The following is a 72,089-nucleotide window of genomic DNA, read 5'->3' as shown; positions in this document are numbered from 1 at the left end:
TTTTTCATAAAACGAATAGTCAATGTGCATATCAAACATTTATAAAATATCAATTTATATATAGAGTATCAACATATTTCTTTAATATAAAATAGTTTAATAATCAACACTGTTTTGGGAAAACCCCCAAAATTAATAAACATTACTTACCTCTTAGTTGCAAAAATAAAGGAAATCAAACAATCCCGTCACTAGGTCCATCACTAAGAATCTCAAAACCTAGAAACATAAGGAACAAGCCTATTAAGAACAAGACCTATCGCAAATTTTATCATCACATTTGTCTCCAAAATCGAATAGGATCCCCTAAAACAAATCAAATGCACTAAAGCCTAGCTTGCCCAACCTAAGACAAGTACCCATTCCCAATGAGAACCAAACAAGCATACAAACTCATAATGCCATAGAACAAAACCAAAGCATTTTAATTCTCCACTGCAAGCAATGTGCACATATAAACATGATATAAAATACATCAATTCATAATAGGAGTAGCATATCTCATGAGTTTCCCTTTAGAGCACTAAATGATTAAACCAAACCATTTTTAGACTTAACTAAGTAAATCACATGTCAAAGAAAGCACATGAATTTACAAACCAATTCATTCAACAAAGATTTGAAGTAAATTCCACAAAATCCTAGCATTTTCATCGCACTTTTAGATTCAATACACAGTAGGTCAACCATTTTGTAAAACTTGTTTGGTCCACGAAAATTTATCTGATTAACTTGAAATTAAAGAGGGATAAGATCTTATTTGTGTAGTATGTACCATCAAAAATTTAGCCTAAAATGATTTTTCTGTAACTTATTAAAAATCATGTATTGTAGCTAACTCAAATCTGTCAGGGACAGATTTACAATTTCAAAATAAAATTACTATAATCTTAATACTATTCCAAAAACTTTCAGACTTGATCAACCTCAAAGCTACATGTTTTAGCACATGATAACAACTATGAATGCAACCAATAACCTCATATAATAGTCATCACAACACGGGTCATTAAATTCGATCATCTAACTCGTATAAGCAATTTACCATACACTTGACATGCAACAAGTACATGCCTACATTTACATATGTCAAAGCCGATCAAATGCAAATGAAACACTTTGGAATCAACTCATGCAACAGCAAAACCTATATAGCTGTTCTAGGAAACCAAACCTCAAATACCCATTAGTAAAATAGACAACCAAAACACCCCATCAAAGCAAACACCCCCAAATAGTTTGAAATTTTTGGATTTAATTAAAACTCTTGCTGCCCAAATTCTCATAACCCTCTAAACTTCCAATACTCACCAAACCCATCAAGTATATACCATAAACATCATAAACTAACAAAGCCCAAAGGATTTTATAGAAAATGACAGAAAACTTAGATTTTTATCTCATCTATTGAATTAACCAAACCTAGAGGGATGGTCTTTCTAATGGGTCTGCCAAAATAGCCACTAGAACTCTTGGTGGTTGATTTTGATTGGAAAAGAACCTTCCATGAGTCGGCCAAGATAGAAATTTAAGAGGAAAAAGTGAATAAACTTCACCTGAGGATGAGAGAGAGGATTTTCGGCCATGGGAAATGGGAATACCAGAGGAGAGAGGGAAAGGTGATGGGGGGCGGCACTTTAGAAAAATAGAGGAGGAAACAAACGTGGGTTACATATAAGGTTAGGGCTAGGCTTGGGTCTTATCACAAAAATGCCCCCACTTAAATGGTTTCCAAAACAACCCTTTTATTTGTTTATTTATTTTGTAAAGGCTGGGGTGTTACACTTTGTATGTTTACGTGGCTCAAAGCCAAAATCCAAATTCAATTTTACAACCAATAAAACATAAAGCAGCCTCACTACACAAATCCACTTTTCACTCTAATTTATTTTGCAAATCAGACACTATCAAGAATAACAATAAACACTATTGTCACATCTATCTCTGTTTTAGGCATTTAATTTACACATAAGTCATATAGCAATAACTATCAATTGCTCAATGCTATGACAATTTTGACTTAAGCATTCTCCTTCTAGAATTTTATATCTTTTCTTTAAACTTGCACGTCAACAATTTTAAGTAAGAAAGTTTTCAAAAGTGCGTTCAAGTAAAAAACACATTTATACAAAATCTAAGCAACCTAACTCACTTTAGGTCTTATAATTAAGCATTTGGTTTTTATTTTGATAAGATCAAAACCTTGCTCAGAAACCTTGAATTAAAGGAACAAATTTTAAATAAATTAGTAAACCAAATGGCCAAACTGGACGCAAAAACACAATTTCACTCCTACTAACAAATAAAGAGAATTATAGGTAAGAGGGAAAATCCTAAAATTAAAGTAAAAACATAACTAACCATTTTAAAAACTCCAAGTGACAAATAATGGCAACTCCCCAACTCAACAACATCTTTGCCAAAGAATGCATACTGCAACACATAAAAAAATGTACCTCCTGCATTGCGGAAAAATTCAAGTAAAAAACCCACCAAAAGGTACCTCTTGCTCAATCATAAAAGGGTTTTTGAGCTAATTATAACCTCACTCTCAAAACAGTTTTTGAATCCAAACATGTTCCAATTTTCTCAAAACAAAATTAAAAATCTTTTGCTAAAGTTCACATCATAGTAAAACACAAAACCGTTAAAACCCAAGACCACTATTACATCTACTTCACAATAAACATTCTAGTTGACCATGAATTAACAGATTATGCAAACAACAAATGATGTAGCATAAAACATAGCTCAAACATGAAACAATATAAAAGTAATGACTTAAAGGGATTTATCACACACTCATTAGACTAATTTCATCCATATAGCAAAACGTGAAAATATCCAACAATTTTGTAATCATTGTGGATTTGAAACAGCTTGTCACATGCACACACTGGCCACACAGATGACCTGAAACATGCATGCAAAGAGGCAAGTTTAGAACCTACTTTTTTCTTTTCTTTTTGATAAATAAGTGCCAATTGTACACAAATTTCATAGAAAGTTCTAACAATTTTTTTGATAGGTAGAAAGTTTTGATAAATGATCAAAATAAGAACAAATCAAAAGAATTGGGCAAAAACATTATGCACCAAAGTTCTGTAACAAGAACACTTGAGAATTACAAATGTCCAATGAGATGAGCATTCACAACAAGCTTCAACAAATTTTCAATCAGAATAAGAAGATGCTAAGCTTACCGCAAAACTATCACATTCATACATGACCAAATAAGTTATTGGTTGTACCCATCGTGCTACCCAGTTTACTTGGTTAAGTTCAAAAATTCCATGTCCTCGATCACCATCTGATGGTTCCTCTTTAACCCCTCTTCTTCTTCTTCTTCTTCTTCTCTAAAAAGTAATGACCCATATAGCAAGCCAAAAAACAAAACAGACCATGTGAAACTCATGAAAGCCAAAGTTGTGGAATTTGATCTTCAATAACAATTCGATAGGTTTTTCAATATATACTATAAAAACAGAACCCAGAAATTGAAAAACCCTAATGACAATCTAGGTAGAATTTGAGGTTTCTTCGGATTGTGTTTGAGAGAGAGGTAGCGTGAAGAGTGGAGAGAAAAGGAAGGGCTTGTGTTGAGTAATTATCTAGAATATTTTTATTTTATAATGCAAATAATAATAAATAAAAGATAAATTAAATCCAGCGTACTATGATATGGTTACAATTTAAGTCCAGTTTTATAACAACTAGCATATACCGTGTACCTTCTAAAAATAAAAATAAAAAAAGCATATACCGTGTAATATAAGATTAATAAAAATTACTCTTATAATACACATTTTAGCAATGAGAATTACTATATTTACAACACTTTACAATACTTTCACAATAAATATTATGTGGCAAGTTGTTATTGGTAGGAAAAAAAAAAAAAGTAATTTCAATTGTGAATACAAAACTAGCTAAAACTAATAATAACCTATCACTTAAGATTTATTGTAGAAGTCTTGTAACTGAATTGGCACTTCCCCATGTACAAAGTGCTTGGGAGTTTAGGGAGAAAAGGATTCGAGCTGCGGGATTAATAGCATATTGTAATTTTCTCTCAAAAAAAATTTATTGCAAAAGTGTTGCAAAAATATTGTAAATGTAACAATTCTCTTTACCAATACCCCTTATTCCCAAAAGTAAGGAAGAGTATAAAATTCCTTAATATTCATTAAGGTCTCCTGATAGTTTTTATAGGGAAAAAAAGTCTCCTAGCAATCCTGATTAAAAAAAATTTAGTAAATTACATATTTGATCCCTATCATTTACACCACATTTCAATTTGATCTCTAACCTTTCAATTTAATCTCTAACTTTTCAATTGTGTCAATTTGGTCACTAACCTTTTAGTGTCATGTCAATTTAGTCCTTACTGTTATATTTTGGATAAAAATTGCTGATATAACGGAAACTAATTTTTTACTTTGGCCATTAGACATGTCATCAATTTTCATCCAAAAGATAATGGTAGTGACTAAATTGATACGATATTGAAAGGTTATTGACCAAATTAACACAATTGAAAGATTAGAGATCAAATGGATATATAGTGAATAGGATAGGAACTAAATACATAATTTACCCAAAAAAAATTCTAAGTAACTCTTTGTTATTGGCTGTTACTAGTGAGCAAAATAATAATTTCAATGATGAATTCAAATTGTAACTAGTAACAATTTATCAGATTGTGGATGTAGCACTTCACTAAAAACTAATAATAATAATAATTAAAAACTAAATAATAAAAATGTAACATATCCTCAAAAAGAAAATATATTACAGTTTTTTTTAATAAAGAAATAAAGTGCATTTGTGAATTAATAGGAATACGTTTGTGGCGTTTGGTACGGGGGAATGTTTTAGGATTCCCAGGAATGTTTAAAGATTCTCATGTTTGGTTGCAAATTACACTTGGGAATCAGATGCTAGCGGAATCTGGATTCCCCCCTTAAACCCCTCTCAGTGGAAATGTAGATTCCCTTTAAAACAGGAGGGAATCCAGATTCCCAAGCTTAAAAGAAATTGTATTTTTTTATAAATTGACAATTTTAACCCTTTTTCCTTATCATTTAAGCAATTAAGATAAACTATAAACAAACTATCAATATCTTCTCTCTTGTCTTTATCTTTTTCCGCCAAAACAACATAAGGATAAACAACCCTGTTAATATATTTTTTAACAAAGTTCTATTTAGATTTTACGTGTGGAAAAAAAAGTTTGAAGGAGACTCTCCATTATATGTTGTCAGGTATTCAGTTTTACTTTTCTTTTTTTTTTCTTTTTTCTTTTTTGAGAAATCACATTTACTGTTGTGTGTATTGTTCAACAAAACTTTAATGAATTTATTTTCATGAGAATTTGTTAATGTATCTATCCGTATCTCAGATCTTAGTTTTGTTTAGTTTCTAGAAATATAGATCTAATTAGTAGCTTCATGTAGTCTTTTTTTTTTTTGGATTTATAGCTTTGTTTCTAGATTCATATGTTACAATACATGTCAATAATTTGTATCCTCTCTAGTGCTTTTGAATTTTATTTTACAATGATACAGAATGCATAAATTTTTAACAACCCATAGTATTTGTATGCAACGATGGTGCCAAAGTTAAAAATCTTTAGACTCTTGTTGCAATAATGGCTGTGTACAGCGTAGCTCAAAGCTAGTGGTATTTTACTACTTTTTTGTTTTTTTAATCCCACTCTCATTAACATAATATTTCTTTCTTTCTTTTTCTATTTCTTTTTACTCAGCCCCCATCCGTTTCTTTTTCTCTCCTTCTCAAAGCTCTCACACTCTCACCTCTCTCTCATCCTCAAACTCTCACCGATTCATCCATCATCCTCACCCATCATCCTCCTCATCCATCATCCTCACCGCTACCACCGAAGCTCACACACCATCGACACTGCTCACGCACCATCACACCCAAGCTCACACATCATCGCCGACCCACGCACCATTGGCGACCCGATTCATCATCCTCCTCACCCATTTTCGAAGCCCAGCTCCGTTCATCCATCATCCTTCGCCGATCTGTTGATTTGGCATTTGGGTTTGTGTGTGTTTGCATATGGGTCTCAATTTGCTTTCTTTACTAATGTGGGTGTGTTTGCATTTGGATCTGTATTGAAAAGATCCTAAATTTCTTGAAGTTTCGTTTGTGATTGGAGAATGATAAGATTGGTAAAATCATGCATTTTGGCAGTGTAGTGTGAGTACCATTGTGTGAGTGGTCTTTGCATTGGGTGAGATTTTTTCATGTATTTTTTATTAAATGATCATTTAAATCAAAATTGTAATTAATTGTTCAGCTGTTTTGTGATGCTTTGGTTTAAGTGTTGTGAAATGTCTGATTGGTGTGTATGGAGATTTTAAATCCTACTAGAACATAGTGATGACTTATATATTTTGTGGGGGTTTCACGGTAGCTACATATCTGCTTGCATAATGATTTGTCTGCATAATGATATGCCTGCATAATGGTTTGCCTGCATAAGGACTATTTGGAATACACAGGGTGTGTAACCAACCAATCCTAAACACAGTATATGCTTTTTTTTTTCCGGCCTTGATTCATTGGTTTGATATTATTGTGAGAATATATAATGGAGGAAACTCATTTTACTCTTTTTGCACTGGTCATTTACGGGCAATAGCTAATCTAAGATTAAAAATAACATATTTTTTTAGCTAATAAGAATTTACTAGTAAGTATCCCAAGTAGTTTTCTTCCATTATATTAGTTACATAGCTATATGTCACAGTGGTAGCTAGTCTAGTAGCAGTTGTTTTCATAATTTGTAATTTTCTTAAATGTCAAGTTTTTATCTCTTGTGTATGATTGCAGTGATGGCTCGACCACCAAGGAATCATAAAAAGAAAATTTTAGTTGTGTTGCTACATCAATTAGATTTACTACGTCAAATGTGGATGATGTTAGTGCACATGTGTGCAATAGTGATTCTTTCTAGGAATAGGAGAGTTGGAAGAATTGGAGGTTGGGGTGACCAAATATTAGAGAGAGCAAATGTGAGAGTTGTGAATATGAATCAAATGGTTTGGATGGATGATACAGCATCCATAAACAATGTACGAATGGATAGGAGAGCACTTAGAAAACTTTGTGACATGCTCCACATACATAGGGGTTTGAGGCCATCTAAGAATATGGAAATGGATGAGATGGGAGCGTGTTTTCTACATGTACTTGCACATCATGCAAAAAATAGAGTTGTAGCACAACAATTAGCTCAGTCGGGTGAGAGTATAAGTAGAAACTTCAATGCTGTATTGCATGCTGTCCTTCGTCTTCATAGCATCCTTTTTAAGAAACCGGAGCCTATACTTGAGAACTATACTGATGAAAGATGGAAATGGTTTAAGGTACATTACTATTTAGATTAGAGTGTTTCTATGTATTTCTTATTAAATTTAATGAATAAGTCCTATAATAGAATTGTCTAGGTGCACTAGATGGAACCTATATTCCAGTCAATGTGTCAATTGAAGACAGGCCTAGATATCGAACCAGGAAAAATGAAATAGCCACCAATGTGCTGGGAGTGTGTTCGCACGATATGCAATTTATCTATCTATTGCCTGGTTGGGAGGGTTCAGCTGCAGATTCTAGAGTTTTGAGGGATGCAATTTCTAGGAGAAATGGATTGAAAGTCCCTCAAGGTAAATAAATACTTATTAATCAATTTTTTTTGGAAACGTCTATTTAAATTCTTATAGTTTAAAAATGGTGTTAGGTTACTACTACTTGTGTGATGCTGGTTACACCAATGGTGAGGGATTTCTTGCACCTTATAGAGCACAAAGATATCACCTGAATGATTGGAGGCAGGGCCACCAACCTACTTCTCCTAAAGAGTTTTTTAATATGAAACACTCTTCTGCTAGGAATATCATTGAGAGAGCCTTTGGCCTACTGAAAGGAAGATGGGCAATACTTAGGAGTAGATCATTTTATCCAATCAAGACCCAATGTTGGATCATTTCAGCTTGTGCACTACTCCACAACTATATAAGAAGAGAGATGTCACTTGACCCTGAAGAGAACTCTCCCTTGTCTAACAACTTAGGTGCTCAAGAGTTGGATGGTGAGCATATAAGGTATGTGGAGACATCTAATGCATGGAGTGATTGGAGAGATAAGTTGGCTGAAGAAATGTATGAACAATGGAGGGCCTCTAGGCATTGAATTGGAGATGATGTTTACTTGGTATCTTTTCATTCTATTATATAGTTAGGTGCTCCTCAATTTGACATTACAATTACGTAATCTGCAATTTTCTCATTTATAATTTATGTTCAATTTGGAATATGGTTTTTGTTATTTATTTAAAAATTCCAAGAATTTGTTTTATAATATAATTTTAGTTGGAGGTATTATTTTGTCATGTTTTTTGTTCCTTTACACAGTTTGTTGACCTTAATTACCATCATGAATGCAGTACTTACATTTTTATTTGGATAATTATGTATAATGTTCAACTTTTGCATAGACATGGAAAATACATATAGTGAACTTGTCAATGAAGGAAAGAGAGGAACTAAATTCCAATGGACAGCTGAAGAAGATGATAAGTTGGTTGAGTGTTTATTGGAACTGGCTGGCAATGTTAAATGGAAAGCAAAAAATGGTTTTAAGCCTGGTTTTACAGCTAAATTAGAGGAATTGCTGGAGAAAAAACTGCCAGGATGTGGTATAAAGGCAAGTCCACATATAGAATCTAGATACAAAACTTTAAGAAAACAATATCGGGCAATAGCTAACATGCTTGGTCCAAATGCCAGTGGTTTTGGTTGGAATGATAATGAGAAAATGGTTGTGGTTGAGAAACAAATTTTTGAAAATTGGGTCAAGGTAATCTTTTTTTTTTTTTTTTGTCATTCATGTTTTAAAGACCAATTTTTATTTTATTATTGAATTTTTATATTTTTGTTTCCTATCAGTGTCATCCAGATGCTAAGGGATTGCGGAATAAGCGCTTCCCTCATTTTGATGACTTAGCACTTGTGTTTGGTAAAGATAGCATCAACATGCTATAGATGCAACAGAGGAGGTAGCTAGAGGACAAGAAAACCAATCTCCTACAAATGAAGCTGAGACAGAAAAAAAATGCTTGTATAGGAGAGATCAATGGAAATGATTCTGGTTCCCAAACACAAATACCCAATCAAGGTTCTAGCTCAAAGAATCTAAATAAGAAGAGGCCAAGATCCAATGATGAACTAATTGAGACCTTAATGGAGACAATGAAAGACTTTGGGAAGAAGTATGAAGAAACTAATGGGCATATGGCCACCATTACATCTTGCTTCAAGATTGAGTCAGAGGAAGCTGAGAGAAGAATGAAAGTATTCAATGAGCCATTGAAAATCGAAGGACTTTCTATATCAGAAAGAATCAAAGCTGGAGAATTGCTTATAGTTGATACAAGTAAATGTGATTTTTTTTACTCATTACTTGGGAATGTTAGGTATGACTATGTTATTCAAGTGCTCACAGATGCAGGGGTGAATACATTATATATGTAATAGGCATTTTTTTCATTGTTGATGAACTACTTTTACTTTTATTGCTACTTCTATGGTCTTATAGACCTAAACATTGTCAGGTTGTTTTGTTATGGATTAAGCTATTTTAAATATTATTATTAAGAATAAAGCATTTGAGGATTTAAATAGTTATTTTTGTATTGTTCTTGTCATTTTAAAGGAAGATTTTTTTAAAGGGCTTGGTATTTGAGTTAGCTTTGGAAAATTTGTATTTGAGGTCTAAATATTCACAAGTGTCATACTTAGCACAGCTAGAAAATAATGTCAAGATTAATTTATAGCTATATATAAATTAAAGTATAATATGATGAAGTTTCTAAGGTTTGATATGAACATCTTTATCATTTTCTTTGTCCTTCAGTGGAGGCTGGAAAAAAAAAAGACAAAAAATTAAAAATGAAGCTATTGTATGGCTTATATCAATGCTTTGCGACTTATCTTAGGAAGTCAAGACAGTGACTTTGAAAAAAAATGTCCCAAAATCAATTGCCAAGGAAATCATCCAAGAATGAAGGGAAGTCATGCTTTCAATTCCTTTTTCCCCTCTATTTCTTTTTCTGTGAATAAACAGTAGGGGAAAAAAACCTAATTAAAACTTATAATATAAAACCCACAGCATATACCAAACTCTGATGCTTCAACACATATGTATATATCATAAGATGCGATCCTAAACAGTTTGAAGTTAATTAATTTTTCATTTTGTGCCATACAATTGTTTAGACATTAAAAAAAAAAAAAAAAAAAAGTAAGCTACGATCTGATTATAATAAGCTATCAATTAAGCAAAGACAACAATTTTTTATTTTGAAAATTTCAATAGTTAAGAATAAAAGATTTAAACCTTGTACTTTTTTGTAGAAAACATCATAATGTACTAATTAATCTACAAGGATTAACCATTTTTTTTTTTTACAAACTTATGTAAGTTGGAAGAGCATCTATGTTAGGACTGTGACTGATGTGTACTATGTACATATCATCATTTTCCATATGCATATATATATATATATATATATATATATATATATATATATATATAATTAAATCTGAAACAAAGAGGTATCATTAATTAATTCAAATTAGGTGACACCCTTGTTTACCTGTCGATCGAGTAAATTACAATATCATTGATTAAAAACATCAATTTCACATTAATTCTAAAATATTTTTTTTTATCTATCTATTTAGAGGAAGATATTTTTTTTAAAGGACTAATTAATAGTTTATATATATTTTTCATTATTTATTTAAAGGAAGTTTTTTTAAAGGACTTGGTAGTTCACATTCAAATCTAAAAACAAAATGGAAAAAACAAATAATTCATTTAAGATTCCTGGGAATACACCAAACATTATCATCTCACATTCCTGGGAATCTCCCAATGAAACCAAACATAGGAATAACTACATTCCTAGGAATCTGGATGCCAGAAGTAATGTGGATTCCCCCTAACCAAACGCCACCTCCAAGGAATCTAGATACCAGAAGTAATGTGAATTTTCCCGTACCAAACGCCACCTTAAATAAATGGGCAAGACTTAGTTACAGTAGGTTTCCCTTTTAAAATTCTGCAATGAAGATTTTTTTCATGGAATTAGAGTATTTTTTAGTTAAGTAGCCACATGGCTCAATCTTAAGTGAAGAATCTAAAGAATAGCACCTCAAGAAGTTTTATCCTAAATAATAATAACAATAAAATAACAAAAATAAAATTCAAAAAACGTTGTCAAACTTCACATTTATTGTGCTTCATGAGACCCATAATTTTCTCGATAATGATTTCATTGATTCACGCGTATGTTAAAATCTCCTTTTCATCGTCTCAAAAAAAAAAACTCCTTTTCATGGCTTTCCCACATCTGTTTTTACTACATGGAAGATGCCTATAAATAGGACATTTCCTAAGCCTCAAACGTACCATGTCTAAGTTGTAAGACAAATTGCTATAATCTGATCGTGTTCATGGTAGAGGATCAATTCCGGATATATAGGTCCTCTCTTGCTATTCTATCATGAACAACGATCAGTTTGTAGGAATTTTTTGCTGTGAAGAGATGAAGAGAGACATCTCTAGCTTTCTAGAGGAGGGGATTAATTTTGTAAAACACTACAATCCGATTGTGCTCATGGTCTATCATATGCCTTCCTGGTATTGTCCCATATGGTTTATGATATACCATGAACAACAACCAGATTGTTGATTGTTTTAGCTCTGAAGATTGCCTTACCACTCTGTGTGTGTGGTTTATTTATGCTTCCTTATAACACATATTTCAACAATGTTTTCCATGTGGGTGTCTCTCAGTTTTCATATTTTATAATATGTGTGTTGTTCATAGAAAATAGTTGTTTTTGCAACAGAAACAGATTCTGGTTTCCCCTGTTGCAACATGTGAGATGCTTCTACATACATATTGTAAATCATTTAGTTGATGCATGTGATAAGTCAATTTTTTAGAGATTATATATATGGTGGCTTACATGTTGTATTTTATCGGTTAAATATTTTGGATTTCCATTGTAAACCCCTACACATTTTGACACATTATCTGAGAAAGAATTCTGTTTGCTTTTACTAATTGACAGATAACCATAAAAAATATGTAGTAAATAATTCAAATGCTTCAGTTTATGGTCTTGTGAAGTTGTGCCTATATGGGAAGGGGAATTAGCCATTGTGACAGTTTCTTGATTATGTTACATAAATCAATTGATCCCAAATTGTGTGAACAACCCGATATTTTCAAGAAAATGATGCCACATGTATAATTCCTAAATCCCATTAGGATTCTGAAGCCTTAAGAACTTTGAAAGCAATCCTCTCCTAAAGATAGCCGATAGGAGCCCTTCATTTCAATTTCATGTCCTAAATGCCTTTCCTAAATAGCATAATTGGTCACTATGGTGAAGCAGAAGCTATGTATTTATGTGTATAAAGAACATACATTGAAAGGAAGCAGAAGTAATAAAGATTATCATTACAGAAAGTTTAGAACGCAGAGGCAACAAAACTAAAATGAGTTCTCCAAAGAAAAGGCAGGCTTCTGAACACAGAATATCACCATTTGTTTTTATAAAACATAATATAACCATTGAGAAGCCTTTTTTTTTCATCATTTTAAATCTCTCGTCCAAAAAAATTTCTTCTATTAAACTCCCCCCTCTTTTCCTATGGGAATTTTTTAAGTTAAAATTGAAAAATAAATAAATAAATTCTTTTGTAGGTTGAATAGGATTCTTAAGTATCTTTTAGACTTTTTTAAAAATAATTCTACAAAAGAAAATTTACTGCGTAAAAAAATAACAATAAGGCTTGTTATTTTTATTGTTTCTATCATAGGAATTTATTGTATGGAATATGTATTGAATTTATTTCTTTCCATATTTTAGTGAGTATTTGAATCTCTCCTTTTCTTATTAATCTCTCCTAGACATATTCGTTCGAATAATTTCCTCTTTATCTTGCACATATTCTTTACCTATCAGTTATTTCTCTTCAAAGTAATTACTTCTTTCTTATGTAATTGTATCTTCTCTTTCACTATTTCTTCCCCTTCTTATAAATAGTTACCATTTATATATATATATATACACACACACACACACTTTAAGTAAGATGGGGATTTGAACCCTAGGCTCTATTGGAAATATCAAAAATATCATTTGGCCTTAAGGTCATTAGCAATAGCTACCAATTTTTACTAAATGAGGATTATTAGCAATTTATTTGGATTATAAAATCGGTTTTTATTAAAAATTATGTTATAATTTTAATTTTGATATTATTTCATGTGCTTGGATAACATGTGCTTTATTGGTTACTGGTTAGTATGTTTATTTTATATATTAAGTGAGGAGGGAGATTTGAACTTAGATATCTTAGTTGGAAATACACAAAAATTGTTAGCTTTCCTCATAGGCTCATAGTATCCTTTTTGGTCTAACGAATATAGTTGTAATATATAAAGGATATAATATATATCAGACAAAATATAGTCTGTATTTGAACTTTTTTGTATTTTTTTTCTTTTTTAGAAAGAAGACATCAATATTATTAAGAACGATCTGTATTTGAACTTGAATATAAGTTTTTTTTTTAATGTGATGACCTTAATTTTTTTTTTTTTTTATGATCTTTTACCTTAATATTTTTGTTAGAAGCACTAGAAAGTGCCATATAATTTAAACATCATTGCTATTTTTTATTTTAAATATTGATTAAATACCTATTTAAGTGAAAATATGAAATCAACTTTACTATCACAGATGACATATCCGTTTCAAACTTAGAGTTGAAATTCAAATCTGAGTAATAATAGTTTTAATGTGCATCAGTTTTCTTTCTATTAACCACGAATGTAAAGTCTTGTAGTGCTGAATCTTTTCAAATCATAAAATTGATTGTTTTAAGTTACTACTTTAAGTTCTAATGACAAACCTTTTTAAATTCTTTAATAAATGCATTATACATATTGCCTAGCATCCGGTTGTCAAAAACGTTATTGTTGACTGAATCTTTTTGGTAAAAATGTCAATACATGATTGGTTATACAACTGTCTTGAATATCACTAATTTGTAATATGAAATAAATGAAAAATGGCTCTTTCTCACCCTATAATATAGGAGATATTAAAAGTGAGCATTGTGTGAAAAACGTTCCCAGTAGACTTTACGCTCTAACAGCCGTTTTACTCTCTCCTTTAACATTTGTTGTTAAAATATATTTAGATATATTATTATTTCTGTATAATATATTCTAGGTTTGGAAAGTACTATTTTAAGAGCTTCTTATCCTATAAGCGGTGTAAGCTTGTAAGGAATATCAATAAAGTGAACTGTTGTATCCTGAGAGAGGGGCATGTTATGTTATTAATTTATCATAATAGAAATTTTATAAACGATGTGTCGCCTCAAAAGAGTGAGTTCACGCCTCAACTCCGCCACCTATATTATACTTGAATTGATGGTAATTATTTATCATGTTATGAGATATATTTTCACTAAATTTTACATTTATCATAAAATTAGGAGATATTACAACGTTGGTGCTTAAAATGTATCTCATAACATGATAAACAATTACCATCAAATCATGTGTAATTTAAGTAGTGGAGTTGAAGCATAGACTAAATCACTCTCTTGAGACAATACAAGCCGTCTACGAAATTTCCAGTGTAGTAGACTAACAACATAGCGCGCCGCCCTAGGATAAAACAGCACAGCTACCTTACAGATAATCCTTACAAGCTTATATCGCTCATTGGATAAGAAACTCTCAAAATAGCACTTTCCAAACCCATAATATAGTATATAAAAATGGAATATATCTAAATGTATTTTTAACTACAAATGTTTGAGGAGGGAGTACAACGGCTGTTAGAACATAAACTCTATTGGAAAAATCTTTCACCCTATATGCTCGCTTGATCATATAGGGTGAGAAAGAGCAATTTTCACTTATTTCATACCACAAATTAATGTAATTCAAAACACAGCCTGTATTTAGACCTTTTAGGCTTTTAGCCAAAATGATTCTGTCTAAGAATAACATTTTTGACAATAGGATGCTTGGCAAATTGTATAATGTATATATTAAAGAATTTTAAAAAGTTGGTCATTAAAGACTTAAAGTAGTAACTCATAACAATCAATATTATGATTTGAAAAGCTTCAGCAAGCCTTTAAAGTTTGTGGTCAAAACAATTTAATAATAGAATGAAGGTTATGAAATTAATAGAAATAAAACTGATGCATATTAGTAACTATTATTACTTAGATTTGATTCTCAAAAAAAAAAATTATTACTTAGATTTGAATTTCAATTCTAAGTTTGAAACTGATATGTCATCAATGATAGTAAAGTTGATTTCATATTTTCACTTAAATAGGCGTTTAATCAATATTTAAAACAAATTACAATACAAATTATAAAAATACTCCAACACAATGTGGTCTATAAATTGGTGTCTTTCCTTGTAGGATCATATAGGAAAAAATCAAATGAAAAAGGAAGACACAAATAGACATACATATAGATATATTATGAGATATCCGGTAAAGTCTCTGATAGTTGAATAAGAGATCTGAGGTTCAATCTCTACTTATACTAAAAATCGATTGGTGTCTTAGACGCCATAGGTTAAAACTCTCTGAATAAATATATATATATATATATATATATATATATATATATATATATATATTGGAAATACATAAAATTGGGATTAAAAGAACAACTGTATTTGTTAACTTTGTAGCACACTTATGTCATTTTAATATTTTTTAGAAAGGGAAAAAAATATTTTTACAAGAAGTTATAAAAATCAACTCATGCAGCATTTAATATATTTAGTATTTTATATTTCAATTTTTGCATTTATTTTCAAGTAAAATATGTAATAGGTGAAGGGAGGATATGATGTTTAAAAAATTTCTTTCATTCATTTACTTAGCAAAAATACAAAACAACAAAATGTATTTATTACCTCCTATTATTATAATTAAAAAAATTCATTTTAACTCATATACATATTGTATATGGCGACAAAATCTATGAAAAATAAAAATATGGAAATATTGATTTTATATAAAATTTAGGCTAAAATGCCAAAATTCACCATCTAAGTTTTACCATTATTCATTCAATATGTAAGTTTGCTTTCATTCGTTCAATCCTCTAAGTTTATTCAATTAAGTCATTTCCATCAACTTCTATAAATTATTTTATAAAAAAAATTCTTGAAAATATTTTTCAATCAATAATTGGATTTTTTAATTTAATTCAAAGAAAAAGGTTTAAATTTAGACAATCAACCACAACATTTAACAAAAGTTGATGAAGATGCCTTAATTGAATAAACTTAATACTTAAATGACTAAACAAACAAAAACAAAGCTAGAAGACTAAAATAAATTTTAATGAAATATAGAGAGTAAGTTTTGCATTTTAGCCTAAAATTTAAAAGTAGAACTAAAAATATTGATTTTTATATTTTCTTTGTTGCATATAATAATAACAAACCTTTAACAAAATAAACTATTATAATAAAGGTATATTTTTTAGATGCCTTTATTATAATAAAGGTATTGAAATTTAGTCCAATTGAAGTTTTTTTATTATTCATTTTTATAAGTGTAATACGGGAAACGTCTAACCTGTATTCATAAATTTGATTATAAATTCTCAAAAAAAAATTGATTATAGAAAACATTTTTTTAGAATATTTTTATTTTGTACTGTAAATGAATATTTTTTTTCCTTAAAAAAAAAAAAATATATATATATATATATATAGACATACACACACATACATGCAATAAAAGATAATAAAAAAATGCATAGTTTACCAATAGAGCTTGTACACTTTCTTGCCCTTGAAGAAAATATCTGCACTCGAACCTCACTTACACCAAAAGTCAATTGGTTCTTAGTCTAATAATAAATAATAAATATCATGAAGTCGGTGCTATAAATTGAAATTTAATCGGATCTTAAAAAATAAAATAAAATAAAATAAACCCCCTATACATTCACGCGGCACATATGAAGATTTAAATTTCCTTCTTATTCCCAAAGTAAAAAAATAAAAAAAAAATAAAAAAAAATAAAAAAATAAAAAAGGTATAAAATTTCTCAATATATTATTCATTAAGGTCTCCTAATAGTCAAAATCATGCTAACCTTTTATCAAAAAAAAACAAACAAACAAACAAACCTACCGCATCCTCATAAAGAAAATTACTAACATTTTTTTAATAAAATAAATAAACTACATTATTAGTGGATTAAGAGAAATACCTTAATATAATAATAACAAGGAAACAACAATATTTTTCCTGTTCCACTCTATACTCCACCAATAAAAACTTGCCACGTATTCACCTAATTAATTAAATACTACTATTAATTAATAACGGTAGCATTAATAAGTGAATAATGATAGTATTTAATTAATTAGGTGAATACGTGGTAAGTTTTTATTGGTGGAGAATAGAGTAGAGCAGGAAAAGTGGGACAGAAGATTTGGACTCACAACAATATAGTTGTAACTTGTAACTTGTAATTCAAAAAACGTTGTCACACACTCGCACATCACATTTATTGTGCTTAATGAGCCCATGATTCACTCGATAATGATTGCATTCACGCGTATGATAAAATCTCAGTTTTCAAGGCTATTCCATATCTGTTCTGTACAGCTAAGAAGATGTCTATAAATAGGATATTTTGTATACCTCAAGCGTACCATGTCTCAGTTGTAACACAAATTGCTATAATCTGATCGTGTTCATGGCAGAGCATCAATTCTGGATAGGTCCACTCTTGGTACTCTAACATGAACAACGATCAGTTTGTAGGAAATTTTTTCTGTGAAGAGAGAAAGTCAACTTACTGGAGGAGGATTTTAATTTGATAAAACACTCCAATCTGATTGTGTTCATGGTCTATCATATGCCTTCCTGGTTTTGTCTCATATAGTTTATGATATGCCATGAACAACAACCAGTTTGTAGATTGTTTTAGCCCTGAAGATTTCCTTACCATGTCAAGCAAGAAAAAGAATATGTGTGTGTGTGTGCACGCGCGGGTTTTATTTATGCTTCCTTAAACACAAAATTACAACATTGTTTTCATGTGGGTGTTTCTCAGTTTCACATTTTGTATCATTTGTTCCTCATGAACTTTCTGCAACAGAATCAGATCTTGGTTTGTTTTTGTTTTTGTGACATGTGAGAACCTTCTACATGTTGTAAGCCATTAATTGATGCAAGTCATAAGTTGTTTTCTCAGAGATTATATATATGTTGGCTGAGATGTTAAGACAACCCTTTTCTTTGCGTGCAGATTATGAAGACCATTCAAGGTGACAGCCTCTGAATCCTTAAAAAAACATCTGTTTTCTTCTACTGACTGACAGAAAGCCTCTTAAGTAAATAACTCCAACGTTTCAGTTTTTCTTTTCTAGCAAATTTGTGATTCAAGTGGACAAGTAATAATGGTCTTGTGCCTATAGGGGAAGACGAATTGGCCATTGTGACAGTTTCTTGAGATGTCAAATAACCAATTGATTCCCAAACTGTGAACAACCCAAAATGTTGGTGAAAATGATGCAACATGTATAATTCCTAAATCCCATCTGGTAACATGCCATTTTGATTCAAAAACCTTAAGAAATTTGAAATCCATCCTCTCCTTGTTCTCTATGTAGCTACTTGCCCCAAAGATCTTTTGAATTTCATGGCATGTTACTACGGTGAAGATAAAACTATGTATATATGTGTATAAAGAATATACATTGAAAGGAAGCAGTATTAATAAAGATACATTATTCATCATCATTACAGGAAGTTTAGAACTTCCAAAATATTTGCAGACTCATCAAAACTAAAATGAGTTCTCCAAAGAAAAAGGCAGGCTGCTTAACACAGAATATAACCATTTAAAGAACACTGCTTTATATAGGCAGCTGCTGATGTTCTGAGGCATTGTTCTATAGCCTGGGCAATGGGCGTGGGTGAGGAAGGTCCCAATCAGTCACAACGTGATTACGGGTGATTTCATTGAGTGAACGGCAACCACTTAATGCCATAGTTAGCTCAAACTCCTCACGCAACATCTGGAGTACTTTTCTCACACCAGCCTCTCCTTCTGCAGCCAATGAGTACAGCACAGGGCGTCCAAACTGTGATACAGCCAAGAGTTAAAGAGTCTTAGTCATATCCAACAGTATGAGATGTGTCTAAAGTGATTTAAGAAAATGGAGTAATTCCAAGGCATTAATTTGAAAGGAAAAGAATACATTAGTACTTTTGTGCTGGCATGAATATGGTAACAAGAAAGAATTGTCTTTTTTACAAATACAATATATAGCAACGTTAGAGTAAGAATTAAATGGCATGGTGCTTACAAATACGCCAGAAGCTCCCAGTGCCAATGCCTTGAATACATCTGTTCCACGACGTACACCACCGTCCAAGAACACAGGCACTCGTCCTTGTGCAGCTTTAACAACCTAAATTAAAGGACAGAGAAATGGTATCAGAATATTGGGAAACTGAGTACCCCAATGAAATGTAAATAGTTGTTTCAAATTAATAGATATACACCATAAGCAAGAATCATCAATTGATGTACCTCTTCAAGGGCCAGGATAGTGGCAGGGACATAATCAAGTTGGCGAGCTCCATGATTGGATACAATAATCCCAGCAGCTCCAGCTTGTACTGCTAGCCTTGCTGCATGATAACCATAGAATTATTATTCAAGAATTCTTACTAATTTCGCCATATAGTGAGAAATTTTCAGGTGTTAATATTGTCCTTACCATCCTCTGCAGTGAGTACACCCTTAACTAGAATTGGCAGTTTGGTGATTGTCTGAAGCCACTTCACATCCTGTCCAAATCCCACAAGAAATTATTTCTATGGACAGCATCCTTCAAGGCAGCCATCAAAACTAAACCCCTACCCCACTGGCTTGTGCTTGGATTAGTATTGTGATATCAGTTCATCCCATTGATCTGTCTATTATTCTATGCTTTATACAAGTCCTTTTCTATTTTATTTTATTTTTTTCAGTTGTGGGGATTTGAACACTTTTAACCTTTTCACCAGTCTGTAAATTGGTCAACTCTTTTTCTAACCAGTAATAGCAAATTCTATGTCCAAATTTTCATTAACTCTAAATAACTCCACATATCAAAAGTACAAATGCCTAATTGCAACCATTGTAACAGGTTGAAGACCTTTGAATTAATGTACCTAAACTACTTGGTTCATCTGACATACCTTCCAGCTCAGAGAACGATCGATTTGACCAGCAACATATGAAGCAAGTCCAGAGTCATTACTCTGCAAGGAACCGCAAAAAAACAAAAGACATTAACAAGACAAAAAAATCTTTAAGTGGGTGCTGTAGGTTTATTCTACTTTGCAACCAAAGGAGGGAGAGAGAAATACAGTCCCAAATGTCACTCACTTTGTCCATCTTGCCAAGGTCCAAACCTTCAAAGTTCTTCAATGTCAAATATGGTGGTAAAGTAAACCTGTGAAAGAGAACCAATTGGGTTTTAGATGTGCTCTTAATAGTTTAAGTGAATCTTCTACATGCTAAACTTCAGCTACTTGACAAGCTGATATGATCAGCCTTCTAGCAAGAAATTACAGGTTATTGAGCAAAGGAGTTTGTATAACAAATCTTATGTGACCTATTCTTGATGTCAGCTTCTCTGCGACCCAGCCTTGGGGTATCAACTGTAAGGGCAATAGCCTTGAACCCAGCTCTTTCAGCTCTTCTCACAAGTTGAGCAACAACATGCCTGTCCTTGTAGACCTGAACATTATGACAAGCAAAATCTTTAATCATAAAGCATAAAAACAGACTTAAAATGTAGTTCAATTCAGAAACCAACAAACAGAAATGCAAGAAGTACATTAAGCTTACATAGAGCTGGAAAAAGCGGATTCCAGGTCCAGTTGAAGCAACCTCCTCAACACTAGAAGTTGCCCATGAGGATAGAGTCTGAAATGATTGACTGAGTGATTAAACAAAGCAAAGCACACACTGAAATTAAAACCAATAAAGCTAACAAATCTAGATAATCCATCTTTTCTGCATTCATTATTAAGCTGATGCTCATCCAGTCCTTTCAGTGTGATCTCATCATGAAGTGAATCAGTTTCTATACACTGACAAAGTTGTTTACATTGCTGTGATAAAAGCATGATATCTTAGTTGTGGTGGTTATATATCCGTATCGGAAAATGTGCCGATTAATAAAAGTTGGAATCTAAAAGTGCGTCTGACCTTCCGAGAAAGAATGGGAAAGAATTTAAATGTGAGACATATATATATATATATATATATATATATATATATATATATATATATATATATATATATATATATATCAGTTTAAATTTCCCTGACAATTGCTTGAAATATCAAAGGCCTCCACTAAGATTTCTGATCCATTTAATTTCCTTTGGGATTAACATAATACGTTTTTTCCTTCCATGCACATCTCCCATACAAGTCAGGCCAATTAAGTGAACATCTAACCCATCTTACTTTAGTTTTCTTTTCTTGAAACATCTAACCCAATATTGATAAAAGTAACAAGTAACTAAACTCCACGCAGAAAAAATTATTTCAACTGCATAAAATGAATAATGTCTAGATCCATTAAGAGGGCATGTGATCACGCAGGACCAAGCACGCAAACACTATTAACTCCCCTATAATTGATACATTGTCTCTTTAGACATGCACTATTCCCTTTCTGGTTCCTAATCCGATTTGCAACTCGGCATAATCTAAGAGATTATCTGTGAAACTTATGAAGTTCAAAGTCAATAGAATAGTGTGACTGCTGAAAAAACATGGATAAAAGAGAAAAGTAGTACCATAATTGTTCCAGCGGCTGATGCAGCTCTTGCTGTTGCATACTCCCCTGCATGAGAGCAAATTTATGTTATTAGACACTGCCATGCATTCTTCAAATGGTGTTAGATTTAATACTAATGAATAAGTAAACCCGTCTGAGTATCAACTTGACTAAAATAACATCCAATTAAATTTTGTAGTCAATCAAATAATCTGCCTTAAATAATAATCTGTTTGAAGAAATGTCATACTTCTTTTATTTCTCTCTATCTGCTTGTGGGTTTTTTTTTTTTTTTTTTTTTTTTTTGAGAAGATATCTGCTTAGAATTGGATCAGGGCATAGGTCGCATAAATCAGTTGATTTAAGTACAAACAGCTGACAAAAAATCAATGAATCAACACTACAAAACAAGTTATAACAGCTCTGGAAACAAATAAAATCAATTAATCAACACTAGAAAACAAGTTATAACAGCTTTGGAAAACAAGTTACAATAACTAACTAAAATCAATTAGGATCAGCAGTTACCTGGTTATAAATGTTAACTGAACAAGTTTAAAAAAGAACCGGGAGTAGCTTAAGGAGAATCACTTGCATACCTTCAGGATGAGCCATTTTCTGCATGGCCGTAGGGGCAATCATTATTGGCATTGATATTTTGAAGCCCAAAACAGTAGTAGTCATGTCTATCTTGCTTACATCAATAAGAATACGTGGTCGAAACCTATATTTAATAATAACAGTTATTTCAAAAAATTTCAAAATAGATACATTCCTAATGAATAAAATACACAAAATTAATAGGGAGAACAAAATTAAGTTTTGTATACTTTATTTGAACATTGAACAAAGATGAAAATCTCACAGAATTCTTGAGAAAGCATTTCTGTTTTCTGCCAGAGTCCATTGGTCCTCTGCTCCTGATGCATAGTAGTCAAACACCATCTTGGGCAATTTTTGCTTTGCAATGGCCTCATACTCACTGACATTGGTTATTTCCATCTTTGGTTTCTGTTAAAGTTTCCCTTCAGAAAATCTATATTTTACATCAAAGACATGAGGAATCAGATCATCATCTACACATGTGAAATAACACAAGCAAAGAGTGGCTTTTAAACTAAGAATAAATTATTCAAGTTCAATTTAAAAATCAACTCCATATAACTACAATTAAGCCTAAATCTCAAAATTTTGAGAGCAGCTATGGATCCTCAATAAACTAGTTAGAGTCAACATATTCTTTTCCACCATTCTATTCAATCAAAAATTTACTTCCTTAATTGATATGTCTTTTTTTATTCCTTCCATTAATGTTATTTTTGGTCTTCTTCTACCTTATCTTTGTTCCCTCAACTTGAACTAACCCACTCTCTCACTCATATATTAATAGATGACCTATGAATATGATGATATGACACAATCTCAAAAGACTCTCCCTTATCTTTTCATCAATAGAGGTAGAGTAAAGTCAAATAAGCTTAAACTTAGCTCAAAGTATGCATACAGCTCCAGCAAACAAGGGAATATCTCCACTATCAAAAACTCTTTTTGCTCAATTTAAATCCAATGGAACGGCTTGGTTAAGGTAGGTTTGTAATACTTTGGAAGCAAAGATAACAGAGAGAGAGAGAGAGAGAGAGAGAGATATTAGTATTTAATACTTTATCATATCTTCCTCAGAATTATGAGCAACCAAAAGGAGCGTAAATGTAAGAAAGAAACTGAATTCACATACATGGCAAGGAACACAAAACTCACATGCTCATATATATAAACTTCTTAAAATACAGAAAGAAGTAACAAAAGCTGGGATTTGAAAATCCCACTCGTATGCATAAAGATATGTTCTCTAGCAGTTTTAGCCAACACCCACATGAAAGAAAGGTGCAAAAAACTGTTGCATGGATATAATGTAATTTAAGTAGAAGTTGAGAAAAGAATACCTTGGTTTCCAAAACTATGCAATGGAGTGCATGCAGGGGAACCAACTGAGAGGTGTTGTAGATAAATAACTAAATATGAAAAAATAAGAGAAACAGAATGAAGTGCAAAATAACAAGAGCTTTTAAATGTGGGATAGCATGAAGACAAATGGGGTGGGGTTCATATGGTAATAATAGACCATATAGGCCATTTAAGGGACAGAGAGGGCATCATTGTTTCAAAGTGGATGAGCATTTGGAGGTGAGCATTTGAAACCAAATCTGATCAAGGAGATTGGATGAGTCTCATCCACAAACCCCATGTGTGTTTCACAGCTTACCTCTTTCACTATCAATAATCCGGTTTTGATACAAATGACAGAAATATGTTATATACATAAATTTAAAGTAAAGAAATAAACCAGAATTGTATGTGTGTGGATAAGGAAGAGACAAGGATGATTTACCCTCTATCTATGTCAGTTGGAAGTCTTAAGAGAATGATGTGTGAGGTGAGGAGTGGTGGCAAATGGATGGGTTTAAATGTAATGGATGACTAATGAGAGTCACACTCTTTATTATACACTCACCGTACCCACAGTGTTTAAATTTAGGACAATACTTAGGTACAATACTTAGGTGTTGTTTCTTAAGTTTTCCTCTTAAAATTTTACTTTGTAGATTTTTTCTCATGAGATGAAAGTGTATTTTTTAGTTAAATAGTTACATAGTTAAATTCTAAAAGGGGAACCTAAAGAACAGCACCAAAAATACTGTACCTAAGTTTTGTCCTTAAATTTAATAGATGAGTAATGAAAGTCACACTCTCTATTATACACTCACTCTACATACAGTCACATGAACAGAAATCGTGTTTTAAAAGCACAATTTTATAAGAGAAATATGTATAAACTGTGTAATAAGATAGCTATTAGTTGGCAGGACAAGAAGTCCAAAAAAAACGAAGCCCCTAGGTGTTTGTGATTTCTAAACGTTGTGGCTGTTCTTGTAATACAATAGTAAGTATTCCCTCAATTTGTTTTGCTCTCACGATAAAGAAAAGGTATTATAGAGCTCATAGCCATAGGTTTATATTCTATCTATAAAATACAATATAATAAGAGAATTTTAAGAATTTTTTCGAGACAAATTTTTTCATTGAAAATTTTCTCAAGAACTTTGCTTAATTTCTTTGGTGTTATTTTAGAAAATTAACCCTTTTTTTACTTACACTCTCTTTAGGTTATATTCAGGAGGATACATAAAATTTTAGTAAACTTGCCCTTGTAACTCACTACAGAGTCCAGACCCTTATAGTTTAGGGAGAATTAGTGAGTAGCTATAATTAGCCTCAAAACATTTTTTTTTTTTTTAATGATAACGTAAAGCAATGAACTCAACGTATTTGAGGCCTGAGGTCATTCTTCCTTGATTTGTTGTGTTAAAAAATAAATATTATGAGATGGTCTATAATTCAACTGAACTGGCTTTCATTCATATTATCAATATCCATTATTATTATTATTATTATTATTATATATATAATCAATGTCCATGAGATAGGATCATTATAGAAATTGAGAAATAAAATAGCTAATAAAAATTGACATTCCCAGATAGGAGAATACAGCGTGAAATCAATATTTTATCACAACCAAGAATGATGTTAGGTGATCAAAATAGTTTAAATAAATAATGAGAGTTCTATTAAATTTGTTGAAGCTTTTGGCAATAGAACTTAATTGAAGTTTTTGAAAAAAATCACTTAGAGAAAATAATCTTAGCAGTTGTAATATACTAACAATTACATGACGAAAACACGTATGGTATGACACGACATAAGCACAACATATAATACCTAATTCTCTCAAAGAAAAATAATTACTCAAGGGTTTCTACTTTTTCAATTGTTTTAACAAGTCATGAAATTTTATTAACTTTATTTTCAAGATAATGAACACAGAATCATAAAAAATTACAAGAGCATCAAGTTGAGTTCTGATAAGAGGGTATTGGAACTCTAAAATGGAAATACAATGCATGAGATCCCAAGCACAAGATTAGTCAAATAAGTAGCGATGCAACAAAGGATTTTAAATGATCAAGAGATCTCTCCACATTTTTCAAACATACTATTATATTCCTTCCACACTCTTGTTGTATTGAACAACGAAGATTTAATGAACTTCAACCAGTCATGAGCCTTGTAGCTCAACTAGCATTTTTTAGTGTTTCCAACAGAAGTGTCTAGGGTTTAAATCTCCTCTCCCAACTATTAAATTATCAATAAAAACAAATTCAACCAAATTAGGTGAAGTCCTTATTGACATCATTCTAGACAAACAATCGGGATACCTATTGATATTCAACATAAGGATAAAGCAAATTTCATGCCAGTTAAAACTGAAAGGGAGAAAAATGATTTCTGGTAGTCTCTAAGTTTGTGAACAAGTGTTAAATAATTAGACACTTGGTATAGATTTTGCTCGAATAAACTGTTTGAGAATGGCTTTCTCATCATCAAGGCGCTTCTTTTCAACAGGATCTTTTGGTTTGACCTTCCTTTTCTCTTCCAACATCCACTTGAAAAGTTCACGCTGCTGATCCTCCGGAATTGGTTCTGGCAACTTCACAACCTGTGTGATGGGTGGTGAGGGTGAGGGCTTTTCAACAAGAGGAGTAGCTGTAGCAGATGTGGTGGATGGTGGAGTTGCAACTTCTTCCTCTATATCTGCATCTTTCTTCTTTGTCCTCATAAAGAGGTAAGCTATAAAGTTCACAGAAACCTTAATCTCATAAGAAACACATTAAGAGCCCTAGAGAGAATGTTGTCAAGCAACCGAATCAAAAGTTTCAAGACAGTTATTGCATAAGCTTAAACTAACAATGTATATATAAAAACTTCTGAGAAAAAGAGAAGGAAAAAATAAAAGACCAAGTTGAACCAAAAAACTAGAAACTAGATAGAATACCTCTCAGACCACATAGGACTATGACGTGTTAAGAATACATTTCCTTTCTAAGAATCCTCAGTCCTTTATTAGGATTAGGAATGCTGCTTTCTAGAAAGTAGGCTAACTACTCATCTTCCATATATCAACTTGCTTCAATACATAAAACACAAGCATGATAATAACATTTCTATAACCAACAGCATCAATATCAAGGAGACATGGATATGCCCATTGTGGCAAGTTCAAACAGCAAACTGGTGAGGAAGATCTATCTGCAAGTAGCATACCAAAAATGTAAAGTTTCAAATATTGATATCATGTTAAGAATACCATAGTAGGAAGATTGGGTGTGTAAAGGTTTCCAATTTTCCTAGTTACCAAATATTTTTCTATGGGACATGGCTACATATAGTTCACAAGACTACACAGGCAGTCACTCACATTAGTAAATTTTTGCAACAAAGAAGAAAATACAAGTATCAGAGCAACCACACAGAAAATGAAGATACATTCCTCTCAAGCTTTGTTGGACATGCCAATGTGGAACATGTCTCCCATATATTCACAAGTCTAATAATATCTTACAGTTACAGGCATATGTTGCAACTTTTGCAGTCTCCTTATATTGTAGCCTCAACACAACCTAATTAGTTTGGCTTATGGTCCTTAATTTGGCATACAGAAAAGGCTGCCTTAGATATAGATCAAGGATATCCACCCATAGTCTGTCATCTGGAGGAGCAGAGTGTCCAGTGCAGATACAAAACAACTCCAAGAAATATATATTATGAAGTAGATTCAATAAGATACACGTACTAGTTAACCACAACAAATTAAATTCAGCCAACCTTTTGATACTTTTCCTTTGCTTTCTTTCTTCTTCTTTTTTTCCCCAGCTTTTTACCCCTTCAGTGGAGGAGGGGATTGCGAACAGCAAGTAGAGGCATTTGGCAATTTATTGTAAAAAATAAAATAAACTAAGAATTTGGAGCTGTGTCTAAAGAAATAAGAAATAGTGTGAAATTCAGCCTTGGAAGTGTCGAAATGAAACTGCATTTGGCACTGTAAGTGCCAAATTATGTGCTCAATTGGCACTCAATTATTATGCGAGGGGAGGGAAAATGCCACACTTCTGGTAGTTAAAAGAACCAAATTTGCTCAAGTGGGAACCGGTAGTTAAGCACCAATTTTGGTGAACTTTAGCCACTGAATTTGGTGAACAGTTGCACATTTTCCAGATATTTTTAGCTGCACAATTCTGAAATTAAAGCACAGAATAAAGTGACATGAAATTCAGTACTTTAACTGCCAAAATGAAACATGTCAATAACTCTCTGACAACAAAAAGGCTACCATTGACATCCCACAACTCAAAATCTCGCACCTTGAAAGGGTCTCCAAGAAGCTATGGCTTGGTTCCTTGAAATTTCTACGCCTGATTGGATTATCTACTTAAGTATTATCTATAATTTATTTCCTCACTAGTTACCGCCAATTGCTGCTAAAATAGGCATCTCAATGCATGTTCCATTTCTTTCTTTGGTTCATCTACTCCAGAGATAATGACCAATTACAAACCAGCAACTAAGTGAGAGGACTTGATTGTCCTTTCCAAGTGGGTAACCTTTCCAACCAAGGCGATGTTTTGACTCTACAAGGGCAAGAAATTTTTTGAAATGTTCAGAGATATCTCCATTGAGACTATTTTGGGGCCATTGATCTCAGGGACTGAATGCTTATTTTCTGCAGTTGCATGGAGCTAAAATCTCAGTGGTTGAACCTCCTAAAAGAGCTCCACCAAAAACCTGTGGTTCTGGTTGGCTTATTGCCACCCAAAATACAAGTTTGGGCAGACAACAAAGATGACACTCAGGATACAATTGTTGAGTGGTTAGACAAACAAGATAGGTCTGCGGTTTATGTAGCACCTGGAAGTAAAGTGAAACCAATTCAAGAGGACCAGGAAAAGTTGGCTCTTAGGTTAGAACTATCTGGGTTGCTATTCTTTTGGGCTCTAAGAAATCAAAATATTTTGGTGGATGGGGATACTTTTTAGCTACCAGATGGTTTTGAGGACCAAATCAAAGGTCGTGGAATTGTTTGTACAAGCTAGGTGTGTTAAGTCAAGATATTGGCTCATGACTTGGTTGGATGTTTCTTGACTCATTATGGTTAGGTCTCAGTCATAAAAGGAATTCATTTCTAGACTTACTGTAGTTGAGATTCAGTTCATAAAGATATGAATTTGCAGACTCTATTTCCAATTTTAAAACTTAAAACTCATTGGCTTCGGCAGTATGGCTACGAAAATCCAGCTCTTCAACAGCCAAATTCCAACATAGCAGACCCAGCAGCGCACATGGCAAGTTGAGTGCCACATATACACGAAATTCAGAACTCTACTGGTTGAATTCAACCTAATTTCAACACTTTCACACTCAAACTCCCTGCTATTCCTGAAACCCCTAAATCTTTCAATCTTACCCCGAACACTAAATTTAATTAATTTTTTTCACAATAAACTGCTAAAAGCCTCAGCAATAAGCCCACCTTTTTCAACCATACTCCAGGCCCCCATTTTATTAATAATGAACAACAAAAGTATAGAGCTCAAACAAATTAATTTTTTCGGCAGAAGCTAAGTGCAGAGAAAGACTTAGGAACTTGTGGTTTTAAATCAAAGGGAGGTCTGAAGGTTTAAAATTAGGATTAAAAAAAATATTCACTCCCACTTTCTTTGTCATTTTATCCAATAGTGTTCTGTTAGATAAGAACAAATTTGATAAATACTGATAACTCTCGGATAGAATCATATAGATATGCAAAAGCTCAAAAAAGGACACTTGAAGTTTTTTTTTTGATAAGTAATAAGTTTTATTGATATCAAAAAGGAACACCCTAGTACAAGGGGTCAACAAATCAAATACAAAAATTGCAAGAATCTAGGAAATCAATAAAAGAAGGGAATGATTGTTTTTGCAAAGCAAACAGCCAATCCAATAAAGTTCTAAAAAAGAATAGCTTGAGGTCTAGAATAGATCTCTCAAATTGTCATTCTAAACTTATCCTTCCAGAACCGTTTCACCCTCTATTTAGTTCACATTTTAAAAGAGGAAATAAAGTAAAGAAAAGAGGAGAAAATAAAAAGGGTGGAATATTAAATTAGTTCTTATTGTTTTGTGACAAAGAGAAATTGGAGAGAGAGAAAATAAGAACACATATGCAAATTGTACTACCATTTCTTCCTTATGTATAAATTTCTCTCTAAATCTCACCAAACTCGGAATGGAAAATCTTGGTGAGCCTAAGAAGAAATTGCTGACATAATTTCTTTACAGTTTCTTTTCTTTTCTCTCATGCTAAACAAACCAAACACAAAAAAATAATAAACTTTAAAATTTCTCATCTTTTAAATTGTCTAGAGTGTGCAGAAAAAAGGATTAATATTCCAAGAATGAATAGGACTATTTTCTCTTTTATGATGTATTTCCATTAAGAACAATAATTGAACTACCACTGAGAGCCCACAGTATTAGTTTGGTATGATACCATGGGAAATGCCCTCTCTCATTTCTGTTCCAACATATCATAATCAAAATAATTGAATGCTACTTAACTCTTCCATTATGATGCTAGAGAGAAAAAATGACAGAAGTAATAATAGAGATGCCAGTTCATATTATACTGAAAGTGCACACTTTGGTAGAAGAAAGATGTTGCTAAGGTCTGAGAAAATTCAAGGGTTGAAGCCACCTAGGGATCTATCCCTTCATATTGAAACCCTCAAGTTTCTCAGAATTAACATTGATTTTGTTCTCCATCCCAAGTCTGCTCGTTTGTTACAAGATGAACTGACACTCAGTCTAACACCCCCACCTCTCAAACAAGCAAGTAAAGAAGTGTTTTAAGCAGGAGTTTAGTAGCTTTTAATCAAGAATTTAGATCATATGGTATTCCTTCTTATTGAATTGACGTGCTTAAGGGAAAACTAATCTTTAGCTACATTATATTAGCATGCCCGGCCTTGATTAGGCACCCGTAAACTATATAATAGAACCAATGCGTAAAATATTATACTAAATAAACTATGCATCAATACAACCTCCAAGGTTTCATATTTGCATTTTATTGCATACAATCCAGCCAACTCCCAAACATTCAAGCAATCTGTAGTATTTTTTTTTTTTTTTTTGGACAAGTGAGATCAAAACCATTCTGAGAAGCCATAAAATGTTTAATTCCCCTTTAATAATAATCTACTATATTAACCATACCCCTATTTTAAGTGTCTAACAGTAGAATACCCATCAACAAAAACATCAAGAAAAGCACTAAATGAGCTTTTAAATCATTCCTTTAAGCTAAAATCTTAAAACCCATTACACCCTTTTCTATATTTAATCACTGAATGAGCTTAAAAATTGTTCTTTTAAGCTGAAATCTTAAAACCCATTACACCATTTTATAAATTCAATCAGTTTGTAAACAATTAAATATTCACACTCACATACACACATACACTGAGGATTGAGGAATAAGAGAAAGAAAGGAACCTCCAACAGCAAGATTGACAGCCAAAAGCATAGGCCAGACGAACTTGTAACGGCGAGCAAATGACTCTTTCGGTGGTGTTGGTGGCGGCTGAGGTGGTGGAGCTGAAGAAGACTGAGTTCCCATTGTTGATGATGATGATGATGGTGTTGAGAACTCCTTGGATTTCTGATGTCGCTCTTGAAATTTTTTCAGTTGTGCTGTTTGTTTGTAAGGTAAAAGAGCACAAACAATCAATCAAAAGTCAAACACCGAAACCCAAAATTCTGAAAACAAAAAAACAGAAGTAGAAATGATTGTTTTTTGACAGCAAAGAATTGTTTTTGAGTTTTACCCTTTTTGGGTTTGTTGGTGTAGAGCTTTGGACTTTCACTCATTGTTGCTTCCGAAACCTTTTTCTCTGTCAAAACTCTTTGTTCTTGAATCTTGATCGCCTTCCAGGCTACGCTACACTGTCTCAAATTTTGGTATGATTTTGACCCAACCTTGTAACTTGAATAACGGTGTTTAATATACTATATGATTCTGAAATCTTTTTTTTTTTTATATATATACGAATATGATTCTGAAATATGTTCATAAAAGAATACTGCACTTTCTGAACTCGTGGGTTTGAGTCACAATTTTAGGTGTTACAGTGACCCAGGTCACGAATTCATGCTGAGTTGGCTCATGCCACTTCAGCAAAGTGCCAGCAATGCAAATTTGTTATCATGGTTCAAGAAGCTTTGTGTGGGCATTAGACTTTGCTTGAGTATAATGCTCTGGTGCATTAGACAGTGACATGTGGCTAAAAGTATACGGATGTCATCATTATTGCAGATCATCGTGTCCTATGCATTGGACTCAACTCCTAAGCTTTGTGTCTAGGTTAGGAGAAATTATTGGTTCCTCCGGGTGAACCACTGATGTGGTCCTCCCTGCTCCTACCAACCAATAGGAGTACGACAACTATCCTTTTTTTTTTTATTCAGCTCCACCTCAGCACTAACCCATTACTTACCCATTACCTTAACTCTTGTTAGCAACTAAAACCATGGTTAAGACTAAAACAAACTCAGCAAGACAGTAACTTAAACCTTCACCATGTACACTTCTAAGTTCTAACCCAAGTTCTAACTTAGAAACCCAAACCTTCTCACCCAAATCTTTCTTCAAAACTTTGGGACATCAATTTGACAATTTCACAGCATCAATAACAACATTCAAATGCAAAACCAAGAAACCCAACATTACAAATTTGAAAAAACTTAAAACATCTTTATGCCCTATTAAGATCGAATGGACATGAATCTTAAAACCAAAACACAAAATTCTCATGACCACCAAATCCGATACCAAAACCGATTGGAGCTTGTGGGCTTTGGGTCCAATCTTTGCTTCTCGGCAAAGATGCTGGTTGAGAGAGATTTTGACCTTGTCACGAATGAGAAGAATGACGCTGGCTTCGTCGAGAACCTGTGCGAAAGCGACGGCCTCTTCGTTCAATCTAGCGACGCCCATGCTTTCACACACTTGGGGAATTTGCATTTGATGATAATTTTGGCTTGATTGAATTGGCCATATGCTGAAATTATTTAAAGTTGGTATTGAATGTCCAACACAATGATGAAGAGGGTTGGATTTGTGCTTAAAATTGTAGTGAGGGACTGAGGGTTGTATCTGTGCCACCGGTGCATCAAACTACTCTTGTTGTGTATATGCACACACACACCCAAGTGTGTAAAAGTTTGTATGCGTGACATCTTTGAATTGAAGTTCACTAGGTGAGTCTAGCTGGGTTTCCCACTTTTGGTCTCTACTTTTGTGTACTGAATGATTGTGGGTCTTACAAACCATAGAAGAAACAATATTTATGTTCCATTTAAACTCATAGTAATTTAAAATTTGTTTTTTATTTTACAGAAAAGAAGAAGGGCTTATGGATGTTTTGTTAATTGTTGGGTTCAATTAGTCCAACCCATAAATTTTGACAGTAATGATACTTGTGTAGTTTGTTTATATTAATTTAAATATATATAATTTGAGTTTCCAACATGCTTATGGATACGTATGCTAGCATCTTGTGAAATTGTTGTTTTGGGTTTGCTCTTGAAAATGTTCTTGGGACTGAGACATTGCAAATGGCTTTAATGGTGCTTGTGAATTACTATGAACTTTGTAGATTTAATGAAGCAAGGTTCCGGCTTTTCTAAAGCTGTGGCAGAAGTTTCTGGTTCATTGGACAAGGCTATCATAGAATCCCGTTACATGGTTTTTGTATTCAGTACCAATCTGAATCTCATCATCATCTTCTTAGGAAAAGTCTATCTTGTTCATGGAACTGCATTTATCCCAGTGCACACAAGGACAATAATTTTTTTTTTGTTCTTCACTTTGCTTCGTCGCAATTGCAAAAATAGACATCCACATTTGGAAGACAATGCAAGCACGAGAAGCATATACTTTCACCAAATGTTGAGTTAGAACTTGGGTTAGAACTTAGAAGTGTACACGGTGAAGGTTTGGGTTGCTGTCTTGCTGAGTTTGTTTTAGTCTTAACCATGGTTTTAGTTGCTAACAAGAGTTAAGGTAATGGGTAAGTAATGGGTTAGTGCTGAGGTGGAGCTGAATAAAAAAAAATGGACAGTTGTCGTACTCCTATTGGCTGGCAGGAGCAGGGAGGACCACATAAGTGGTCCACCCGGAGGAACCAATAATTTCTCCTAGGGTAGATTACTCATGATGCTTGACTTGGGTACAATGCAATCCACTGCAAGGGAGCATTAGATCCAAGCTTTTTCAGGGCGTGACTTGACTTGTATCTAATACACGAGAGCATTCAGTCTTAGAGAAAACAAAGTTGAACTCATTGAGCCTGATATTAGAGCTAGAAAATAAAAACAATGTTGCATTTTGCATTGGTTTAAAAAGTTGATTTTTTTTACTATTCAGTTTATTTTTTGTATTATTCAGTTTATTTTTTGCTATTATTCATGGGTCTCATTGCACTTTTTGGTATTATTCATGAGTCTCAATATACTATTTCAGTTACCTTTTAACTTTATCTATCTTACTTTCAGCCAAAAAATTTCAATTTCAACTAAATAAGTTGTTCCTAAACAGACTCTAAGTATAGAGTCACAACAAAATTTCTATAACTATTGAGGTGGCGAGTTATAAATGATAAACAATGTCACTAATTGGCCTAAATGAGAATTAATAACAAATTAACAACTTAGTAGCTATGGAGTTTGTTGCAAAAAATTTTGCATATGTTGCGAGTATTTCCAAAACCATCACATGGAAAACTTATGAGAAGAAAATTCATAAACACTCTTTTAGCTTTTCTATTATGGTGAGAGAATGTTACATATACAAAAGCTTTTACAACTAATATTAATATAATAGAAAGAGTTTTCTTTATTTTTTACAACAATTGAGTTAACACACTTTTATTAGTTCTTATATGGGTTTACCACTAAAATTCTTGTTATTATTTTTTTTTTTTTGCTTATCAAGCAATATATATATATATATATATATATATATATATATATATATATGTATATATAAATAAAAGTGGAGACCTCATGTGAGGGCACGAGATTCCGTTATATGATGCTCTCATTGAAAAGATAATTGAAATATTCTCAAGATAAAATATAAGAAAAAAAAATAGAAACTTTTGGTTTCTTTAGTTCAATGTTTCAAAACTTCCAATTAAAGAATAAAGATTCCTTATTTCTTTTGGTTTAGTGTTTCAAGAAAAATCTCTTGCACTTCAAATACACCCCGACCAAGAGTGATGTCATTTATCTTCAACCTTTCAATGACACCTACCTAACTCCAATTTTATCATTCTATATGATCTCAATCCGTATGAGTTGGCTATGCCAAGGAAAATGGCTTGCATTTTTTTATTGAGTGACAACAACTTTTGGTTTTGATGTTGAGATGAGACATTGTGGGTTTTGTACAAGTTGTGTTTGGCTTTGAGTCTTTAGGTATTTGGTGTGGGAAAGCCATAAATATAATTTGTTTTAGAACTAAAGAAAACTAGAAATAAACATTCTAATTGATTATTGATGAGATTAATATTTTTTTATTATGTTTTAGAATTCATAATTTATAAGTTTCTTTGTAGTTTTTTACTATTATTTAGTATGATATCAATATGAGTCAAGACGATAAAAGTAAAAGTCAATGATCATTTTAGAGTATTTTTTGTGGATTTTTTTTTTTTTGGTGGAATCCTAGCTAAAGACAATTAATCTCGATAAATGAAAATGTTTTTAGCCAATTTTTTGTTTATTCTATCACATTCTTTATATGTCAGAACTTACAAATGATTTCTTTTCGTTGAAATAATGAAATGAGTGTTTTAAATTTGGAGCTCAGTATTTGGTTATCAAGATAGAGTAGTTGAGAAAGTGTTTTGGAGGTTGCTTGAATTTTTGTAATTCTATGATATAAAAGTATTTTATGCTTTGAATTTAAATTTAAAAATTTTAAATTTAAAAATCATTTAATCAATTTAATAAATAAAGTCTAGGAATATTATAATATGTTGGTCTTCTAAAAATGTCAAAAAACTTGACTGTTCCAACCTCATAAATTTGGATTAGTAATTCAATTCCATTCAATATCCGGAAACCAATCATATGACAAATATATATTGTGGGGATTGGAAGAGTCCCCATCCAGGCCTTAAGCCCAAGAAGTAACTGGGCTGCGAGGAATGAACTAGGCCTAGTTTGTATACTAGAAGAAAGGCCCAGGGGGTAATGGGCTATGCAAGAAAGGAAACTAGACCATCCCAAGCACTAAGAAGGAGGGGAGCGACGAGGGAAAGTAGTTCCCGTGAAGAAGGTAAGGAGCTAACTTTACCTAAAGCATGATGCATGGATGATCCATGTATGGTTTCCAAAAGATGCTTGGAACCATGGGAAACTTCCAAAATTCACAAGAAGATTGAAAATTTTTACCTCCGCATTAATAAGGGGGTTCTAACCTAACCTATGCTGCATTGAATGCATATGAGACAGCCTGAACAGTACAACCACCCCCCAAAAGTCAGAGTTCCAAAATAAGGGAGGGGAGAAAATGATAAAGTAAAAGAAAATATCCCTGAGAATTGGGCTGGCAACAAGACAGCTGTAGAGATAAGAACAAAGAATGTAACTATAAAGAGGAAGGGATAGGCAAACAGAGGGGGATCTTTTTTTTTAGAGGAAAAAAGAAAAAGGGGGATCGGTCTGAAAGAGAGAGAGAGAGAGAGAGAGGGTGTAACACCACAGGAACAAAAGAATTTCCTGATGTAACACTTGAGTAATATTTTAAAAACATATGGTCAATGAAATAAAATATTTAAGTTTCCCATTGTGGAGTATTTATTCCATATTGTTCACTTATAAGTAGGTTGCATGAGACATTTTAGCTGTAATCCATAGAGACCACCGCAGGTCAATTTTTGTCCGCCCACAATTGGCGTCATTTGTAGGAAAAACTCTACTAAGTAGAAGGCTCAAGAGTTGATTTGTTTTTTCTTTTAGACTATGGTGAATCGATCTCAGAGTGGTCCCGTTCATCTGGAACGACCAAGCATTTTAGAAGAAATTGTCAATGTGGATCGACGTGTGAGATCTAAAGTTCATAAGGAGACTCAACGACAACCTAGCCCACCTCCGCAAGAAGAAAGGTCTGCTACCAATACAAAAGGTCCATCCTACTCTAATAGGGTGGGGGAAGTGGAAAGGTAAGGGAGCAAGTGGCTTTGCTGCAGAGGGAGGCGGAGAGGGACAAGGAGTTACTTCACCGTATAGATGAGGAGCTTCATCATCGGAGAGGACCAAGTCCAGCACTTAGTTACTCCCGAGGAGATGAGTGTGTGGTGGATGATAGGAATAGGAAGAGAAACAGGAGACCACCCCATCGCCACGAGGAACAAAAGCAATCTTCCCATAGGGAGAGGACTCCACCTCATCACAAGAACAAAAGGGAAGAACAAGACAAGGAGAAGCTTAAAGGGTCAATTCCTCAGCGCTCGACGATCCCTCACTCCCAAGTCCCTATGATGCCACAAGTTTTCAGTGATGATGCCATGAGTAGAGTTTTGCACCAAATATCTTAGTCCCCGTTTTGAGAAGAGATTGAGAAAACAAATCTACCACGTAGGTTTACAAGGCCAACTTTTACAATATATGATGGCAAAATGGATCTCGTGGAACATGTCAGTCATTACAACCAAAGCATGGTCATATACTCTAAAAACAAAGCTCTAATATGTAAGATATTCCCTTATAGCTTGGAGCCAATAGCTATGAGATGGTTTGATGGGTTGAAAAAAAGGTCTATCCGAGGATAGGACGAGCTAGTTAAAGCATTTGGGGCAAGATTTGTGACATATAATGGAACCCCCAAGCCTTTTGACTCACTTCTTACAATGGCAATGAAGGAAGGGGAAACCCTCAGAGCCTATTCAGATCACTACTGGGAATTATACAACGAGATTGGGTGAGATAATGGAGGAATTGCGGCTAGTACCTTTAAGGTGGGGCAACCTTACTAAGAAATCTTCCAAATAGCCTACCTTCTTGAGTTGGCGCAAATGGTCCTTTAGGGTTTGGCAATCCTCAATTGTGTGCCCCCGGTCTCAGTGATATGAACTGTAAAGACTTTTATTTCTTCTCGTAACATCCCCACTTATCTTGTTTGGCCAACAAAAGTATGACTCATTATTTATTTTCTCCACAATTCGGTATATAGGCTCTTTGTAAAATAAGCTAACCATTTCTGACCTCGGCTTTTGAGCCTAAGGGAAAAAGTCCCTTCGAGGTTGGGGAGCATGATCTACCTTAACCTCTTTCTTCTCCGTGATGGGTACCTTAGTTTTAGCCTTATCTTGCAACTGGTCATCTTTTAATCGCTTATACTCCTCTACCCGCTCCATTAATTTGTTCATATCCATAACTGGTTTCAAGGCTAACGAAGCCCTCAAGTCAGAATCAATAGGGAGCCCCACCTTAAAGGTACTAGTCGTAATTCCTCCATTATCTCCCTCGATCTTGTTGTATAATTCCCAATAGCGATCCGAATAAGCTCTGAGGGTTTCCCCTTCCTTCATTGCCATTGTAAGAAGTGAGGCAAAAGGCTTGGGGTTCTACTGCATGTCACAAATCTTGCTCCAAACACTCTAAATAGCTCATCATATCCTCGAATAGACTCTTTTTCCAACCTATAAACCATCTCATAGCTATTGGCCCCAAGCTATAAGGGAATATCTTACACATCAGAGCTTCGTTTTTAGAGTATATGGCCAGGCTTTGGTTGTAATGACTGACATGTTCCACGGGATCCATTTTGCCATCATATATTGTAAAAAGTTGGCCTTGTAAACCTACGCGGTAGATTTATTTTTCTCAATCTCTTCTCAAAATGGGGAATGAGATATTTGGTGCAAAGCTTTACTCATGGCATCATTATTAAAAACTTATGGCATCTCAAGGACTCAAGAGTAAGGGATTGTCAAGCGTTGAGGAATTGGCCCTTTAAGCTTCTCTCTGTCTTGTTCTTCCCTTTTGTTCTTGTGATGAGGTGAAGAGACTGTCCTCTCCCTATGGGGAGACTTTTTTTGTTCCCCGTGGGAATGGGGTGGCTCCTGTCTCTCTTCCTACTCCTATCATCCACCATGCACTCATCTCCTCGAGAGTGGCTAGGTGCTGGACTTGGTCCTCTCAGATGATGAAGCTCCTCGTCTTTACGGCGAAGCAAATTCTTGTCCCTCTCTGCCTCCCACTGCAACAAAGCAACTTGCTCCCTTAACCTTTCCACTTCCCCCACCTTATTAGAGTAAGACAAACCTTCTTAGTATTTGGGATGTTCTAGTTTCCTTTCTTGCATAGCCCATTGCCCCCTAGGCCTTCCTTCTAGTATACAGACTAGGCCCAGTTTATTCCCCACAGCCCAATTACTTCTTAGGCTTAAGGCCTGGATGGGGACTCTTCCACTCCCCATAATTGCCTTTTTATTTCTTTTTAAAAACATATTTTTGTAACTTTTAAACCTTAAAAAATGATAAAATAAAAAATAATTTGCACATAATTGATCCCAATTATGTTTTATATATTAACTTCATAGTTCCAAAAAGATAAAATTAAATTCTAAATATCTATGTTCAAAATACTACAAGATGCCGATTGCTCTATAAGATATAATTATTCAATAAGTATGATAGTGCTTAAAAAATGATGCTTACTATAAGTCAATAATCATTCAATAAGTGTGGTGTGTTTTAAGCTTTGCATACAATATTTGTCAAGCTATACACACACACACACCATACATTATTCAAGCCTAAATTTATGCCTTCTAGTAGACTCAATTAATAGTCCACCCTTAAAGTGTTCTAAGTACCTGATGCGAAAATTGTGTGATTGTCTACCCAAATTTTTGCCTTGTAGACTCAATTAATAGTCTACTTAAAAATGTTCTTACTTGATGCGAAATGTGTAAGATGGTCTGGTCTGCTATAAAAAAACAAGAAGCAACTACGGATCACCAAGAATATCAGCACTAACAAGTCTTATTTCCACCACTTATAGGGTCCGGCTTGAGATTAGGTGGGTGTTGTACTTGCAATAACAATGAAGGGTTGATATTAAAGTCCACCCCAAGTCGGACCCTATGAGTGGTGGAAATACGATATGTCAATTCTGATATCCTTGGTGATCTGTGGTTGCTTCTTTCTTTTTCTTTTTTCTTTTTTTTTTGGGTAAACCATCTTACACATTTCGCATCAAGTAAGAACATTTTGGGGTGGACTTTAATATCAACCCTTTGTTGTTATTGCAAGTACAACACCCACCTAATCTCAAGCTGGACCCTATGAGTGGTGGAAATAAGACATGTTAATTATGATACTCTTGGTGATCCGTGGTTGCTTTTTTTTTTTGGGGGCAAACCATCTTACACATTTCGCATCAAGTAAGAACATTTTGGGGGTGAACTTTAATATCAACCCTTTGTTGCTATTGCAGGTACAACACCTACCTAATCTCAAGCCGGACCTTATGAGTGGTGGAAATAAGACATGTCAGTTCTGATACCCTTGGTGATCCATGGTTGCTTCTTTTTTTTTTTTTTTTTTTTGGCAGGCCATCTTACACATTTTAAATCAAGTAAGAATATTTTGGGGTGGACTTTAAGATCAACCCTTTGTTGCTATTACAAGTATAGAACCCATCTAATCTCAAGCCAGACCCTATGAGTGATGGAAATAAGACATGTCAGTTATGATATTCTTGGTGATCCGTAGTTGCTTCTTGTTTTTTTGGGCAAACCAGACCATCTTACACATTTCACATCAGGTAAGAACATTTTGGGGTGGACTATTAAATTGAGTATAGAAGGCAAAAATTTGGGTAGACAATCACACAATTTTCGCATCAGGAACTTAGAACACATTAAGGGTGGACTATTAATTGAGCCTACTAGAAGGCATAAATGTAGGCTTGAATAATGTACGGTATGTTTGCGTGTATATATATAGCTTGACAAATAATGTATGCAAAGCTTATAACACACCGCACTTATTAAATGGTTATTGACTTCTAGTAAGCATAATTTTTAAAGCACTATCATACTTATTGAATAATTATATCTTATAGAGCAATTGACATCTTATAGTATTTTGAACATAGATATTTAGAATTAAAATTTATCTTTTTCAAACTATGAAGTTATCATATAAAATTATAATTGGGACCAATTATGTGCAAATTATTTTTTATTTTATCATTTTTTAAGGTTTAAAAGTTACAAAAATATGTTTTTAAAAAGAAATAAAAAGGCAATTGTGAGGACTGGAAGAGTCCCCATCCAGGCCATAACTGGACTGTGAGGAACAAACTGGGCCTAGTCTGTATACTAAAAGGAAGGCCCAGGGGCCAATGGGCTATGCAAGAAAGGAAACTAAATCATTCCAAGTACTAAGAAAGAGGGGAACGACACGGGAAAGTAGTTCTTGTGGAGAAGGTAAGGAGCTAACCTTACCCGAGGCATGGTGCATGGATGATCCACGTATGGTTTCCAGAAGATGCCTAGAACCATGGGAAACTTCCAGAACACACAAGAAGATTGAAGATTTTTATCTCCGCATTAATGAGGGGGTTCTTACCTAACCTCTACCACATTGAATGCATATGAGACAGCATGAACAGTACAACCACCCCCTAAAAGTTAGAGTTTCGAGATAAGGGAGGGGAGAAAACCGATAAAATAAAGGAAAATATCCCCGAGTATTGGGCTGGCAACAAGACAACTGTAGAGATAAAAACAAGGAATGTAACTATAAAGAGGGGGGGGGGGAATAGGCAAACAAAGGGGGATCTTTTTTTAGAGGAAAAAAGAAAAAGGGGGATCAATTTGAAAGAGGAATATAGAGAGAGAGAGAGAGAGAGAGAGGGTGTAATACCATGGGAACAAGAGAATTTCCTGTTGTAACACTTGAGTAATATTTTAAATACATTTGGTCAATGAAATCAACTATTTGAGTTTCCTATTGTGGAGTATTTATTCCCTATTGTTCACTTATAGGTAAGTTGCGTGAAACATTTTAGCTGTAATCCGTGGAGACCCCGCGAGTCAGTTTTTGTCTGCCCATATATATATATATATATATATATATATATATATATATATATTAATGTAATGTAATATAATATAATATAATATAATGTAATATAATATGAATTAAGAAAACTGAGTATTATTAATAGGTCTTAAAAAACATAAAAATTATTTCAAATGAATTTGCAATGTATCTGCACATCACGCGAGAAATTATTTTATTACTAATAAGAGCACTTACATCAGTAGGTATATAATAAAAAATGTGTAAAATTTATACATTTTTGCCTAAAATTAACCTACACCAATGAGTGTAGAATTGTTTAACTTTACAACTTTGCTACATGTAAATTTACATCAACATTATTCATTTTTTGCATTTGGTTTTTTATTCTTTCTTTACATATCTTAAGGATAAAAAAAGGGAGTGGATGATGATTATTGTGTGTGAAGAGAGATTAACAATTAAAAAAATAAAGAAAATTTGATATTTTAATGAATTATAGTGTTAAATAAATAATATGATGTGAGGCGTTTTGAAAAGTGAATATGTAAAATAGAAAAAATAGGTTCTTATGTTAAAATAGACAAATTTTTGCACGAGTTAATACGAATGCTCTAAGTAATAATATTTTTAATAGAAAAACATAATAACTTGACACATAAATAGTTGTGATTTTTTTTTTTCAATTTTACGTTTACAAATTATTTTATAACATTTTTTACAAATTATTAGGGTATGTTTGAGATCTACTTATTTTACTAAAACTGAAAACTTTTTGTTGAAAGTATCATACATAAAAGTAAAAATTAGCTGAAATAGTATAGTGAGACACATGAATAGTACTAAAAAGCGCAGTGGGACCCATAAATAATAGTAAAAATAAGTTGAATAGTAAAATAAATTGGCAAAATTAATCAGACCAAATGGACATTTAGTATACGTTTGGATATGGATGAAAACCCACGGCGTCTGTGTTTTGGCTTTTTTTTTTTTTGATAAGCGGGTTTTAGCCTTCTAGTGGGTCCCGTGCATTGTTCACGGATCCACAAACCTCTTTTCAGCAAAACTTTCATTAAAGATGGGTCTATTGACACTATTTACACATTTAAAAATTATTTTATTACAATATTTTTAATTTTCAATTTTAAGCAAAATAAGCTGTATCTAAAAACACGTGACAAAGTTTGCCTTATTATTATTTGGACTATTAATATTACTTTTTTTAGTTGCCAATTTGTAAAGGTGTGGTGGCAAGTCTTCACGAGAGGGTGTGACATGTGTGAAATTTTATGTAAAGTCCAGTGTCCATAGACTTCCATTGAAACCGATATCTTTGCGTTGTGGTCGCTTGCCAAATACCAACTATTCCTGCCATCTTCATAGTTTAGTTTTTGAGCTCTTTCGTCTTCGCTTTGTAATATATAAACTAACCGCTTCTTCTTCTTCCTATGTACTATTAATAAAATTTCACTGTTTGAACTGTCTTTTTCTTCATTATCCTAGTGCCGCTAAGGTGTTTGTATAATTTCCTAAGAGGAAAAGAAGACCGAAGCAATAAACTGCAGTAGCCCAGTTCTTCACAGGTATTCTATCCAAAAAGCCCAATGACAATGACCCTTTCCAAGTTTTTGCTTTCTTTCTTTCTTTCTTTTTTGTACCCATTTCGTTATTTTCTTATGTCCATGCTTTAGGACAATGGTAAAATATGCATATTCTAGATTTTGTGAGTTTATTGCTAATAATTATACTTCATGTAATGCTTAGTTCTTATAATTAAGAGAAGTGCTAAAAGAACAAATCCTAAGCGGTAAGTTTTTACTGGTTTTAATTTGAAACCATCACTTAAATTACTTTTTAACCCAACCCGTAACAGCCAGTAATAACCCGTTACTTAAAATTTGTTACGAAAGTGTTGTGAAAAATTCATAGACATCGCATTTCTCTATAATTAACTTAGGTTTAATTTAAGTTTATCGCTTTATTTAATGCAAACTATTGATTCTGACCATTTTTTTTTTCTGTTGTTAGCTTGCTATCTTGCCTTGTCTTTAGCAAATGAATGGCAACCTGCAGCAGCTTGACTCTTCATCATCATTGTTGGTCTAGATTAGACTTACCATGGAGACCTCCGAGACTAATGCTAAACTTCCATTCAGTGTATGCAACTACTACTGTTGCTGCTTCTTCTTTGGCAGGCAAAGCCCCCTTTGAGAGGTGCAGTAGTGGCCATATTGGCATAAGGACGTGCGGCAGGAAGTCGAAGTGGATCATAAGTCGTTGCTCCCCCAATCCATTTGTTGTTGTCGACGATGAAAAATATGGAAATAAGCAGGTTGTTAGTGTTACTCCAAGTCTTTATGAATACATCCTTGGCAATGTTCGAGAGCCAGAGGTAGTGAACTTATTTCCTATTTTTTCCAATAAAATTTACTACTAAGAGATAGTGTATTATATAATTTAAATATATGGATAACCATTTATTGATTAGTAATTTGATGTTTACCTTTTGTGATTCTGAATGAGGTTTTATTTTTCAGATTCTAAGGCAACTTCGAGAAGAGACTGCCTCTTTGCGTGGTAGTCAGATGCAGGTATTTATTATTTATTCCTTCATCTGCATGTTTTATTTGTACATTGTGCACATCTAGAAGCTTCTGGCTTTTCTTATTGCTCCATTTTTAAATTTCATTGGCGTGGGCAGCAGCCTGATTTTGTGTTCATTAACTTCCTGTCAACTGCTCAATTTTCTGCATAGAAGGTACATTTGTGTGTGTGTGTGTGCGCGCATGTGTGCTTATGCGTCTTGTGTGTATTATATGTGTTGTGTATGTCCAAGTGATTCTTTCAGAGATTATTACTTTTAATAAATTGCGCTGCTATTTTTTTGATATTTCAAGATCTTCCTTCAAGTTTCTTTTCCTTTTTCCTTTGTGTGTGTGTGTGTGAAAGTTTCTTAAACACATTTTTATGTTAATGGTTTAGCATTCATAATTGGCTTAGTGCCTATCCAAAAAAATAAAAATCACAATTGGGTTAATAATGGCCCACACACAGTTTCCTCGATCAAGATAAAAAAAAGTCAACGGCTCTTCAACCATTATAATTTGACAGGAAATTATTAGTCTCCATTTGTATTTCCAAAAACTTGTCTGATATGATAATACTCAATATGAAGATTCGTTGGTCAAGAGTACCTTATCCTAATGCCTCAATAATGTGCCTCTGTTACGGGATGTGATGAATGTTGAACTACTGCACATGTATTGTAGAATGTGATGTACCTTCTCTAGTTTGGTGTGATTTATGTTGTGTTTCATCATTATCTCAATGGCTGATTATTATTTACAAATATCTTGTTCAAGGAAACTTAAATGATAAATTAATAGTTGCCCCAAAAGCTTGAGCTGATAGGAAATTGTGAATTTAATCATTTAACCAATATTCTAACACTTCCCCTCGTGTGTGGGTCCAAACTCTCCCTTAATAATTGGGGCCGTATACTAACATTTCAAATGGGAGGTAAAGCAAAGATGGGGTTTGAACACAGGATGGCCTGCTTTGTACCATGATAAATACCAATTGTTCCAAAAGCTGAAGCTAATAGGAAATTGTGAATTTAATCATTTAACCAATATTTTAACAATTGTGATTCACCATAAATACACACACACATAGACATACCATTTATACGTGTAAAATAAATATATATATATATATATGGATTAGATCTTTAAGGCATCAAGTTCATAGCATAAACTAATTTTTTATCAGTCTAATGTTGTATGGAATGTATGAAGTCACGGTTTTCATTCCTTAATGTGTACATGAAAGTTGACAGTGTATTGTACTCTTAATAGGTGTCTCCTGATCAGGCACAGCTACTTGCAATGCTTGTGCAGATTCTTATGGCGGAGCGGTGTATTGAAGTTGGTGTTTACACTGTATGTATTTTTCACTGAAATTTAACTTATATATATATAAAGAGCTAAAAAAAGCTTATAAAAAAGATTAACTGCTTTAGTTGAACAGACAACTTGTTGTTTTTCTTCTGATTATGCAAATTTTTGTTGCCATATCGCATCCTCATCTTGTGAAAAAGTAAGCACCATAAGATCAGGGCCTTTGATTTCTAATTTCTCTTGCCTACTTTGTTACTTGTACCTATCAAGGTACTCCAATGTCAAGTAATGAAACGAAATATCTGCACATTATGCACTCAAGAATTTGAAACAGAGTTGCATATGCTGACATGCCGCATATGTGTGGAGAAATAGAAGGTTGAAATTATTCTCTATTCTTATCCAAAACCTCAATTAGCATGTATATTCGTATCACACATTAAAGCCCTTCTTTAACCTAGAAATTAGAGGAAAAGTAAGGAGCTCTTTTTTAATGAGCAAAGATGATCAGGGGCTTTTGGACTTAATACTGAAGTTACTTCTTCAATTTGACCTCTGCGTAACTTTATTGCAATGTTACACTATGCTATTCTCCAGTAACTATTTAACATATTCAAACTAACACTATGATAGCAAGTTGATTTGATTAGAGGAATTGGTTCTACATTTATCGAGTGATGAAAATGAGTGAATTAGAAAAAGAAGAGAATGTAAGTGGGGTGAGACCCAAATGTTTTATTTGGCCTAACTAAATGGACCAAGGATGGCAAGGGAGGGGAATCAAATTGGCCCTTGCTGCCCATCTCCGGGGCATGAGCAATGAAAGGGTTAACTCCTTATGGCAAGTGCAGACAAATTGGTGAAGGATGAGACAAGCAAAAGACCTAAATTTCAAAGGAAACTTTCAGCTAGGAATTTTCACAAACACTTTTACGCAACAATTTCATAAAGTAATTTTCAAGATCAAGGTCACAAATCAAAGTTCCTACCCATAAAATCCATTCTAAAAAAAATATGACATCACATGGGTCTTACCTGGTGCACAAAACTCCTACTTTTGTGGGTCTAGGAGAGTTCATAGTAGGCGGTCTTACCCCCAATTTTTTTTAGAGAGGCTGACTTATGTCGCTTTTGGTGGAAGGCAGTCAAGGCACTTGCCATCACACCCCCATCCTCCATGACATTGAAAAAAAAAAAAGGCAAGACATCATCCATGTGCAGTAAAACACCAAAATAGTTCAAAATTTATCTTACCTAATGGATGGCTTGTTGAGAACGTGTTGGGTAGGCTCTTGGAGGAGGAGGCCATACTGGTTTACAGTGAGAGGGGCCAAATATCTCCTTGCCTTGCTATTACTTATGTCAATGGGACTAATTAGGGCCTTGAGAAGAATTTTGCTTTTATAACTAATTCTCATGATCTACAGTGCAGTTGGTTAAAAATCAAAACATAAATATTTCTTAATTTACACCTTGGCTGGTTAAATCAAAATAAAATTTTCTTGATTTACACCATGGTTAGGTAAAAATCTAAGTAACATTCTTTTGATTTACAACTAAAGTGGTTAAACGTTCTCTTGGTTTACACGTTAACCATAGTAATGACAATCTAAATAAATATGGATTCAATAATCAAATCGGGTTCAAGTGGTTTGACAATTTTATTGTATTCTGGCTTTGAATTTCATGTTCTCTTTCTTGTTCTACTATGGGGTTCACCTCTTACGGTCTTACCATGCAGTAAAAAGTTTATTTTATTGTGAATTTAATGAAGTAGCAACTTACCATCTTCTTAGGATTATATATATTTCTTTTAATTTATTCAGGGATACTCATCATTGGCTGTTGCATTAGTCCTACCAGAATCAGGTCGTTTGGTTGCCTGTGAAAGAGATGCTAAGGCTCTAGAGGTTGCAAAGAAGTATTATGAACGAGCTGGTGTTTTGCACAAGGTAGTATTTTTATCTCTTTTATCTTTGCTAGTATTAGCATCTGTAAGTGCTTGGTTCTTGCAATTATAAGGACTTAGCTTATTTTGTTTGTCTCAAAAGTTTATACATCTGCTAAGCATACTACCTTGTGCTAATGGATGCCTACTAAACCCACATCCTATACACTGCAAAAGCTCATAAGACTTCTTAAGAAGTAATACATTTTTTGTAATGATCATTGGACTAGCAATGGAACTTTCAAGGATAAATGCTGAGTTGTACAAGTTTGCTAGAGAAGAGATGCCCTTGTAGCAAACTATATGGAGTGGGTTAATGGTGAGTTGCATTGGAACCCAATTTTATTAGAGAAGCTCAATATTAGGTGGATGAAATTTTGGAATATTTTTAAGATGACCTCTATACAGTTAAAATTGACCAGGCAGGAACTGGTACATTGGTGTAGCCCTCAGCACTCAAGCATGGATTTTACGTCATAAGTTATTATGGAATGCTAATATGTGGGGTTGCAAGAGTTACCCCCGTTCCTTGGGGAGAATTTCGAAAGTTAGAGCTCCACCTAGAGTTGCTTTCTTCACATGAACTGAAGCACTAAGGTAAATATTGACCTCGGATAATTGGATAAAAAGTGAAGTTATAATTGTGGATTGGGGTTGTATGTATAAATTAAATGGGGAGTCTGTGGATCATCTTCTTCTTCATTGTATTATTGCTAAGGAGTTGTGGGACTTACCATTATGTCTATTTGGTGTTACTTGGCTAATGCCCAATTCAATAATTGCTATGTTGGCTTCTTGGAAGGGGAAGTTAGGCAATCATAGGAGTGGGAAACTTTGGACGACAGCTCTTTCATGTCTCATGTGTTGTCTTTGGAAAGAGTGGAATCTTTGTACTTTTGAGGGAAAGAAGTTACCCTTACCACATCTCAAGTTTCTTTTTCTCAAGACGTTATACAACTGGGCTTTCAATTCCTATAATTTCTCCATGACTACTTCATGGACTTTTTAGATGACTTATTTTCAGAAGTTTAAGTTTTTCTCCCTTTGTTTCCTTTGCTGTTCTTGTGTGTGCACTCTGTGTACTAGGATAGTTCCTGTTTGTTTTGCCTCTTAGATTTGTGGACTGCATATATATCCCACGTTTCTCTCATTAATATTTCTTATACTCCTACATCTTTTAATGAGTTCTGAAACAATTGGTTTGCATCAGGTGGATGTAAAATATGGACTTGCCACTGACGTCCTAAAATCACTGATTCTGAATGGCGAATCTTGCAGGTAAATGCAGTATACATTTTTCACAAACAGCTTTTTGTTAATGTTTCTTTTGATTATAGGGGTTCTAGTTCAAATGAATAGTAGTTCTCATTTCTCTACTCTTCTACATGTGTTACATGTTCACAATACAGCAATTTGTGCTAAGGATTGAGTCCAAATAATGTTAACATTTTCATCCTTGCATTTGAAGTGCTAATACCTTATTGCTTTTTGCCCTAAAATGAACTTTTCCTTGTGTGCAGAAGTTTCTGACTTTTTCCCCAATTTATGTGGGACAAAAATAATAAATCAACATTTACACCTATTTCCTTTTTTTAATCAGCTATGATTTTGCATTTGTTGATGCGGAGAAGAGGAAGAATCAAGAGTACTTTGAATTGCTCCTTCAACTGGTAAGAGTAAATATCATGTTCAATTAATCTGTTCTAAATCCATTTTCCTGTTCCTTTTGATTATTTGAACAAATTTGCCCATTCATTATCCTGCAAGCAGTTGGTGAGGATTTAGTTTGCAGGTGAAAGTTGGGGGTCTCATCGTGATTGATAATGTCCTTTGGCATGGAAAAGTTTGTGACCCAATGGTAAATCAATGACTTTATTTTTATGTTTTGTCCATTCGAAATGAAATTGATTTAAAAAATATATATATATCTTGAGAAGGTAAATGACGTGAAGACTGTTAGCATTAGAAATTTCAACAAACGTCTGCTGGAGGACAAACGCGTAAGCATCAGTATGGTAGGGAATGGTAATTTTTGCCTATGTTTTGACAAATTCTGCGAGACTCTTCTGAATTGATCTATAACCTTAAACTTTTTGGAGCTTTAGGTACCTATTGGAGATGGCATGACAATATGTCGAAAGAGATGACCTCATACCAAAGCATAAGTCCTGTGCAAGTGAGATTTTGTTGTCAAATTTTCAGAAAGTATCCATGTTCATCAGTTTCTGTGGGAAAGTTGAGGCTCAGGATGTTTCTGCATAGCTCTTGGAGGCTACCTGGCTCTTGGAGGCTATGATTTGCAGATTAAGCTCCTTTTTGTTAAGGGAAAATTCTTTATTATTTCTTCTTGTAGCTACTAGCTATAACTAGTACTTTGGCTTGAGCTTTGATTTATTTATTCAGCCTTGGTTGTCTAAGTTGGGTGCCCTAGTCTCTCTTAGTGTGAGAGAACATCATTAGAAGACCAGACAATTTTGTGGGTGTGTAACAAATGTAGGGGTATAGCAAGGTAGGGTTTGAGGGACCCCCAACTGCTTGTAAAAGTCTTAAGACCTAAGTTGGCATAATTTTACAGGATTGAAGATATACTTTGTGCATGACTGGCAATCCAAGTTAGAATATGATGTTAAAATGATATGATCTCTTAATTTAAATTATGTTCCTGCTGATCGAGTAAATTAGTAATGGATTATGATGCAACCGTCATTTAGATAGCTTCATGATTTACTGAACTTAATAGAAAGAATGATTAATTGTGCCATGAAGAGTCAATTCATGAGGTGTGGATTATATGCTGGTTTTTCCCAAATAGCAAACTATTTGATGCTTATATACATTTGTGGAAGCTTTTCGGTTTTAATCTAACTTTCCTGCACAATTCAAAACTACTACTTTTGGATTATCTTGGTGGACATTAATCTATAGATGTGGGTAACAAAGGATTGAATGGAAGACTATGTGAAGGATGTATAAGTTATGAACTGGTAGTTCAAAGAATATAGAGTAAGTTATGAATTATGATTTTATGATGCTAAATGTCAAGTCCAACTTAGGATCGACCTTGGGAGAGTACACTGTTTAAAGAAAATAGAGTTGTCATCACATATTGGGTTCTTCTACAGTGATTGGTCACTTAATAGGTTTAGGATGGTTTAAACTTCAAAGTACATATCCTATGAATTAGGTAATAAATATCTACAAATCATAGAGATTGATTCAAGAGTTTATATATATGTGTGTCTGGGAAGGTGTTAAGCATTTTTCGATATTCATTTATATTAGGTATTATATTGAAGGAAAATTAAAGCATATGTTCAATCTAAAATTTCCCAACCTAAATTTGGACATCTCTTTCGGCCTGTCTGTTCTTATTTGACCGTCTATATCTCCATAACTTCAATTTTTTTAAACAATTAGACTGATTTTGTGGATTATGCGATTTATTTGTACGATTAATAATTTTCATATTAACCACTAAAGCAATAGGGGGGGGGGGGGGGGGAATTGATTACAATTAAGAGTAGTTGTGAAAATTTATAATTAATTTTGTAAAGAGTTGTAAGGGAATTGCCTAATGAATTCATTAAAATAGTCCGCTGAATGAGTATTAACTATTAATGGAGAATATTCTTGAGGCATTTTCCCTCCATCTCATGAGAAATTCAGAAGAGGTCTCATTGGACTTTTTGCTTGATAGTCTCCAAAATCCTCAGTGTGATTTTTTTTTTTTTTTTTTTTATGACACCTCAGTGTGTGATACTTACCAGAGTGTTAGATAGGAAAAGGCATGATGGGCTTGCTCTCGGTCTAGCCCCTTCAACTTTACCAAGCTAATTAATGTATTTCTTCAAATTTTTGTTTTGGATCACTGCTTCCATCAAATTTGTTTTGCATTGGCTATTGAAAATTTGGGGGGATTTTGGAATGTAAGTGAGACATCCCATTTAGTTATTTGCATCTTTCTATAAATCTTGTGATTGAACTTTTTTTTATTAATAAATATGTACAAATATTTTTCAATAGACTTCCTTTTGTATTGCACAGGTTAACAACTAATAATTAAAATAATTGGAGATCTTAAATCCAGTTCAACTGTCAAAACATGTAACACTAAAAGCAAATTGATTTTATAATGTTTAATGGAATCCGATTTATTTGATGGTGATGTAATCGATTCAGAGAATACTTATCTATTTTGTCTAGACAATTTTTTATTTATTTTTTTATTTCAAGTGTAAATAAGAGGATTTGATTACATATTTAAATCCTACAATCGGAATAAAGGTCACTTTTGTTTTCTTAAAGGGAATAAATGTCACTAGACCATATGACCGTTAGCATATCCATATCATTAAAAAACCAAACGGGTCAAAGTCTATACATGAGTATCATAATAATTACATATATAAAATTCTTGGTGAGATTTTATGAGATTTTTTTTTTTTTTTTATACAAGATAGAGCTAGCATAATCTAAGTGTATATGTATATGAAGCTTCTTCCTAAAGACTTGAACCCGGCCCTTATTTCCAAACCTCACAAGCACTTATACTAAAAAAATTATATAATATAATTAATGGCACAAATTATTATGTGTAAGGGCATTCTCATCAGCTCTCCTATAAAAAATGTCATTTTGACACATCAAAAGCATACTTTATTATTTTAACAAACCATTTTACAATTCATCATTTATCACATCTTCTATTCTTTGATTCTAAATATCAAAATAATATATACAAATATTAAAGTAACATTAAAAAATCTAACAATATAAAAAAATACGAAATAAAAAAACCATTTCAACTCCTCACCGCCACCCCCACCACAGGCCTCCCCACCACAATACCACTAGCCAAAACTACCACTAATCACCACCACCTCAAAATACCAAACCTACAAAACTACAATCCAATTTCTCAAACCAAATTCAATCCCCAAAATGAACCATAATAAACAATCCAAACAAATTAGGGGATTCAGATCTTAGTGAGATCGGAGGAGATGTGAGCTACTTGGCGAGTGGAGGAGGAGATCTCTGGTGAGCAGAGGAGGCGATCTCTGGCGAGCAGCAAAGGTGATCTGCTGGTGAGCGGCGGAGGCAAGCTGTAAATGGAGAGCACTGTGGCAAATTGTGAGAGGCTAAGATAGAGAGAGAAGACAGATGATCGGTGGCGTCAAGTGGTGGTCTTTAGTGAGATCGGCGGCATCAAGTGGTGGCCTTTGGTGATCGGAGTGCTGTGGAAGAGGAATAGAGAAGATAGAGATGAGAGAGATGAGAAGACAGAGAGAGAGATATTTGTGATGAGGAGAGAGAAAACAGAAATAAAATAAGAATATTTCATTTTGCCATTTCTGTTGTACCGTCTCATATTTGAGACAGTACTGTAGCGATGTGTCAAAATTTTTGGCATTTGAGACACCTCATGATAGTTTTTTTTGGTGTTTCGTGTGTCAAATGCCAAATATTTAGCATTTGACATATCTAATGAGAATGCTCTAAGGCTTCGTTTGGGAGTTCATAAGAGAATGGAATGTAATGATAATAAGGGCATGGAAAGGAATGAAATGGAATGGAATGTATTTAACTAAGGGAAAGGAATGGAAAAGAATGGAATGGAATGAAATTAAGTAACCTTGATTGGATATTTTAAAATAAAAGAATGGAAATGAATGAAAATGAATGGAATGTAAGTAATCTTGTTTGGGAGCAACATGGAGGGAATGAAATTGAATCATTTTATGACAATATTACTATTAGATCCCAATTTTAAAATAAATGGTTGAATATATAGGGGTATTTTGGGAATTTTAGTAAAAAAATCATTTAATCTAATTTCATTCCCTCCCATTCCTCTCAATTTCGAGGGAATGAAAATTTGAGGTTTTAAGGAAATAGAGAGGAATGAGTATTCCTTCCTACCCATTTCATTCTCTCTCACTTAAACTCCCAAACAAGGGAAGAGAAGGGAAGAATATTCTAAATTTTTTTTTTTTCATTCCTTTCCATTCCATTCCATTCCCTCCTCCCAAACGAGGCCTAAGGGTGACAATTCATTATGTCAACTGTGGGGAGTAAAAAGACCCTGATGGGTATATGGGCCTTTGGGCCATGCTAAGGAAGGCCGACCTGCTCCTAGGTTTAGAACTTGTTAGTACTGTGGGTCGGCCCATACGCCGAGGATCTGAGAGTACAGCCGAAGATGATTTTTCCCCTCGGACGGACATCGGAGATTCCGGGACTTCATTGTAAAGGTTAGGGAATGACACGGTCAAGACCAATGGTTAAAAGGGGTGAACCCTTGAATGTCCTGGAAGCACCGATGTTAGAGAAATACCAAAGATAAAGGCTGCCACCTCCACATTAAAGACCCTGCACCTACCACCCTGGCCGCATTAATGGGGAAGTGACACCTGAACAGTGGAAGGGAAACTTCTGGTTACTATTCAAAGGCACTGAGAAAAGAAATATCTAGGCTAAGGGGGAGTTGGGGCAACACGTGTACAAAGTATCAAAAAGAAGAGTATTTAAGGAGCAACTTAGAACTGAAAATAGGGACGGACTACTTTGTAATCTAAAAGGAAAAGAAAAAAGAGGAAGAGATAATATAAGAACAACTCTTGGCTTACGTCCGAGGAGGTTGATTTACAATATTCCCCGTTGTTTTTGAGTGTTTGCAATCTTTGGCTTGTCATTTAATCCTCACACACTTCTAACCTGGGTTTCAAGCCCACACTCTACAAATTCATATTGTTTAAGACTCATTGGGCCTGAGCCCGTAACTGTTCTTGGGGCCAGGTGTAATTGTGCACTTACATCAACTTATAAGTATTCAACTATACAAATTGACACTGACTTGACATGTTTATTAAATGGGTCAGGATTCCTTAACTCTAACATGACTTGTTTATTGAATGAGCTAGTCATATCGACCTATTTATCAAAAAGGGAAAAAAAAATTTAGTATTAATTCAATTGATCTAAATTATGAAAAACCAAACAAATAGATTTTAAAAAAATATATAAAATTCAAAACTAATAGTAAAACTCCAATTAAATATAATCATTCAAAATTAAAATATATTTCAATATTACAAATAATCAATTACAATATGTCAAACAAAATAAACCACAATAATTAATGACAGATCCTAGTAATTAATTTAAGGAAAATAAATAAAGGTAAGAGTAAAATTAAAAGACAACGGTGATGACGCAATGGTGGCAAAGAGTTCAAAGATGAAAGTAAAGGATATCTGCTAAGAAACTAAGGTGAGATTGAGGTTTGAGAATCGGCTATAGGGCTTGGGAGAATGCAACTTGGAAAGAAAATAAGTTTATATCCTTAGGGTTTTGAAGGGTATATTGGTAAAATAATATTTAGTTAAATGAGTTAGATAAGTTTCGTGAGTTAGACACAAACACAAAACGTTTATTGAATGAGTTAGTTGTGTCAACCAAAATATAATACAAATTCGTTAAGTTTCAACTCCTAACCTACTAATTTTGTGTTGTGTTTGTGGGTTGTGTTGGATTTTGCTACTCTTAATGATGTGAGAGAAGAGAGTATATACTTATTACAAGGAAAAGTTAATGGATGTACTAATAGTATTGGTTTAGGAAATATTTTTTGAAATTTTTTATGGGAAAAAAAACTGATTTCTTGATAGTTTTTTATATCTCCAAAAAAATGTGATATGAAAACCTTCTTAAATAATTTATTAGCAAATACTCTAAGAGAACTGTTAATTAGACCTTTATTGTATTCCTAGAATATAATGTGTGCTTGAAAGTTTTTATGGATACACTTGCCAAAAAAAAAATCCTAATTGGACCCTTTATTGTATTCCTATAGGATACTATGTGCTTGAAAGTTTTAATGGATACACTTACCAAATAAAATCCTAAAAGATACCCTTTAAATTTTACACCTCTTTAAAATGTTTTAATAGCTACACTGACCAAATTAATTCCTAATGGATACCTTTGAATTTCACATATCTTAAAATTTTATGATAATGGATATGCTATCATCCATAAATGATAAGGAATTTATGAATTTTTTCTTGAAGTTATAATTATAATAATAATTATTATTATTACTGTATTATTTTTTTCAAGTTATTTAGATAACATAAATAATGTTATGTTAACAATATTTTTTTTACAAAAAATTTCATAATTGTTCAGTTATGAAGTTATTATTACTTATTAATTTTCACATTTATTTTATGTAATACTACTTTATTGTCTATCATTTACATTATTAAAAAAATTATTACGGCTATAAATATATAGAGTTATTAAAAAGAAATTTCAACCCTTCACTACCTTAAATAAATAAATTAAAAAAAAAAAAAAACAACTTGATGTGTGTTTTGTGGTACCATTTCAATTTGGTTGCTTCAAACCTTTCATTTCCACACTCCGTACTCCCCATTTGCTGACTTCCGCGCCCTTCACTCAAGTTACAGCCAGAACCAACTCTATTTTTTACAACCCCCCCCCCCAAACAAAAAAAAAAAAAACGAGTCTACTTAGCTTATCACACATGATATAAAAAAAAATACATTAGTATTCAACTATACGAGTTGACATTGACCTGACATGTTTATTGAATAGGTCAAGATTCTTTAATCCTAATGCAACTTGTTTATTAAATAAGTTAGTCATATCAATCTATTTATCAAATTTTATCAAAAAGAAAAAAAAAAGTATTAATTGAATTGATCTGAATTATGAAAAATCAAACAAATAGATTTTAAAAAAAAATTTTAAAACTAACAGTGTAACTGCAATTACAAATAATCATTCAAAATTAAAGTATATCTCAAATTCTCAATATCACAAATAATCAATTACAATATGTCAAACAAAACAAACCATAATAATAAATGTCAAATCATAGTAATTAATTTAAGGAAAATAAATAAAGGTAAAAAATAAAATTAAAAGACAACGGTGATGACACAATGGTGGCAAAGAGTTCAAAGATGAAAGTAAAGGACAGTTGTGACTAGGGCTTTGAGTGATAGAGAGAAGTGAAGGATGAGGGCGAAAGTGGCTTGGCACCATAGTGACAAAAAGGTGACAATGGCTAAGAAAATAAGATAAGATGAGGTAAGATTAAGGATTGAGAATGAGAGGCAGCCATAGGGCTTGGGGGAATGCAACTTAGAAAGAAAATAAGTTTATATCCATAGGGTTTTGAAGGGTATATTGATAAAATAATATTTAGTTAAACAGGTTAGAAAGGTCCCGTGAGTTAGACACAAATACAACACGTTTATTGAATGAGCCAGTTGTATCAACCCAAATATAATACAAACTCATTAAGTTTCAACTCATAACCTGCTAATTTTGTGTCATATTGTGTTTATGGGTTATGTTGGATTTTGCCACTCTTAACGATGTGAGAGAAGAGAGTATATACTTATTGTAAGGAAAAGTTAATGGATGTATTACGAGCATTGGTTTATGAAATATTTTTTGAAAATTTTTATGGGAAAAGAAAAAAAAAATGATTTTTTGATAGGTTTATATATTCAAAAAAAGTGATATTAAAACTTTCTTAAAATAATTTATTACCAAATTCCTTAAAAGAACCGTTAATTACACCTTTATTGTATTCCTAGAATATACTGTCTGCTTGAAAGTTTTAATGAATACACTTACCAAATATTTTTTTTTGAGAAAGATACACTTACCAAATAAAATCCAAATAGATACCCCTTAAATTTTACATCTCTTTAAAATGTTTTAATAGCTACACCGACCAAATTAATTCCTAATGGATACCTATAAATTTTACATATCTTAAAAATTATGATAATGGATATGCTATCATCCATAAATGATAAGGAATTTATGAATTTTGTCCTGAAGTTATAATTATAATAATAATTATTATTATTACTGTATTATTTTTTTCAAGTTATTTAGATAACATATGTTAACAATATTTTTATCACAAAATTTTTCATAATTGTTGAGTTATGAAGTTATTATTACTAACCCAGTGGGGTTGGCCAAGTGGTTGAGCACTTGCTCAAAGCTGGGGCTGTGAGCCTCCTAGTTAAGCCCCAACAACACTTTGAAACAAACTCCCTGGGCCAGCGATTTACCCCGTTATGGGCTCACCCGTCGCGAACAGTGATTAGTCTCTGGTTGAAAGCTTTGAGGATACACTGTGGGCAACCAAAAAAAAAAAAAAGTTATTATTACTTATTATTTCTCACATTTATTTAAAGTAACACTACTTTATTACCATTCATTCATATTGTTAAAAAAAAATTATTACTTATAAAAATATATAGAGTTATTAAAAAGAAATTTCAACCCTTCACTACCTTAAATAAATAAATTAAAAAAAAAAAAAAAAAACTTGATGTGTGTTTTGTGGTACCATTTCAATCTGGCTGCTTCAAACTTTTCATTTCCACACTCCGTACTCCCCATTTGCTGACTTCCGCGCCCTTCACTCACGTTACAGCCAGAACCAGCTCTAGTGTTTTCAACCCCCCAAAAAAAAAAAAACCAAGTCTACTTAGCTCATACATAATATCTAAAAAAAATACAACATTAGTATAATAGAAATACCTCCCCAAAAGAATTTGAGATTTCTCTTTCAATTGATTTATTTATTTTTCTTTCTCTCTGCAATGGCGGATCGGTTTAGAGCATTTTGCAAAGACGAGATTTTAACCTACGCTTATCTTCTTCTCTACATCGCTCTCTCCAGCGGTCAGATTTTCTTCAACAAGGTACTCTTACTACTTGTTGTTGTTTTTTTTTTTTTTTTGCGTAATTGAGCTTTTGATTATTAACCAAGTTTTTTGTCACTGAAAAGGAACTGCAATTTTGTTTTTGTGTTTTTGGATTTGGTGACATTAATTGAGGAAATGCTTACAAATTTTTGGTTGTGATTTTTGAGTTTGCGTGAAATTGTTGAATTTTTTATTTTTTTATTTTTATAGATAGATTTGTTGATGAATTGAGAGCATTTTCTTGTTTTGGTTATTAACCAAGTTTTGTCACTGAAGAAACTGCAATTTTGTTTGTGTTTTTGGATTTGGTGACATTAATTAGAGAGAAAGAAAAGGAATTATGCTTACAAAATTTATGTTAATTCTGTATTGGATTGAGTGAAGGTGTTTAGTTCAGTTTCTTGATTTATGCGTTTTGCGTAAATTGTTGAATTGATAGATAAAGATGTTGAGGAATTGAGAGCATTTCTTGTGTTCCATAATGAGGCCACTCTTCTATAATTCATGTTCGAAACCTTTTTTTGTTTTAGAATTTAGACAATATAAGTGACTTTAGGATCCTTATTTCTTAGCTCTTCAATGAGGCTTGTGAAATGTGAAATTTGAAGTGAGTTTCGAACATATTTATTGCACAGAGGTTTTACTAGGGTTGCTCTACATGGCTGACATATAATTATATTGAAATTTTGAAATGCAGTGAGTTTCGTTATCTGAGGAAATAAAGTTCCCTTATCCTCTTGAATTTGACTCTATTTCACATGGTCTTCTCATCAGTCTTATGTTTTATGCATTGCGTAAATTATTGAATTGATAGATAACGATTTTGATGAATTAAGAGCATTTCTTGTCTTTTATAATGACACTCTTATTGAAACCTTTATTGTTTTCAAATTTAAACAATAAGAGACCTTTGGATCCTCATTTCTTAGCTTTGAATGGTCTTTTGATTGAAAAGAAAGTAAAAAGCCCTAGAATGGAGCACAAGATATAGGTAGAGATGGAAAGGAGCTATAGATGTTTGATTTGGGGTGTGTATTAGTAGTTAGATTGGCAATTTCTAAAAATTCTGGTTTTCTTTCATGTCCGAAAATTTTTACACCACTAATGGCCTTGGTTTTTCAAAATTGATTTCAATAGATTTTGACCTTTTATATTTAGAGCCTTTTCTATTTTGACAAGATGAGACGCCCTTATCATGTGTTGTGTAGTATGAGAGGCTTGCCTTTTGGTATTGTAGCCTAGGTGGACGATTGGTAGTTGTACATGCATTATATGATACATTAGTGCCAAGCAATAGGTGACTTTTAATATGTGTAGAAGTTATTAGTTTTTTTATTATTAGAAAATGACGTGGACAAATATATAATAAATCATTTTTAAGCATAAAAGAATGAATGGAAGCATGTAATAAATTTTCTTCTGAAGTATTTTGTTCCGTTGCTATCTTTATGGTTATGTGTGTGTGTGTGTGTTTTTCAACTTGTATTATTGTTACAGAATTTTGGCTATCTAATGTTGCTGCCTCAAAGATTCTACTAGGGTTTCCCTACATGGCTGACATATAAATTTTATTGAAATTGTGAAATGCAGTGGGTTTTGTCATCTAAGGAAATAAACTTCCCTTATCCTCTTGGATTGACTCTACTTCACATGGTCTTCTCGTCAGTCTTATGTTTTATGCTCACCAAAGTTCTCAAGGTATTTAATTTACTGAATATTATGAGAGACAATCATATCCTTTGCTCTAATGTTTTTACCGTATTTCGTTCTTCTTACAGATTATGAAGGTTGAGGAAGGAATGACTCCAGACATGTAAGTAAAGAAATGGATACGCTCCTATCTAATATATTTAAATCTTCAAAGTTGTTACTTGTCAATGCATTAGAATCTTTAAAAAGTTGCAATGATTGATGTGATTATTAAAGATAAGACGATAAGAATCACTAATTTGAGTCCTCTATTAAATAGAATTTTTTTTGGATAGGTAATAAGACTTTTATTACAAGAATGAACATTGTGGTCACGGACTCTGAACATGGACCAAATACATATAGTTTAAGAACTAAAGCGAACAGATTGTGGGAAATCAGAAATGGAAATATATTGTGTAAAACCCCAAATATGAGCCCACTGAAACAAAGTACCAAAAAAAAAGAGAGGATATTTTTAGAGATCTAAGGGTCTCTCATTTTCTTCAGGAAAAGAAACAAAGTCGAAGTATAGCCTCATAGGTTTAAATTGTGGCATGTGTTAGCACATTGTTAATATTTGTCTTTGGGGTCCAAGGCCTAAAGTTGATTGTCTTTGACTGATAGGATCTTGTGATTACAATCATACGATATATATTTTCCAGTGCAGCAGTTGTAGCATGGCTGGACAGGGAAACATTCCATTTGGGAGCCCAAAATTAAATCTTTGGCCTTCTGTCAATTAAGAGGCCCATGCCTGTTGAAAACCTTTGTGGTGTGGGTTGAAGTGTCCATGGTAGTCGTTTGTGCCTTACTAGTTATTAATAAAAGCCTTAAAAATAATTCTCCATATGTTTCTCTTGTATACCTCCCATGTACTAAGGTCGCATCCCTTCTGCCACTTTTTGTATAATATATTACTTATCAGAAAAAAAATAGTTATATAAGTATGATTGTGACTTACTTTTTTGAGAATTTGATTGTGACTTACTTAATCTAAGGGCTAAGAGTAGTTGTTATAAGGATTTCTTGTATACTAAGCAAAAGACTTGTAACTCTCTTTAATTAAAGTCATGCCTATTGAATTGAGTTTTGCAGCCTGCTTTGTTTAATGTTTGGTAGTGTATAAACTCCTTCTCTGTTTCTCCTATTCCTTCTATCTTTAGTTCCAGCATTTTTGTTGTTCTATAAATGCTACAACCAGACCCCAGATTCTACCACTTTTACATATTTCACCAAGCCTAACCTCCTCCGCCATCAAAAAAAGTTCCTGTCAACCCAAAACCTCCAAATTCAGCCCCTGTTGCTGTTCAAATAGCTATTCCCAATCCTGCTGACAACAACCAAACAAGTTAGAAACAGAAAAGTAGTTATAGCAGCTGCTATCCAATCATATAGTGTTTAGGAAGCACGGACATGGACACTGTTATGGATACGACACGGCGACACGAGCAATTTCTAAAAACTTATAACATAAAACAGCCGGTATAACACTGGTATGACATGGATACGACATGGGTATGGCACCCTAAATGAAGTGTCTTTGAGTATAGGGTCTTCAACAGAAAGCACTTCAATTCTGGAATTGTATTCTTACGATCTTCAAAATTGCACATATTTCTCTCTCTCCAAATACACCACTTTATGCATGAAGGAATGGTAGTCTGTATGCTTGTATGATGGTGCCTGCTAACATACTTTCTAACAATTTAAAAGATCCACCACCCATCTGGTCATGACTCAGTGAATTCCAATTAGGCATACAATCATATTCCAAAGTTCCTTAACACTTGAGAATGGAGGAGTAAGTGATGCATGGAATCACCAATCCATCAGAATGAGGCATCTCTTCCTCAGATTATCCATCGTTAGGATTTTACCTAATGTTGCCATCCAAGAAAAGAATGCTACTGTCAAAGGGGCCTCAGTCTTTCATATGCTCTTCCAAGGGAAAGGAGTTCCATTATTAATATGATTTAACCTCAAATGTACGATCTCTGGAAGGAATACAATATAATTTGTCCTCCTGTTAACTTTACTAGTGTAGAGAAGTTTAAGAAAGAAGATACAACTTTAAGGTCACAATCCTGCACAGTCCTCATGAACCTTAATGTCCCATTGCAAGTGACCATTAAATAAGTTCATATGGTCTGCCTCCAGGTACTCCTTATGACGAGCTTTATGGAACAATTCCAGAGAAGTCACCTTCAAAGGTTACTCATTGCACCATATTATGCCAAAAAGAAATTCTTGTGCCTTCACCCACTTCAAATCTAATAAAGCAAGAAAACATTCCCCAACCCTTTCTAATATATTCCAATAAGCTTACCCCATATGGACCATTAATCATATTAGAACATCATCTCCACACAAACTGCCATATTCTTTATCTACAACCTCTCCCCAAAGAGCCTCTCTTTCTACTGCATAATGGCTCAAATACTTTCTAAAAGTTGACAAATTCTTGATGCCTAAACCACCACCTGCATAGTTCCATAGGTTTTAGATGAACTAAATTGATGAAATTTGAACTCATCACCCAAACAACCCCATAAGAAGTCCCACAACACAGTGGTGGAGCCATGATTTTTCTCCAGTGGGTGTAAACTATAACTAAGAATTAAATAAATACATGGATTTGATATTGTTCTATATTTTCAAAAAGAAAAAAGAAAAGGAAATTGTTGAATACCATACTATAAACAATTCCCTATTGAATTTACTTGAAAATTTACCAATTTTTCTTTGTGAAAAGTTGTGGTTAAGAGGTTGACAAGGACTCTTGTAGATATATGCTTCTAACTTTATCCCCATCATTGGGATGGCAATGTATGCTTTTAGTCCATAGCCCAGAGCATGCTGGAAGAGTTTTCAAGTCAACTCCAACATGGTTTTGCTTTGAACTTTAGTACCATGATTACAAGTTTCTTCGCCAAGTGGTGTTTGTTATGTTATTGGATTTGTCTTGAGAAATTTATTCACAAATTATTCCAAAATAATAATTTAATCTCATTTCAACACTTTTATTAATAAATTTTCATTTTCTTTTATTTAACAAGCTAACAAGAAGTTCATATTAACAAATAAATAATTTAACTAAACTTTTTGATAAGTAGTTTAACTAAACTTGCATTACTTAAGCCAATATGATATTAATTCAAAAAATTCATTATAAAATAAATAAATAAATAAAAGACCTAGTATAATCAATTTCAATTTAAACAATATAACAATCAAATAAGTACAATCCAATATAAATTTTAGGGTTTAAATAATTTGTTAGTTACCTCCACCATTTTTTCTTCTTCCTTTTCCATTTTCTTTCTTCTTTTTCTAATTCTCCCACCTCTCTCTCTCTCTCTCTCTCTCTCACACACACACACACACACACACACTCTTGGTCAACTAGATTGACAAATTTGGGTGATTGACTATTTGATAGATGGTACAGTATGAGGAAGGAGAAAAGTTAGGTGATAAGTTTTATCTTTTGGGATCATTTTATGAAAAAAAAATCTAACTTTGTTTTGTTTTAGGAATTGGGACCAGTACTACATCTAAAAAAATGCATATTTAATAATTCTTTTTATATATTAGTATACCTATATGTTTTTAAAATTACAGTAGGATCTTATCTTACAAAAAGGTTCTCATAATTGACCCACAAATTTTTTTCAGTAGGTGCAGTTGTAAAAAAGCTCCAAATCTCATTAATGTTTGAGTGGTGCCACACCGCTACAACTTCTCAATCCTTGTGGTGACATTAACAAGAATAGGAAATAAATTGGCAAATTGGGATATACCTTTGACAAAAAACCTTGATTTGAGATATTAGAAGAACATTAAATATGATAATAAATTACAATTATCTTACTCGTCACAAAATTTTATAAATAGGTTATATAATTATTTATAAAATTTATTGTTCAAGTTTCGAAGTATAAGTAGATTATGGGGAGCATAGAGCACAATTTTGTTAAGTTAAGCTAATTTTTAAAGCGAAATATATATCTTGAGAAATGAAAAGATTAATTTGGTGTGAAGTCGACTATATATGAAAAAATAACATATGTTAGATTCTTTGTTTTTCTAATAAGTAACATAATTTGGAATCTTGTAAAAAGACACATATGATCTATAAATTTTATATATTGGTTCTTATTTGTTTCTTAAATTTTTTTTGTTTTATTTGGTGTGGCCCCTTGAGTTATTTTTTTTGGCTTAGCCCATCCTTGCTAGGTAGGTATTAAAAATCAAGTGTACTGGGCTAAAATTGGGCTCTAGGTTGAAGTGGATTGTAAAGGACAAAGAGCCCAACTTAAAGGGGGTTTATATTGGGGGAACTGAATTAGTGAGAAAGATGCAGCAACATACATAGGTCTTCAAAATACTAGAGAACATAGAAATGAAGGAGTTGTAGCATTCTAGTTGAGTCACTTAAGAGTGTTTGTTTTCTCCACTGTTAATAATTGAGTTTTCACATTAGAGAAGCAGTGCTAGCATGGCAACTGGGTTTTGTTCAAGTGATGCAGCTGAGTTATATATATTTCGACTGTATGTTATTTTCCTTAATTTGCCTGTCAGTGTATACCTAATGGAACTTCACTCCATAAGCTTAACCTTCACAACTAACTAGTAAAATGGTGCTTGGGGATATTGTTTATGAATCTCAAAATTCATTTGTCAAAGAAAGACAGATTTTAGATTCTGTTCTTATTGCCAATGAATGCTTGGATAGTAGGTTGAAATAAGAAGTTCTTGGGGTGTTGTGTAAGCTGGATGTATAGAAGGTATATGATCATGTGAATTAGGACTTTCTCATTTATATGTTGGATTGTTGTGGTTTTCTTGAAAATTGGAGAAGATGGGTTTTCTTCTGCATCTCTGCTGTTAAATTCTCCATTCTCATTAATGGAACTCCGTGTAGTTTCTTTGAAAGCTCTAGAGGTATAAGACAAGGTGATCTATTATCCTCTTTATTGTTTGTGATTGTTATGGGTGCTTTTAGTAAAATGTTGGATAAGGCAGTGAGGGATGGGCTCATGTCTAGTATTAGGGTGGGTCCTACAGGTAACTCTTTGCAGGTGACCCATCTTCTCTTCGCTGATGATACCTTGATCTTATGCGATGCTAATCTTGATCAGATTCTGTTTCTCCGGCTAGTGCTGTTTTGGTTTGAAGTTGTTTCTGGGCTAAAAATTAATACGGATAAGTCTGAATTGGTCCTTGTAGATGTGCTTCCAAATACAGCAAATATGGTGGATGTGCTAGGGTGCAAGCAAGGCTCCTTCCCGATGAAATATTTAGGTCTTTCGTTGGGTGCTAATGTCAGAGTTAGTTCTATTTGGAATCCAATTATTAAGAAGATGGAGAGGAGGTTAGCAGGTTGGAAACGATTGTATCTCTCAAATGAAGGTGAAGTTACTCTTATTAAGAGTACTTTGTCCAATCTTCCAACTTATTTTCTCTCTTTTTCCTATCCCTATAGAGGTTGCAACCCGTATTGAGCAACTTCAATGAAATTTTCTCTGGAGTGGTATGGGGATTTTAAAAAAACCCATGCGTGCATTCACTCCCTTGGGGCCATTGGACTAGGGGAATTTAATTGCCCCTTGAATTACCCAAGGTGCACTTGCAGGAAACTCCTTGTTGAGGGCTTGTGCACTCCCAGGATTAGTTAGGGCTCTGCTCTAGACACCTGGTGCCTGGTAAGCACGGGTGCAGCTCCAGAGCCACTGCACCTGCACCCGACTCGTTTCGATGCGCCGATTCGCTACTTTCTTTTTTTTCGTCTCCGAATCGTGCCAATTTGAGCTGATTTGGTCCGATTCGGCACCGATTTGGGCCAAAACCCGCCAAAGTTGGCCAAGAAACTGGCCGGAACACCCCCATTTGGTCTGATTCTATCCAAATAAGAAGAGAAAGAATAAAGATCTGCTACCAAAAGATTTGTGAGAAAAAAAAGGGAATGAGAAGAAGAAAGATCTGCTGCCAAATGGTTTGTGAGGAAAGAAGATAGATGACTGTAGACTTTCAAATAGAGCCTTGGAATGTGATATTAATAAAGCAATGCACGTGGGTAGTGGCGGGACTTGGCAATGGAACTTCTTGGAAGCTTCCTTGTTTATAAATATCCCAACACATTTGTTTATTTATAATAAACCCCCCCAAATTTGAATATCTTTATTATGATTTTTTAAACACTATATTAAATTCAACAATTTATATCATTTAGCTTAATAATAGCTAAATAATTTAGTAATTGTAGCAATTTAAATAATTACTTATCATTATAATATTATTTTGCAAAATTTACCCCCCTAAATATTAGCTATAAATATTAAATTGATCCCAAAGGTTTTTTTATCTACTATTGCTCTTAAATTGGTATATGTTTATCATTAAATGAAAAAATAAGCTTAGCAAATATAGAAAATATAAATAAAAATTTATTAATAAACGTATCCCGCTGTATCTGCACCATACTTTTTAAAAAATTGCTGAGTCGCCGCACCGTACCCGCATCCGAACCTGAATCCGAATCCGCACTCATGCTTCCTAGCCTGGTGCCAATAAAAAATAAAAAATAAAAACTCACCTAGTGAAATGGGCTATGGTTTGCACTCCTCTTGATTGTGGAGGTTTAGCTATTAGAAGTTTGAAAAGTTTTAATAAAGTTTTGTTTGGAAAATGGTTCTGGAGAATTGGGAATGAGTGACAGGCCTTGTGGAGGAGAGTGATAGGGGCAAAGTATGGTTGTGAAGGGGGAGGTTGGTGCTCTCTTCCCGTTACTGGCCCTCAAGGAGTGAGTTTGTGGAAGTCTATTAGTCGTGGTTGGCCATCTTTTGTTCGTCACATCCAATTTGAGGTTGGGGTCGGGATTACTATTAGATTTTGGCAGGACATTTGGTGTGGGAACACTTCTTTGCGTGTGTGTGTGTTATCCGAGACTTTTTTCTTTAAGTCAAAATAAGGAGGCCTATGTGGCTGATTTGATGAAGTTCCCGAATGGTGTTCTTTTCTGGGATCTAAATTTTAGAAGATACAATGAAGATTGGGAATTGGAGTCCTTTTACAGTTTAATGTCTAGAATTTATGGAGCTTCTTTGAGAGGAGTTGGGGGTGATAAGATATGTTGGAAACCTGTTATTGGAAGAGGTTTTGCTATTCGTTCTAATTACCAAGTTCTGACAAAAAGTTTCAATGAGTCTTTCCCTTGGAAGACTGTTTGGAAGTCTAAGGTCCCTTCTAGAGTTGCTTTTTTGGTTTGGACTGCAGCTTTGGGAAATATTTTGACTATTGATAATCTTATCCATTGCCCTATTGCTTTTGATTTGTGGTCTATGGTGTTTATTTTGTTTGTCATTCTTTGGGTTATGCCAAAAACAACGGTCGAGCTATTGGCTTGTTGGCAGGGAAAGTTTGGGAGGCATTGAAATTCTACTATTTGGATGGTTGTGCCCCATTGTTTGATGTGGTGCATTTGGTGGAAGAGGAATAACCGACATTTTGAGGATTTAGAGAGATCAGTTTCAGATCTTAAACTCTTCTTCCTTAAGACTCTTCTGGATTGGGTTGCAGTGTTAGGCTTTCATTCTCTTTCTTCTGTCCATGGTTTCATAGACTTTTGTACTTTATGCACTTGATTTGTTTTTGTCCTTGATGTATATTTCCTGTATACACAGGTGACACCCTTCTTCTTTTCAATATATTTTTATTACTTATATAAAATAAAAAAAACTAGTAATGCACGCTATCTAATGTATGATTAATTAGCCAAATGTTCTGCAATCTAAGAATGTAATCATTTTGGTATTAGAAATAACCTTAATGTACCCAGTGGACCTCCTTGAAATATACTCTTGAGTCACCTTGTCCGTATTATTAAAATGAAAATGTTTATAAAACAGTTCAGTGTACTACTTTCATGCACCTTGTTACTTAAGTTTTGCAGAAATTTCTTCCTTGCCTAGATACCTGTTCAGTAATTTTCCACGTAAGTCTAACAAAGTTCCAATTTTTCAGATATGCAACATCAGTTGTGCCAATTGGTGCAATGTTTGCAATGACTCTTTGGCTGGGAAACACTGCCTACCTGTATATTTCAGTTGCGTTTGCACAAATGTTAAAGGCAATTAGTAAGTCCTTAATAACCCTGTATCCCATTTTAGCTATATATCTAAAATGGGTCTCTTCTGCTGCAAAGTCTATTTCATTGGCTTATTTTGCTTAAAGTATAGTAAGCCGGGTAAAGTATACTTGTACCTAGAAAAAGTGAGCTTTTAAACACCCCCCACCCACCCCCCAACCAAAAAAAAAAAAAAGAAGAAGAAAGAAAACGACAAAACAAACAAGTCTTAGTAATGGCTTATATGTGCTGACTAGTAAGATGGTTGATTAGCAAGTCCTGGGTCTTCGATATATATTACTATATATGATGATTACAAATTATAATGTCTATCTCTTAAATGACTTTTTCAGTGCCGGTAGCTGTTTTTGTTCTTGGAGTAGCAGCAGGACTTGAGATAATGAGCTGCAGAATGCTGTTGATCATGTCAGTTATAAGTTTTGGTGTTCTGGTGGCTTCTTATGGAGAAATAGATATCAACTGGGTTGGAGTTGTTTATCAAATGGGTGGTGTTGTTGGAGAAGCTTTAAGACTTATTTTCATGGAGATCTTTGTTAAGCGGAAGGGTCTCAAACTGAACCCTATATCCGTTATGTATTATGTTAGTCCTTGCAGGTATACTGATTCTGTTATCTGGTATCCATCATCTTTTTGAAATAATTTCTTTCTAATTCCTAAAGGTAAGATTTATGCCTATCTGAACAAAATTTTAATTATATGTAGTGCTCTTTGCCTATTAATTCCATGGATCTTTCTGGAGAAGCCAAAGATGGAAGCACATGGATCTTGGAACTTTCCACCCTTTGTGCTATTACTCAACTGTCTCTGTACTTTTGCCCTCAATTTATCAGTTTTCCTTGTAATTACGCATACAAGTGCCTTAACCATTCGTGTTGCTGGAGTTGTTAAGGATTGGGTGGTTGTCTTACTATCTGCTCTTCTGTTTGCGGATACAAAGCTGACAGTAATAAATCTGTTTGGATATGGCGTTGGTCAGTATCTCATCATATTCACTTTTTTCGACTTTTTCTTGGAACCTAGATGTTTTCTGTAGCTCAGGATTAGTTTGAGTTGAATGTCTTGAACATAAAAACTTGCTCATCTATAAGCTAATTTGCATAAATGTTAGGCCAACTCGAGGGCGAATTCTGCAAACTGCATTTTGCCATTAATACCCTTATAACCTCATCCCCCTTTTTCCTTTTTCTCTTTGGTTATTTCCTTTTTATTTTTGTTTTTTTAATTCTGAGTCACTAGTTGGCTCTGCTATTCTTAAAGTGTACCCTAAATGCCATTTTTATATTCTCATAAATTTCCTTTATAGTTGCTTTCTCTGGATATTCTTGTCCTCTCCCCTTCCCCCCACCACCCAAATTAGACTTAACAGCTTGAATTCACCCAGGAGTATGATGTTAATCCACTCAGATAGCAGATCCTTCTTTGTATTTTTTTCCTTTTTAATCTTTTGGTCTCTGCTCTCTGTAGTTGAGCACTGAATTTGGGTGAAGAAATTTCTAGCAAACAGTGGGTGGAAATTTTTTAATAACCATAACAAAATGAATACAAGATTTAATACTAATATCATCATTATTTCCAATGCAGCTATTGCGGGTGTGGCAGCATATAATAATCACAAGTTGAAAAAAGAAGCTTCACGAGCCAGTGTCGATGATTCCGAAGCCAAAATCAATGAATCCGAACTGGCTGAATCCGAACCATTGGTTGCATCCTCAGCTTCCAGCAAGTAGAAATATAGTAACAACAGTGAGTCAAGTTCCTTTCTAAGGTGTGTACTTCTATATTTTAGCAAAGATGTGCTCCATATTAGTTGATTCTAAACAGAAATTAGGGTCGGTTCTTTTTCTTGTTTCCAATAATCCAATCCCCACCCCCACCACCTTGTCTGACTAATTGCATATTTTCTTCATTTCACATTGTGAATGGGACACATGCATAACTTGGAATTTGTTTGATGAAGAAATCAGTGTATAGATTTTCCATCTTTTTTTTTTTATTGACTGTTGCAGCTGCTCCAACATTGGGTATTTTTGTGATGTACGGAGCAGAATTTCCAATTATGTGAAAAGATGTGGAATCTGACAATTGTACCATCGGAGAAAGAGGCATTTAATGAAGGGTCAAAATGGAGGTACTTCTAATCAGAGACATTGATGATTATTGTGTAAACAATACCTGGAATTTAAGCCCATTATTTGTTTGTAATGCAATTGCAAAAATGTAAGTTGATGATTTCTTTGTAAAGAAATTGCTGAAATGCTAGTCTTCTATAGTAGAAATAATGCTCCTTTTCTTGTACTAAATTTTGTAAGTGTCAATATCAAAGCCCAAGAATGTATAATTTTGGATTGCTACGCCTAAAAGGAATATAAATTGGATCCCATAAAGGCATAAACTGGTACGCCTAGGTGTTACACATGCAATTTATTGGCATAGTGTCACTGGTGCAATAACCTGTAGAATATTTTATGGAGATCAAATGTGTGGTGGCCTACTGGCCAGAACTTAAAGGCTTGGCTCAAATGTTAAATCACAAAATATGACCATGGGCTTCGGTTGTTTCACATTTAACAATGTCCACACTTCTTCACTTCATGTCCTTACTCTTTCATATTATGTGTAAAATGTAGATATTTAATGTGAAAGTGTAGACATTATGTAAAATTTCACATTTATGACCTGTTTGGATGGAGGGGGAGTGGAGGGAAGTAGAGTAGAGTTGGCTAAAAATAAGCTAATTTTGTGCTAAATCTACTCTACTCTACTCTGCCCCTCTCTCCCTCAATCCAAACGGACCATTAAGAATGTGAAACAATCAAAGCCCTTTGGGAAAGACCTAACTCTTCCTATGCCATGCGAAGTATCGTAATGCTTTCTACCTAGTCAATTTCAAGCCTAGATAAAGAAGAGTCGTGGTTGGTTGATAGCTAAAGTACAACTTGGTCACATCTACAGAGAATAGATATTGTTTTGCAGCCTATTTGTGTGTTTGATTTGGTTCTGGATTTGGTTTGGATGTACTAGTGGGTTTCATTTAGGTTGTGGGTTGACTTGTGGCTTTCATTTGGCACTGTGTATTTCATTTGGGTTGTTGGTTAAAATTTGGTTGTGGTTTGAGTTGTGGCGGTCTTACGCCTTTGTTTATTTGCTAAGAAAACAAGGGAAAACTAAAGAAAAAACAAAAGAGTGGCTGTTCCAGGAATTTTGTTTAGGAGAGTCATTAAAAAATTTAAATTAAAAAAATTTTAATATAAAAAGAATTTGAATATATCAAGTTATCGACAAAAATAATAATAAAACATGAAATTTTACAATTTCTTTTTACAAGTTTTCAAATTTTAAATTGTTATGTGATAATTCATTATGAGTGTCTATTACCAATGTGAGTAGCTATAAGCCTGTGACCATTTTATTTTATTAAGTTTGCCTAACATTTTTATCTTTATGCAGTTGTTATTATCTATTTGTCTTTGTTTTTATTAAAATACTTTAAACTAAATGACTAATCTTAATTCTCAATTCATTGGCTCCGTATTAATTATTGACACACACAATTATACTTATTCATATTATATAATATTATACACTATGTGCCTACTTAACCAATCAAATGCCACAAATATTAACT

General features: G+C 33.5%; 4 protein-coding genes across 12 annotated transcripts; 2 read left to right on the top strand and 2 right to left on the bottom strand.

The window, feature by feature from the left end:
• Window positions 1–18,865: 18,865 nt before the first annotated feature.
• Window positions 18,866–24,258, bottom strand: LOC142617233 (glycolate oxidase). 3 transcript variants are annotated; one of them, XM_075790002.1, is made up of 12 exons: window positions 23,918–24,258; window positions 22,840–23,010; window positions 22,574–22,698; window positions 21,994–22,040; window positions 21,032–21,109; window positions 20,796–20,920; window positions 20,567–20,633; window positions 20,377–20,439; window positions 19,914–19,983; window positions 19,724–19,824; window positions 19,497–19,601; window positions 18,866–19,271 (listed from the first exon to the last, which is right to left on the bottom strand). In XM_075790002.1, exons 2-12 carry the CDS (start codon window positions 22,974–22,976, stop codon window positions 19,080–19,082), a joined length of 1,110 nt encoding a protein of 369 aa, XP_075646117.1. In that variant the 5' UTR covers window positions 22,977–23,010; window positions 23,918–24,258; the 3' UTR covers window positions 18,866–19,079. The 3 variants fall into 3 exon arrangements, with proteins under 3 accessions (XP_075646117.1, XP_075646119.1, XP_075646118.1); XM_075790004.1 differs by having other exon boundaries at window positions 22,836–23,010; window positions 23,918–24,057; XM_075790003.1 differs by lacking the exon at window positions 23,918–24,258 and adding an exon at window positions 23,733–23,891.
• Window positions 24,259–26,144: 1,886 nt separating this feature from the next.
• LOC142617256 (uncharacterized) lies at window positions 26,145–32,116 on the bottom strand. The gene is made up of 3 exons (XM_075790035.1): window positions 31,736–32,116; window positions 31,404–31,601; window positions 26,145–26,663 (listed from the first exon to the last, which is right to left on the bottom strand). Exons 1-3 carry the CDS (start codon window positions 31,776–31,778, stop codon window positions 26,359–26,361), a joined length of 546 nt encoding a protein of 181 aa, XP_075646150.1. The 5' UTR covers window positions 31,779–32,116; the 3' UTR covers window positions 26,145–26,358.
• An 11,145-nt stretch (window positions 32,117–43,261) lies between these two features.
• LOC142615143 (uncharacterized) lies at window positions 43,262–50,517 on the top strand. Of its 5 annotated transcripts, XM_075787841.1 has the most exons (11): window positions 43,262–43,395; window positions 43,517–43,596; window positions 44,042–44,405; window positions 44,551–44,604; window positions 45,871–45,954; window positions 47,739–47,864; window positions 49,071–49,138; window positions 49,461–49,530; window positions 49,653–49,718; window positions 49,798–49,885; window positions 49,966–50,517. In XM_075787841.1, the coding sequence occupies exons 3-11, from the start codon at window positions 44,073–44,075 to the stop codon at window positions 50,154–50,156; spliced, it is 1,080 nt and encodes a 359-aa protein (XP_075643956.1). In that variant the 5' UTR covers window positions 43,262–43,395; window positions 43,517–43,596; window positions 44,042–44,072; the 3' UTR covers window positions 50,157–50,517. The 5 variants fall into 5 exon arrangements, 4 of the variants coding, with proteins under 4 accessions (XP_075643956.1, XP_075643958.1, XP_075643955.1 ...); XM_075787843.1 differs by having other exon boundaries at window positions 43,271–43,596; window positions 49,798–49,860; window positions 49,966–50,157; XM_075787840.1 differs by having other exon boundaries at window positions 43,272–43,596.
• Window positions 50,518–58,285: 7,768 nt separating this feature from the next.
• LOC142614704 (putative sugar phosphate/phosphate translocator At3g14410) lies at window positions 58,286–70,824 on the top strand. Of its 3 annotated transcripts, none has more exons than XM_075787261.1 (8): window positions 58,286–58,623; window positions 60,217–60,324; window positions 60,405–60,439; window positions 68,341–68,453; window positions 68,797–69,058; window positions 69,167–69,435; window positions 70,046–70,207; window positions 70,471–70,824. In XM_075787261.1, the coding sequence occupies exons 1-7, from the start codon at window positions 58,522–58,524 to the stop codon at window positions 70,189–70,191; spliced, it is 1,035 nt and encodes a 344-aa protein (XP_075643376.1). In that variant the 5' UTR covers window positions 58,286–58,521; the 3' UTR covers window positions 70,192–70,207; window positions 70,471–70,824. The 3 variants fall into 3 exon arrangements, with proteins under 3 accessions (XP_075643376.1, XP_075643377.1, XP_075643375.1); XM_075787262.1 differs by having other exon boundaries at window positions 70,046–70,229; window positions 70,510–70,824; XM_075787260.1 differs by having other exon boundaries at window positions 70,046–70,229.
• The last annotated feature ends 1,265 nt before the right edge of the window (window positions 70,825–72,089 follow it).

The sequence above is a fragment of the Castanea sativa genome, chromosome 11 (genome assembly GCF_040712315.1).
Source record: "Castanea sativa cultivar Marrone di Chiusa Pesio chromosome 11, ASM4071231v1".
In the NCBI taxonomy this organism is placed as follows: Eukaryota; Viridiplantae; Streptophyta; class Magnoliopsida; order Fagales; family Fagaceae; genus Castanea; species Castanea sativa.
This window is presented reverse-complemented; position numbering and strand designations above follow the sequence as displayed.

Coding starts and splice junctions, on each gene's coding strand:
- LOC142617256 (XM_075790035.1), bottom strand. CDS start 31,778: ATGAGTGAAAGTCCAAAGCTCTACACCAACAAACCCAAAAAGG. Junction 31,602..31,735: donor CACCAACAAACCCAAAAAGG/GTAAAACTCAAA, acceptor ACAAACAAACAG/CACAACTGAAAAAATTTCAA. Junction 26,664..31,403: donor TGTCAATCTTGCTGTTGGAG/GTTCCTTTCTTT, acceptor TGAACTTTATAG/CTTACCTCTTTATGAGGACA.
- LOC142615143 (XM_075787841.1), top strand. CDS start 44,073: ATGGCAACCTGCAGCAGCTTGACTCTTCATCATCATTGTTGGTCTAGA. Junction 49,139..49,460: donor CTGAATGGCGAATCTTGCAG/GTAAATGCAGTA, acceptor TTTTTTAATCAG/CTATGATTTTGCATTTGTTG. Junction 49,531..49,652: donor TTGAATTGCTCCTTCAACTG/GTAAGAGTAAAT, acceptor TTTAGTTTGCAG/GTGAAAGTTGGGGGTCTCAT.
- LOC142617233 (XM_075790002.1), bottom strand. CDS start 22,976: ATGGAAATAACCAATGTCAGTGAGTATGAGGCCATTGCAAAGCAAAAA. Junction 22,699..22,839: donor AATGCTTTCTCAAGAATTCT/GTGAGATTTTCA, acceptor TATTAAATATAG/GTTTCGACCACGTATTCTTA. Junction 20,634..20,795: donor GAAGCTGACATCAAGAATAG/GTCACATAAGAT, acceptor TCTCTTTCACAG/GTTTACTTTACCACCATATT.
- LOC142614704 (XM_075787261.1), top strand. CDS start 58,522: ATGGCGGATCGGTTTAGAGCATTTTGCAAAGACGAGATTTTAACCTAC. Junction 60,440..68,340: donor GAAGGAATGACTCCAGACAT/GTAAGTAAAGAA, acceptor CCAATTTTTCAG/ATATGCAACATCAGTTGTGC. Junction 69,436..70,045: donor TCTGTTTGGATATGGCGTTG/GTCAGTATCTCA, acceptor TTTCCAATGCAG/CTATTGCGGGTGTGGCAGCA.